We start from the raw sequence: 72,089 nt of genomic DNA, 5'->3' as shown, positions 1-72,089 counted from the left end.
ATATCTCTGCCGCTGAAACATGCACTCAGGGAGTTATGCACGATCGGGAACAACCATCAAGACTGTTATGCGTGAAAATCACCAAATTGTACTCTTTACTGTCTCTTTTGTTTCAGCTGGTCCATCTCTCATCCAATGCAACTCCAGACCTGTAATGACTCGAAAAAGACTAGGAAGACTCGATAAAGACTTGAAAAACATATATACAAGATGTCTAATACACCATATATCACTAATCATATAATTAATTATTAATATTAAAATATTATTTGTTATTTTCTTAAATAGAAGATACAAAATTACCTAACTTAATAAAAAAATATAACAATTAATGATTGTAAACAATGAAGATTCGATAATAATTTTTACATCCTCTATCATTTTTTATATATTTTATATTTTAAAATAAATTAAACAGTCACATTAACCATATAATAAAAATTTAGAACTTTTTGTATATGTGATATTTTAATTTTAGAAAATGACTATAAATTAATGAAATAGTTAGAAAAAATCTCACTTTGAAAATTTGCGATCAATTGTTTAATTTTTATTTATAACAAGATACAAATGTTCATAAAATTATATGAATATGGAATATTATTTAATAAATATTAGATTAAATAAATATATATATATATATATATATATATATATTAAACTATATTTTAAACTATATATTATATAAAATGCATAAATATTTAAATTTCAAAATTTGCATTACTAACAATTTAATATTTCAGTTTCAAAATTTTCATTAAATTTTCAAAACTGATTATAATTTAAAAAAAAATACTAAAATTTCTATATTGATTTTTTTTTGTTTTTAGTGATTTAAAAATTTTGCTATAAAAATACAAATGATAGTTTTGATCTATACATCAATTTAGTTATATATTTAATAGTCAATGAACTCTTAGTTATTTAATACATATATATTGTTTATAATATGTAAAAAAAACGTAAATAAATAATAAAACATCTCTATAATATTATTTGAAAAGTCAGTTTCTTACATGTCACGCTCACGTTATTTCTTACGTAGGTTATTTACAAAGGTACCCTTAATGAATTTAAATACTATTATTAATTTTTTATTTAGTATCCATTTAATTTTTTGAAATAAAATATATAATAAAAAGGAACACTTATAAAGTTCTAAAACGAATTTAAAAACCGAAAATATATGTATAAATAATATGACTCATTAAAAAGGAAAGTTCACAAAATATTAATATTCCGTTTAAATCTTACTTTTACATAAAAAATATACTCTCAAAGTAAAAAAATTACTTTCTTTATGTCTATATTTTCTTAGATGAAAACAAAAATATATTTTTATATAATGTGATTTCATAAAAAGAAGTTCACAAAGACAATCTTGATATTAAAATAAATATCATTCCTTTTAAACATACTCTATACAATATAAAATAAATATATTTTTAAAGTAATAGAAATATATTATTTATATATATATATATTTTTAGAGGATGCATAAAATAATTAAATAACATAAACCAATATATGTTTATTTGACTAAAATAGTTTATAATTATTTTTATTGAAATATGTTTTCATAATCTTTATCTGAGTATAATATCTTAAAATTACAGAAAAAATTACCCATAAATTCTATTTTACTTATATAATATGATATCACAAAAACAATCACAATTTTAGTGCTGATTTTTAAGAGATATTAAAAATGAAACCTAAAAATATTTTTTATGGTAAGCATATTTTGATCGAATAATTGAAAAGTTGTTTTAAATTGCATATACTTTTAATGAGGTATATATATTATATTTTATCATTATTAAAAATATTTTTTATTAATATTTATTTCTTTTTAGTTTTAAGATTTCTTTATATTTGTGGAACTTAATATAGCCATAGCCAAAATACCTAAGCAAATACGAATTCTCGTTTTAAAGATAAATAGTTTCAGTTTAGGTTTCAATGAATCTAAGGCATACAATTATTTAGAAGTTATAAAATATTTTAATTATTGTAAATATTGATATTCGTTTATGAGCTTAAAATTTTTTATCAGCTAATCATTTTTTATTTTCTAATATATTTTATAAATAAACATATAATTTTGATAAATATTATGAAAATACATGCACATTTAAGTGAGAAATAAAACTAATTTGATTTGACTTAGTTAGAATAATAATACTAATATTTGAGATTGAATTTGAAAGAATATATATGTAACTCAATATATTCACAACATGAGTGATTCGACTAATCCAACTAATATCCAATATCAAAGATCTAACTACAATAAGAAAATATATAATTTTATAAAAAGAATCTATTTATTTTTTACATATAAATTACAGGATGACTCAAAACATATTAATAAATATAAATAAAATATTAACTACTTGTTACAATATATTTTATATATATGTAACTCAATATATTCACAACATGAGTGCTTCTACTAATCCAACTTATATCCAAAATCAAAGATTTAACTACAATAAGAAAATATATAATTTTATAATAAGAATCTATTTATTTTTATACATATAAATTACAGGATGACTCAAAACATATTAATAAATAAGAAAAAATATCAACTACTTGTTACAATATAGTTTTATATATATGCATAAGACTTCAGAATGTTATCGTTATATCAATTTATGTAATTTTGAATCCAACACTTCAGTTTATTTTTAATATAATTTTAAGCACAATATATATGATATTATACATATTTTTATAAGATATATTTACATATCTAAGAAAATAACCAATCTAAATGCAAATAAGAATTTAATCAAAATTAACTATATTAGAATTAAATATTATATTTGAATTCGGAGAAATAGATGCAATCCAATACACCTAAGTGATAATCAAATCAATTGTTGACCCAAAACAACCAAACCGACTAGATATAACATATCCATAATCATATGTCTAATTAAAATAGAGTCAATTTGATAGAAACCCAAAGAAGAACACGATATTAGCAAAATACCATATACAGTAAAACTTAGTGTGTCAGGGTAGATACTGTATATATCTAGTTACGTAAAAGCCCTTCTTTGATCTTTGATCGATATTCTCTACCCAAACAAGATTAAACACCCAAGCGTCTCGCGATCGGAGAACGCGCGACTGAGGACGACGATCGGCTGAACGGAGGGGCGGAACAGGTAGAGGAACAGCCATGAGGCGAGGAGGCAGAGGAGGCAGAGGAGGAAGACGAGGGAGACAGATGCGTCACGAGGGAGAACCCGACGATCCAGTGGTTCTGGCGGTTCCGGCGGAAAGAGAGCTTCAAGCGGCATGAGAGGGACCAACGCGGCGGTGGATCGAGAGGAGGACGAGAACGCGCCGGAGGACGGAGATGCGCTAGACGCGTCGGAGAGGGAAGAGAGCTTGGAGAGGAGCTCTGGGTGGCGGGAGAAGATGTCATGGCGGAGCTGGGCGTCGAGGAGGCTGATCACTTGGTGGAGACGCTTGGTGGTGGAGGTGGGGGATCCGGAGGCGAGTGCGCGGAGGAGGGATATCTCCGCGTCGGAGAGGGAAGAGAGCTAGGAGGGGAGCTCGGGGTGGCAGGAGACGACGTCGTGGCGGAGGCGGATCGATTGGTGGAGACGCTCGGCGGTGGAGGCAGAAGATTTAGAAGTGACAGAAGAAGATGATGATTGTGGATAAGGGTATTCGAGTCATTAATTTTTAAGTACAGTACGTTAATAGTGTCAAATGGTAGATCCTTAATTAGTCAATATTGTTTGTGTATACAATGCAAATACTCCATTAAAATAATATAATATTATTAATATAAATTATAAATTGATTTAAAACTAAAGGTAATCAATTAATTCTAATATATTAACTTTGTAAATATTTATATCCATGCATGAGTACAGGATAATCACCTAATAAACTTTTATGTGTATAACATTTATTCCGTAAAAAGCGTGGATCTTAACCTAGTTAAGCATGTATTTACATTAGGAGACTCATTTAAACTCCTCGGAATGGGGTGCCTTTATATACAAAATGGGTCACTTCTTTAATTATTATCAAAATAATATTCTATCTTTCTATAAAAAGTGTTACTTATACAGTTTCACATATTGAAAAAATAATTAAAGTATATTTATATTTTCATTAATATATATGTTTAACCAACAATTACTTCGTAGACATATTTTGACTTTATAATATCACAATAAAACACTTTTCATTTGATACATATTTTTCACTGTTCAAAGACTAAAATAGCCTATAAAAAAGTAACTCACTCTCGTTATTCTCTCGCCAACCAATATTTAAAAATTAATAACTGTGAATTGAGGAAAAGTACAAATAAAATGGCACGTGGAGTGGTGGATTCTGAAAGGTGTCACGTGTGACCACTGACCACCACTTTGACGAAAGCTAAAGATGAATTAATTCCTTTTTCCTCAAAACTCAATATGCTAAAGAAGTTTATACGTGTGTGTAGCAGTGCAGTGCCTTTTTAACCAATATAATAGTCTGGACGAAACACTGAACATAGATCCTTTTATAAATATTTTTTATATTATTTTCATTGCATTTTTTTAACTTGACTTTAAAACCTGAAACAAATAGAAAAAAATATCCCAAAACTAATAATAAAAAAGGAAATTAAGGCACATACACATAACAAAAAAGAAATAAAGTATATGTCCATAAAAATAATTAGGCTAGAGTATTTTGTGTATTTTATGTAATATTACTTGTTTTATCCTTTGAACAATCTCAACTATTGATTTTTATTTTTCTTTTGTTTTTTTTTCATTTTCTTTTTTTCTTTGTCTTTTTTATTCTTTTCCCTTCCAAATTTTATTGATGTACTAGATATGAGCACGTGCGTTGCAACGGGTTTTGTTGGATGTTTTAATTTAATAGAGAAATAAATAATTTTATTATATTTTTAGGATTATTTTTGCATATGATGTGTGAGACTTATTTTATAATTAAAAACTCATTTTTACACATAAACTACAATTAATATTTGTATTTTATAATCATAGTGCATATGTGATTTTTTATCAATTTTTTAATAAGTGCTAGAGAAAACACTCATATCTATAACTTTAAACACAACCCAATTCGAATTAAGAATTAGAATATAAAAAAACTGAAAGTTAAATAAGGCCAATCGAGTCAATGACAACATCATACACTTTCTTATTTAATAATTTAATATTTATTAAACTTATCTTATGCTTAATAATTTTCTTAATTCATTATTTCTTAATGATATATTTCCATAACAACATTTTAATTAAAAATGAAATAGAAAAATATTACATAGTAAAAAAATGTAATAAGATGGCAATTAAACTTGATTTTTTTTAACAAAATGCATATAAAAATCATTTCTCTCACAATAATAATAATAATCTATTTCTTATGACCAAACATGAAAATATATATCAGACATGTGTATAATTTTTCGTATGTCCAAACATATATATATATATATATATAGAAATCATGAAGACATCCTAATTTTTTACTTTTGTTAATTAAATAGTTTTAACATCATACTTGTCATCGAAATCTTTTTTTTTAATTATTATTACATAATTTAACAATTTTTTGCTTAGATTTTTTTAAAGGGATCCTTTTCATTTACAATCAAATATATTTATATTTATCAAATACTCTTTTACATTTTTGTTTTAGGATTTTATGGAAGGAAAATTACTATCATAAAATCTTTTACAATTGTCTTCTGTTTAACATTTTAGAAAAATTAAATTGTTATCAAATAATTATTTCTAATTACCATTAAATAAGTTTAAAAATACTATTTATACAATTCGTATCTAAGCTAATTTTAAACAGATTGAGTAACTTTTTAGTATCATGTTCATCATCAAATTCTTTCTTAAAAACATTACGAAATAAATTTTTACAATTTTATTTTGGTTAGAACTTAAAAATATTTTATTTTTGAACTGACAGAACTTAAAAGTATGATACAAAACTCTTCTGCTTATGATTTTTTTAAAAATATATCAAATATTCTCTTACAGTTTTTTAGGGATATAGAAAAGAAAATTAATATTAAATAAAAAATTTATTTTTTTGGGATTTATAAAAATAAAATTACTATCAAATAATTATTTCCAGTTAATTAACTATTTTTAGCAGTTGCTACTTTCGAAATTCGTTTTTTCAATATCACTAATATTGTAACAATTTTTCATTGTTAATTAAATAATTTTTACTATCATGTTTATCGTTAAATTTTAAATTTTAAAAGTGAAAATTACTATTAAATAGACTTTTATAATGATATTTTGTAAGGATTATTTTTGAAAAAAGAAAAAAATCTTATTTGGTCAAAATTAAAAAAAAAAGGAATAATTATTTCACAAATCTCTTTTATTTAAGATTTTAGGAAAAAGAAAGTTATTTTCAGATAATGGCAGATTTTTATTGATGCATTAACATATAATTTTTTTATTGGCACATGTAACAATCATATCGGGTGAAATATTTGAATTTATTTTGGTGTATAATTTTTTTAACACAAAATTACCTATGAAAAATGAAATTTTGTTATTTATAAGAAAACATATTATTCTTTTACAGTTTGATATGATTTAGAATTTTAAAAAACGAAACTTGCATATTTTATAATTATTTTTCTTTAATATTTTTCATTAAAACATTTCTTGTATTGGTGGGATATTATAATTCGTTTTTGTTTAAAACTTTTGTACAACTAATTTATTTTTAATAAAATATTCTTTTTAACTGATTTTATATTTTGTCTTATACGTACAAACATGTATTTTTAATATTTTTCATATTCACACATACTCATGTATGACAACACATCATAATTGGAAATTAAAATAAAATACTCAGGCAATACGTTTCTCGTAAATAATATTTCCTTTTGTGAAAATAATATGTGAAAACTTAAACCTAAATATAGTTGTGAAATATTTGTAGCTATTTTTTTGTTTATAAATTTTTAACATACAATTACTTATAAAAAAAAGAAAGTTTGTTATTTATGGTAAACTAATAGTAATACTTTTACAATTTTCTTTTGTTTAAGCTTTTAGAAAATAAATATTACTTATTTTATAGTTAGTTTTACTTTATGATATTTATTAAATAATTTCTTGTACTTGTAGGATTTTGATAATTTGTTTTTAAAAAAAATTTTAGTTAATATTTTTCTTTCAAAATTTTCTTTCTTTAGTATCTTTATAAACGAAAATTATATTTTTTTAAACAAAAAATTAATTTACTTTCAAATAATCTTTTATAATTATTTACTTGTTTAGGATTTAAAAAAAATACTATCCCATAATTGTAACAATATATAATTGTAAAAAACTATGTAATAGTAATTGTTCGTTTCTAAAATCTTAAAAATAATTGTAAAAAGATATTTTTGTAATAATATATCATATTTTTAAATCTTAAAAAAAGGATGTTATATTTTTGATACATGTCACAATCTTAAAAAATTTATTGACACATGTCACGATCATGTTAATTAGCAACTTTGAAGAACCAAGCTTTATATAATAAGATATCTTTTAAAGCAAATATAATTCAACCAAATTATTATGTTACTAAAGATATACATATCTTTTTACATATGGCATAACTTAAAATTTTTAAAACAGATTTTTAAACAATATCGACAAAAATTATACTATACTATTTATTAAAATAAAATAGTACATTTAATTAAACGTATTTAAAACAGTGTGTTACTAATATTTATAGTAGTATATTATTCTATTTACGTAAATAGTATAATTTTTTGGAGCTCTCTCCTCCTCTTCTACCTCCTTCCTTCTCCGGTTCTCCCTCCACCTCCTCCCTCCTCTTCTTCTTCTTCTTCCCTCCTCCTCTTCTTTTTACTCTCTCCTGCCCTTGCTCTTACTTCTCATCCCTCCTTCTCCCTCCACCCCCTCCTCTTCTTCCTCTCTTCTTCTTTCCTTGTTGCTCCTCCTCTTCAAATGCATGCTACTTTTGAATATTTTTCTGTATTTTTTTATACTATTTACTTAATATACATAGTACGGTATAATATGTTTATTATATTAGATGTACGTGACACACGCTCGTAAGGAGAATAAAATTAAAAATATGCCAAATTGTCCAATCAAATAGTGATTACTGTAGTATTGTTATATTCTTTATTTTATGTCCTCTTATGTATATACACCAAATTCTCCCTAATAAAAGTGCAAATTTCTGCTTGTTTTGTTTTTTAATTAGTAAATTAGATTTATTTAATTATGATTTTTTTTTTGATAATTTATGAACCTTTAAAACAATACAAAAAAAAATTATGGACCCATGGCAAATGCTCATGTTACCGTGGGTAAGAGACGGCACTGGTGTGTAGGCCTATGGATTAGCTTTGTGACAGGCTCCTCAGATATTAAAGCACACACTTGTGGTTTCATTTTGTATCTACTGGGGATATGGAGAATGATGGTCAGTTGGTGACTTTGCGATTTTTCCGAAGACAGTAGATTTTTTACGCCTCCGTCTGTGGTTTCTGCTGTCGGTTACAGACAACCCGGTTTGCTTGGTTCTCCTTCGGAATAGCAGATTTGTAACTCCTCCTTATGTCCATCGAAACTAAGGCTCAATCAAACATTATCAGAGACAGAATGGTCAAATATGTGTCTTGGGAAAGGTAATTGTGCTTTTCAAGCAAGAAATGTCTTTTTGAGTAAGAAAACTCAAAATGTAAACAACTCTAGTACTTGAAATAAATAAATAAATTTATTAGAACAATATATTTTCAATTACTATTCAGTTGAAAATAAATATAAAATGTATTAAAATTTTAAAGCGATATTTTCGTGTAACAGATAAGAAAATGATAAAATATGACACTTTTTAGGGAACAAAGAGAGTAGCAGTTAATATATGTTGATTATTATGTAATCGTCAAGATATACTTGCTCCACCAAAACAAGATTTAATAAACTAATGGTAATAAACCACAGACACGTTGGACATATCTCAAGAAATTTAGTTCTTATTATAAAATGAAGAGACATTGAGGTAAATATCCCCAATCCAAGTCTAAATTAGCAGATTGACTCATAACGTGAAATAACTGAGCCATGTAATACCATTTCGGTGTTGGATTGCCGAAAATACCCTTCTGGATCTGACGCTGAATCCTGTTGGATACTGACACATCAGTTGTAGGGCTCGGCTCTGTGCCAAGCCATAGGTTAGACCGTAGATGAGTTCTTGTCCACACGTTTGCTCTGGGCCTTGTTCCAAAACGTGATGGCTAGGACTGTTTAATCTGCGATGAAATTCAACTTCCGTGGCGTTTTTATCCCAACTCATCCAAAAACTTGATTTCATCGCAAAAAGTTTAATTTTTTGTCTAAATTGGAAGCTCAAAATCATAAATTTCTATCTAATTCTATCACATTTGGACATGAATATAAGACAAGTCAATGAAAACAAAATAGAAATCGTGAAAAAAAGAAGAAGAGAAAAAGCAGAATTAGGGTTCTATATGCGACAGGAGAAAGGAAGAAGATGGAGGTATTTGAGTAAATTAACATTAAGTATGTTAAAATAAACAGAACTCCTTTTTTCCAGGGTCGAACCAGCATCCTCTCCAACATTATTATGCTCACGGACCACTAGACTGCGATCAATTCTCGTTATCTTAAAACATTTAACTATATATATTTGGCTGGGTTTATGTCATTCACAGACTCCCACCACACTGTAAAAGTAACATAGTAAAGTTAATATTTATCCGTTAAATAAAATGTTAACATTTACGAAAAAAAATACCAACTAACATATAGCTAGGTATGTTACCCAAATTGTTATACTTGTGAATGAAAATGTGATTAGGATGTAAAGGTGGAAACATAATTAAGTATATACAAAATAATATTGTTATGAAATCATGTATCTGTTACATATAATTTAACATTAACACATAAAGTTATCAAATAATGGAAGCTACGCTTTTAACCATTCCTGATACTTGTGAATGGAAATTGGGTTAGATAACAAATATGTTTAACCATAACTGCACTTGGGATATGTTTATAGACAAATCATGTGTGAAAAAGCATTAAGAAACATAAATTATTTACTGTCAAACAAATTAGCACCGTTAAAAACTTAAGTTAGCGGGTAATGAAATTGCTTACAGATACTGATATAGTTATCGGATAACAAATAATGTATCAGGTAATAAATAGAGAAATAAACTACTAGGTATCTACAACGAAAATATATCGGGTAACAAAAAATGTATCATCTAATAAATTTTGTATCAAGTACGACCATATATCTACTTACGACTTCTATTTAGAAACATCTTGCCTCACATTATCTCAAATAGCAACATAAAATTGAAGTAAAATCTAACAAAATATTTATTTAAAATGGCGATATAATAGAAAAAAACTAACTACACTGCTACTGCTATTATTATCTGCTATTATTCACATCCATCTATGTGAGCATCCAAAATATAGTCCGTTGTGATCATATTTTGACAGTAGTTTAAAGAGAAAATATCAATATCATTGGTTAACAAACTAACTACACTGCTACTGCTATTATTATCTGATAATACAATATATTAATGAGTAAACGAATTATGGTAACACTAAATAATGAAATGAATAGCTAAATGCAATTCTAACAGTCATATTATTAGACAGGTTAATCTTCATGCCTCCACATCACCATAACTCATACAGAGACGAGAAGCTCTACTACTCATTCAGAGTTTTAATAAAATCTTAACAAATATGTTCATACCTTCACTCATCACTTTGAATTAACAGTTAACATGCTTAGATATATGCTGCAGAAAAAACATTAACGCTAGTGGTCAATTGACTTCTTCAAATTTTCATAATAATATAACAAAAAATTATTAATATTATTTGATAATAGACTAGCTACAACGTTTTTTTTTTTTTTTTTTTTTTTTTTTTTTGAAACACTACTAGCTACAACGTTAATACCATTATTATCTGATAACATGGTATTTAACGAGTAAACAAGATATGGTTGTGCTAAATAATAAAATGATCAGGCTAATTGCAACCGTAACAATCATATTATCACCAAAACTTTTCGGCCTTCACATTATCTCTCTGTGATAATCTGATCAACGATGTTGTCATCGACGACCAAGACATGAACTTCATCTTAACCCCACGGTGGAGGTTCCATTCCTCCTATGATGATACTTATCATCTATGATCTTTGACACCACCGTCTATGGCCAGAGACAAGCAATAGTAACTGATGAGAGAGTATAGAAACATGACAAGAGAGAGAGAAAGATAGCTCTTACACGTTTTCTTATCTTCTTCTCCTCCTTCAAAACAGTCGGTGAGTTTCTCTACAACCGCTTACATATTTATGAAAGGACTAAGTCATTATCGGGATTTTGGCGAAGATTGTAGAGTCTCACTATTGTAATTTGGATTCTGGAGTTTTTTTAAAGATGAGAATGGTGAAACAACAACTAAAGGCTTAAAGAACAAATGAGAAAGAAGAACAAAAGAGAGTGATTGAAGAAATTTGAATTGCAACTTTTTGATGCTTAAAATTGGAACAAAGATACAAAACTCTCACAGTTTCGTATGCTTTTGGAGAAAGACATAGACATTTCATTGACCGATGTGTAAAAGATGAGTCCACTGACACAAAACGCAGAGGATCTGAGCCATAGGGGGACAGCTATCAGGGGTAAAAAAGTCATAGATTGTGGCTTTTGAAGTAGAGTGTATGATGCTAATTAGAAGTGAGTTTGGGTGCACTGCCACCAATTACTCTAAAATGAAAGAACTGAAGAAGTAACAAACCGAAATTTATAGACCGAACGGACCGGTTAAGCCCTGACATTTGGTGTAAGGGAATAGAGATTTGGTCCGCACAATCTTAGGGTAGGAATTGCAACGAGTGGTTTCTTCACCTTAAGAACAAGACCAAACTTCTCTTTAACTTCAAATCTATCTCCTTAAGGAGCTTTAATCAAACGAATGTAGAAGTGAAGCTAATTGTATAAACCCATCATAGCCGCCTAATCGCTGCGCAAAATGATCCGAACAGACCCAAAGGGTAGGTACTTGTAATCATTCCCACTGATATCAAACGAACTAACAAAAAATAGAAAAAAAATGATATGTAAAGAGTGGAAGAAAGCCAAAATACAAAATCAAGAACGCAGTTTAGATCTCATGAATACAACCACAGATTCAGTTTATATATTTATTAGAGTAACAAAAAGGAACAAGTTCATTTCTCCTGATTATTCATAAGATCTCAGAAAGCCAAAAAAAAAAAGAACATTTTATCTCTACTTTTGAGCAGAACTCACTTGCTGCCTGGACCAGCGAGCGCAATCCTGGAATCTCATAACCAGTCCGCTACATATCAACGGGTTGCCAACGTTCTCCTCGTAGCATTTCTTCCAGGCTTCGTGATCCGAAGAGCAAGGCATTGGTTTCGGTTCAGGGATCTTAAACTCTTTCTCCCTCAGATCTTTAGCCCTCTCTGTCACTTCACCGACAATGTTCTTTTCTCGTCTCTCCACCTTCTCAAGAACCTTCTCGCTCTCTTTCAACACGGATTTGATCGATTCCAGCTCCGTGTTTGCTGCTCCTTGTTGCGGAATTGGGAAGAAGAATGGTGGGGTCTGGGTCGGTAACTCTGCCACTGGCTTCGGTTTCTCTGCTGCATCACGGTGTGTTCTCGCTTGATCTGCATTGTTCTGTGTAGGTGAGACTTTGGGTTTGGTTCTCTTTGCCTTTCTCTTCGGTTTTTCGTTGCCTTGAGCTAACTGATTGATCAGCTTCGGAGTGATCTGGATTGAGTAATCTCCCATATTACAGGAGTAAAAAAGATGAAAATCTACATCAAGAAACAACAGTATATCTTCAGACGGTTCCGACAGGTGTTACAATATTCATATCTGGTTAAAGCACTTCGAGATCATAAGATAGAAACCGAAAGCAAACAAAATATGTAATAAACATTTACTTTATCGTGTCAACTTCAGATTCCGGATACATGAGTGCCAAGAACCAAACATATACACGTTATAACCCTAAGCCAAGAATCAGATTCAAGATTCGAATATCTTAACTTGGATTAAAAATTGTCCAATTCAAGTCTAAGAACCCTATAATCTTACACCAAGCATCAATATTCTACATGAAAAACAAAGATCAGGTGGAGACGAAACCTGTTGGGAGAAAAAGATCGGCGAAAGGCGATTCTCTCGTCAAAGCTTGTGAAAAATGGAAGACGAAAGAACACCTATTGGGCTTACTTGGCAAGACAGAATACTGAATGGAACCTAATTTATTCTATTGGGCCTATAAGGCCTTTACATATAAGACTTTTTTAAAGTTCCTAAAATAAGCTGTAACAAATTTTCAATTTAAATAAAAATAAATATAGCCTATACATATTTATTTTCATTAATTTGATAAATTTTCATTAATAATTAATGAATACAAAAATTAAAACAAAAATGACTTTGAAACGAGTGACTTGGGAATATAGGACGTTTAATGTATCTTTACAACGTCTAATTTTTGGTGGAGCTCAAAACAGAACAACAAAAATTTACATTGGAAAGCATGAGACGAGATCTGTACTCCCAAAGATTCAAGAGAACTAGGTTTTCGAGATCTCCATGACTTCAATAATGCGCTTCTTGCAAAATAATTGTGGAGACTAATTCATTACTCAAACTCTTTATTAGCACGTGTTTTAAAAGGAAGGTACTATAATCACACTTCTCCTTGAAAAATCAGCATACATACTCACCATCATATGAATGGCGTAGTATCACGGCAGAAAAGCCACTACTCATCACAGGTTTACGGAAAATAATTGGTACGGGTCAAGTTACGATGATTTGGAGTGAGTCTTGGGTCCCATATGTAGTGGCTTGACCTCCTAAACCTGCCGACCACAATGTATACATACTACTCTAACTCCTTGTTCAGTCCTTTATTATGAATGATACCAAGGAGTGGGATATACAACTTTTGCAAGATTTTTTTCACCGAGATGATATCCCGTTGATACTTGGGCTGAAACTCTCCCGCTCTCGTGCGCCGGATGGATATGTTTGGAACCACACAAAATCAAGAGTTCATTCAGTTAAAACTGGCTATGACCTACTTCGATTGATCAAGTTGAATCTTTCACATAAAGGGGCTTTAGAAGCAAGTGTCACGGGCCTACAGAGCCATGTGTGGAAGATAAAAGCACCAAGTAAGATGAAGCATTTTTTGTGACAGGCTATCTCGGGCTGTGTGGCGACGGCAGAGAAGCTCATGTATAGACACCTGGGCACTGATAGGAGTTGTCCTAAAACTGCTGGTCTAGTGGAGTCGATTAATCCTCTTCTTTTTGAATGCCCTTCAGCTCTTCAGGTTTGGGCTTTATCAGACTATCTGCCCTTTCCGGTTACTTCCTGCGTACATATATATATATATATATATATATATCAAAACATGAACTTCCTGTTTTGGAAGAGAAAAGAGGTGGCTACTCTGAGACTACAATTCGATACCTTCCCGTGGATCTGTTGGTACATTTGACAAGCGAGAAACAACAACTTTTCAATAGGAAAGACATATCCCCCATTAACACCCTCCAACATGCGTCCCTTGAAGCAGAATGTTGGAGGAAGGCTAACGAAAAGGAGGAAGCAAATGAGAATCATGACGATCCCCATACTACAGAGGTTGAGACATTGCTCCCTTGGATATCTAAAATCTCTACATGTCAAATTGATGCATCATTGAACAATAATAGCAGTGTCAGTGGCTTAGGGTGGAGTCTTAAGGATCAAATGGGCTTTGGATTACGTGCGTGTAATAGGAGCCTCTCAGCTTTGCATGCTGAGATGGAAGGGTTATTTTGGGCAGCATTATGTATGAGAGAGAAGGATCACTTCGGTACGGTTCAAGACGGACTGCTCGGACTTAGTGGACATGACTACAAACCCGATGGACTTGTCAGCATTCGCGACAGAGATTGAGGAGTTCCAGAGGTTACAGGATGACTTCAAGGATGTGAGACTGTATCATATTCTTCGGAGTCGGAATGGCCGGACAGACGCATTAGCAAAAGATGCAAGGACTAGAGGCGATATTTTCTCTCATATAGATCAGACCCGGACATATGGAGATCCTTCTCGGAGAATCGGCTCGTCTATTCTCCACTTGATCTAGCCTAGATGGGTAGACGACAAAAAAAAAAACCAGATAGACAATACTAAGCTATAAATCCAATTATCAAACTAGCTATCAGTATTCCGAAATTGCAATGTTATCCTCAACGCATTGTACATAATAACGAAACAACACACTAAATAAGTTTAACGAGAAATAATAGAGCGACTATGGATGATTGTGGCCTGAGGGGCTACAAGTTCGATTTGCCACAAGCAGAGCCGGCAAGCACACAAAAAAATGTGGCCGCTTTCTTAAGAAATAGAGAAGAAAATATGTTGTATAAGAGAGTCGAACCCAGATTGCTCAAACAAACTCCCTTTACTAGAGTTAGTACCAGTAGACTAAGGCGGTCTTTTTAAAGATTTGTGGCCGGAATATGTTGTTAAATAAATCGGCCGGAAGCATGTGCTTCATTGGCTTGGTCCAAGGGCCGGCTCTGGCCACAAGGATTTAATGGATGATCTAAATGGGGATTATTCAATCAAAGATTTGAGAAAAGTCAAGATTTGAGTAAATACAAGAAGTTTCGAGATTTGAGTAAATCTTAAAAAAAAATAGTTCAATTGGTTGAGTTGTAGAAAGTGACTTTAGCTTTAATTTTCATCTACAACCTTAAATACTACCAATCATGCTTTATCTTAGTTTTTAAAGGTACAACCAAAAAACCAAAGCTACAACAAAATATACAAAAAATGGTTGTAAAAATCTTATTTTCTAAAGCTCCATTTTTTTAGCTGTATGAAATTTTAAAGTTACATCCCTTAAAGCTAAATCAAAAAATTATACAGACTAAATTCTAAAGTAAATTTTCTACAGTTACAGCCCAGCCAATCACCCCCCCCCCAAGTTTTAAAGAGTTTGATGAAATTCAGAGTTTTTTTAGTTTTAAATATTTATTTAAAATAATGTTTTTATTTTTAAATTACTATAATTTGATATTTTTACCCTTTATAAAATATATAAAAGTTTGTAAAAATTCAATTTTTTAAATATTTTTTTTATTGACTTTGTTTGATATATCGCATCATTACAGGTTCCGAAGATTTAATAAATCCTAATATTAGTATCAGAGCACCAGGTTGACGAAGATCTGCAAGAAAATTTCAATACAGAAGAGAAAGTCTGTGGCAGAAACAAGTCAAGATCATGGAACGAATGACATTCTCAAAGGACTGATATGTTGTGAGAGACGCATTCTCAAAGAAAAAAACACACGAGATGAGTGTGGTCCTTAGTTTTAGGGGGAGAATGTGAAATATCAAACAAAGTCTCACATTAGAAATTAGGTAAAAAAAATCTAATACATAAAGAGCTATCTAATTCTAATTAGTACGAGGTCTTTTAGAAATAAAACCAAAAGTAAATCTGGCTCAAAATAAATAATATCGTACTAATCAAACAATTTAGAGTTGAACGCCGGAAACTGTTTGCACGGAGAAGTCGCTTTATGAATCGCACAGGAGGGAGAGAGGTTTAACCAGAAAAAAAAAGAAGACGAAATTTAAATATACAACTAGATTTTGACCCGCGCTTAAGAAGCGCGGGTATTTTTTTGGTGACCGAAAACTCAAATATTAAATGAATTTTTGTTTATTATTAGATATCTAAAATATTTAAAGTTGTTTTATTATTATTATTTCAGTCGGGTACAATGTTTTCATTGAGTTTTCATATCTAAATCAGACTTGTGGTTGAACCGTAAAATCTAGTAACTCATATATAGTAGAATAGAATATAATAAAATAAATATAGTAAAAGTATCTGAAAATCAAAAAGACCGTTATTAACCCACTGAGAAAAAATATAATTTGTTTTTTGTTTTATAAATTTTTGATATATTAATATATATTTGACTTGTATAAGAAATTTCTTATAACAAATATTGTTAAGTTTATTTATAAATATATTAATTATCAATCAACCAAAATAGTGAAGCAAGTATTATTTTGTTCCTTTTTTAATTTTCTATCAAACTATTATCAATTTTTTTTTTAAAAAAAATCAGTATGTGACAGATATTTTATTATTAGAAATCCATACAATTTAAATAATGTTACATTTATATGTATTTATGTATAAAATGGTCTTCATAATTTGGGATTTTGTAAAAAAAGGTCTAAAGTTAATTTGGTTAATTTTTTTTTCTGTAATAAAAGTTAATTGGATTTATAATTTTCTGTAATAAAAGTTAAGTAGATTTATCAAGACTGTTTCCCTTTTAATAGAATAGACTAGATTTTGACCCGCACTTAGAAAGCGCAGATTTATTTTTGAAATTAAATAAATTCTTCTTATATAAGAGATAATGTATAGGTTTGAGTACATTTATCCGAGTGCACTGAACCGTACCAAACTGGAAAAACAACTCAAAATTAAACTGAATTTCATAAATAATCGAGCATAGAAAAAATAGAAACTAAAGTAAGGACCAAATGAGTACTTTAAATTTTAAAATACAAATTATATACCTATTAAACATAACTAAACCATTAAAAATTTATACTATTAATAGAATTATATGTGGTAATGATCACATTTGAATAATCTATCATATATTCATATGGATTTATTGTTAGAGCAATTATATAATAGATTATGAGAAAATAATAAATGAATTCATTTAAATTATGTAAAGTATTTATATAGTTAGAGAAATATAAATTAAGACTAAATCCTCCTATACATTAAAAGAGAAGTCACTTTAGTGATTTCTGCTGAGGTGACACTCATATAGAGCTTCTCAGGAAAAACGTTATAATTCTATTGGCTGGTTTTTTTGAATTTTTCTTTTTCATTTATTTTAATCAATCACTTATGTAGACAAGCCCAAAACTATTGTCGATTTCGTTAAGCCCATATATAGCTAGAGGATAATAATTATCGATTTAGTTTAGCCTTGGGTAACCGTTCGGGTTCGGGTCGGGTATTTCAGATTTTCGGGTATTTCGGTATAGAGGTGTAGAACCCGTTCGGGTATTTCTGTACTTCGGGTCGGATTCGGGTATTTTTAGTTCGGATTCGGTTATTTCGGATCTGGTTCGGATATTTAGATTTTGAAAAAAAAAATTAAAATTTTCATTTCTCAAGTTTATTATATATAAAAATATAACTTTCAGTCAGTGAAGAAGGTATTTTTGAATATTTTAAATATTAAAAAATTCAAACATGTTTATTAATATTATTTTTAAATTATTTATCGTTGTTTAAAGAATAAATTTATCATAATTTTAAAATAATTTACAGAATGTTATAAATTATTAATAAAATTAAATTTACTTTATATTGAATATTTTTTTATTGTTAAATATTTTTTTGAATTTCTTTTTGATTTATATTTTTCATCGACACTACTAAAAAGGAAAGCCCTCTAAATACTTACCTTATTTTGTAATTTCGATATATCATTTAATTCATCGATCCCACTATAATAGGAAAGTACCATTGAATACTAATTGCAAGGGAAAACATAATTTAATGACCAATTAACATCACTTTCCAAATGACTTACATAATATTATTAATAACTATTTATGGTAACTAATTGTCGAAAGTATGGTATATAAATCCATTTTATTAATTCAAATAAATATTTTGGATTCCAAATGACTTACATAATATTATTAATAACTATTTATGGTAACTAATTGTCGAAAGTATGGTATATAAAGTCATTTTATCAATTCAAGTAAATATTTTGGTTTATTATTTTATGTAGTCTACAGATATATTAGAATATAAAGTCATTTTATCAAATCAAATAATTTATTTTAATTCATCGATCCCCTATAAAAGGAAAGTAACATTGAATACTGATTGAAAAGGAAAAAATAATTTAATCCCTCTATTAACATTACTTGCGCAACAATATTAGTTAATACATGTAATAATTAGTTTTCTTATTACAAATGGAAAGAATTCTCTTGATTTTGTTGATTGATTTTTTAGAATTTCTTTTTCGATTTATTTTAATCATCGACACTACTAAAAATGAAATCACTTTAATACTTAACTTTTGTGTTTTCTCGATTCAAAGAACATCTTTTTGCGATCATTTCTCTGTTTAATTCATTAAATACCCACTAAATATTTTAGATGTTAGAGAAACGAAATTAATTGACAAGATATTTTCTCTCTTAAAATCATGCATTTAAAACTTAATATTTATGGTGAGACTTGTCAACCAAAATTCTGGTGCAATCTATTCACGAGATGTTCTCCTTTAACTTTATTAACAAGATATTCCAAAAATAATATTACCTTATAAGTATAAGATTTATTGAGAATTTATTAAAGAATATTCTATTTATTAGCTTATCATGCAAGCTAAATCAATGAGAAACGTCTACCAATTTACTATAAATAAGACATTCACAGTAGAAGAAACGAAATAATTGAACTTTGTATTCTGAACTTTTAATGTTAATAATGTTCTGAACTTTTTTTTCTTCTTATTTTAGAACATTAAGCTTTTATATTTCATGAGAGCTGATTTTTCTTTTGGTTTATATGCAGATACCCTATTATGACGATTTCTCCACTGAAGCTATATATGATTTGATTGTACACCTCTTTGATATATCATTTCGATAACATCTTTGTTCCTCAATCTCTCAAAAAAAATTTACTCAATTTGATAACATCTCTGAACTAAATCATTTCAATAGCATCTTTTTGTGCTGCGAATATTTTATTTTTTTTGATTTGTAGATTTATATTATTGTTTAGAATTATAAGCTTATATATACACATATTTGTTTTTTGGTTTGCTGATTGTGATTTTGTTTTATATTTTTTCAGAGATGATTTGAGAGAAGTGGTCATATTTCAGACTTCTAAGAGTTCACCATTCCGATCCTGCAAAAGATGTGCACTTAGAATGGTATTTTCTCTATTGTACATCAAAATTGGATAATCAATTATATTTTTAAAATATCTATAGTAGGATGGTATTTTCTCTACTGAAATAATATCTTATTTCCTAATCTCATGCTTTAGTATTTAAACTTTACGGACAAGATTTGTTAATTAAATCATTAGTGTAAACTACTCCCGAGATATTCTATTTTTTATATTTAAAATGTAATTTTAGTAACAATAACATCCAAAATAATACCTCGATTGAGGAACGTGGTAGACAAAATACATGTAAGCAGAAGAGCTTGGTAGATATAATTTTTTGCAGGTTTCTAATTGAATTTGCTTTCTTTATCAAGAAATGTACTTCATAATTTATATTATTTATGGATAATATTTTGATTTTTATTATATTTTCTTTTAATATGTCTACATAAATGTTTGTTTATTATTTATAGAAAAATAATATTATTCACCGAAAATAAAGAATTATGACACATATACAATACAATTTTAATTAATGATAATATAAAATCTGTTATTTCTAAAACTATACACTCTTTATTCTATTTTTTGAATGAAAGTATCTTCGTAAACACACAAAATATTTTGTGACATTGCAATTATACATACACACAATATATGTCTCTTCATACTAACGTTACTGTGTTCCCTCTCGTGAAGTGCGGATCGAGAGGGAACACAGAGTGCGGGCCGGTCATATAACTTTCAGTCTGTGAAGAAGGTATTTTTGAATATTTTAAATATTAAAAAATTCAAACATGTTTATTAATATTATTTTTAAATTATTATCGTTGTTTAAAGAATAAATTTATCATCATATTAAAATAATTAACAGAATGTTATAAATTATTAATAAAATTAAATTTACTTTATATTGAATATTTGTTTATGTTAAATATTTTTTTGAATTTCTTTTTGATTTATATTTTCCATCGACACTACTAAAAAGGAAAGCCCTCTAAATACTTACCTTATTTTGTAATTTCGATATATCCTTTAATTCATCGATCCCACTATAATAGGAAAGTACCATTGAATACTAATTGCAAGGGAAAACATAATTTAATGACCAATTAACATCACTTTCCAAATGACTTACATAATATTATTAATAACTATTTATGGTAACTAATTGTCGAAAGTATGGTATATAAATCCATTCTATTAATTCAAATAAATATTTTGGATTCCAAATGACTTACATAATATTATTAATAACTATTTATGGTAACTAATTGTCGAAAGTATGGTATATAAAGTCATTTTATCAATTCAAGTAAATATTTTGGTTTATTATTTTATGTAGTCTACAGATATATTAGAATATAAAGTCATTTTATCAAATCAAATAATTTATTTTAATTCATCGATCCCCTATAAAAGGAAAGTAACATTGAATACTGATTGAAAAGGAAAAAATAATTAATCCCTCTATTAACATTACTTGCGCAATAATATTAGTTAATACATGTAATAATTAGTTTCCTTATTACAAATGGAAAGAATTCTCTTGATTTTGTTGATTGATTTTTTAGAATTTCTTTTTCGATTTATTTTAATCATCGACACTACTAAAAATGAAATCACTTTAATACTTAACTTTTGTTTTTTGTCGATTCAAAGAACATCTTTTTGCGATCATTTCTCTGTTTAATTCATTAAATACCCACTAAATATTTTAGATGTTAGAGAAACGAAATTAATTGACAAGATATTTTCTCTCCTAAAATCATGCATTTAAAACTTAATATTTATGGTGAGACTTGTCAACCAAAATTCTGGTGCAATCTATTCACGAGATGTTCTCCTTTAACTTTATTAACAAGATATTCCAAAAATAATATTACCTTATAAGTATAAGATTTATTGAGAATTTATTAAAGAATATTCTATTTCTTAGCTTATCATGCAAGCTAAATCAATGAGAAATGTCTACCAATTTACTATAAATAAGACATTCACAGTAGAATAAAAGAAATAATTGAACTTTGTATTCTGAACTTTTAATGTTAATAATGTTCTGAACTTTTTTTTTTCTTCTTATTTTAGAACATTAAGCTTTTATATTTCATGAGAGCTGATTTTTCTTTTGGTTTATATGCAGATACCCTATTATGACGATTTCTCCACTGAAGCTATATATGATTTGATTGTACACCTCTTTGATATATCATTTCGATAACATCTTTGTTCCTCAATCTGGTAAAAAAATTTTACTCAATTTGATAACATCTCTCAGCTAAATCATTTCAATAGCATCTTTTTGTGCTGCGAATATTTTTTTTTTATTTGTAGATTTATATTATTGTTTAGAATTATAAGCTTATATATACACATATTTGTTTTTCGGTTTGCTGATTGTGATTTTGTTTTATATTTTTTCAGAGATGATTTGAGAGAAGTGGTCATATTTCAGACCTCTAAGAGTTCACCATTCCGATCCTGCAAAAGATGTGCATTTAGAATGGTATTTTCTCTACTGTACATCAAAATTGGATAATCAATTATATTTTTAAAATATCTATAGTAGGATGGTATTTTCTCTACTGAAATAATATCTTATTTCCTAATTTCATGCTTTAATATTTAAACTTTAAGGACAAGATTTGTTAATTAAATCATTAGTGTAAACTACTCCCGAGATATTCTCTTTTTTATATTTAAAATGTAATTTTAGTAACAATAACATCCAAAAAAATACCTCGATTGAGGAACGTGGTAGACAAAATACATGTAAGCAGAAGAGCTTGGTAGATATAATTTTTTGCAGGTTTCTAATTGAATTTGCTTTCTTTATCGAGAAATGTACTTCATAATTTATATTATTTATGGATAATATTTTGATTTTTATTATATTTTCTTTTAATATGTCTACATAAATGTTTGTTTATTATTTATAGAAAAATAATATTATTCACCGAAAATAAAAAATTACGACACATATACAATACAATTTTAATTAATGATAATATAAAATCTGTTATTTCTAAAACTATACACTCTTTATTCTATTTTTTGAATGAAAGTATCTTCGTAAACACACAAAATATTTTGTGACATTGCAATTATACATACACACAATATATGCCTCTTCATACTAACGTTACTGTGTTTCCTCTCGTGAAGTGCGGATCGAGAGGGAACACAGAGTGCGGGCCGGTCATGTTCTTATGCCCGCACAGGGTGCGGGCCGGTCACCTAGTAAATAGTTAAATCTAATGAAATGGTCCAACAACCTTGTTTAAGTAGATTTTTTAGGAATGATTCCCTTTTAATAGTATAGATACTTAACCTTTATTACAATAGTATTTATCAAACTTACTCGTAAGTACCATCCACGCAATGCAAGTCGTGACCGACGTAATTTTGGTTTATGTCGGTTTAGGCGCACGACTCGCAGAAATTAGGGGTTTTGAAGTAATGTAAGGGCTAGGAGCCTAGGACGAGTGCACTTGGCCCTTCTTCTTGAGGCGAAGGAAAATTTATTTTAAGGATAGTGAGAGAAATCTTCATTGTCTTTGTTTTCTCTTCATCGTCTATTACTATGGCTGGCCAAGGGACGATTTACTCGTGAGTTTCCGATTTTCCAGTTATCGAATAGTGATGTTTTGAAGATTATAACCTTCATGAGACTAGGGAATTGTTGAATAAGATTAAAGGGTTTTTTTTTCTCTTGTACAACTTTTTGAATGTGATCCAGTTTTCTTTAAAAATCAGATAGTATAGGGACTGAAATATTCTAGGGTTTTTAAGTATGCATTCGATATTATATTCCTTTGGACACCGAGTTTTAATAGAGAACTGTTATAACGTAGTTCTTACCAAAAAAAATTGTTAAAACGTAGTAAGATCTTACAACACTTATGCAATCTTTGATCGTAGTGTATTTTTGGGTTCACAATCTCTGAATATTTTCGGTTTTATAGTACATGTGATGTTTATACGGTTCTTCTGTTAAGCACTAAAGATTATATTCTTGAGAACTGAATATTACCATATATCTCTGATGCATCTCATTGTTACTCGTGGTCGTGTCCAAACACTCACTTTGAGATGAATTCAAATTGCATAGATATGTTTAATTTGATGCCTTATAACTCATAAAAAAAAAATCAAAAATTGATTTATCTATATTATAGGTCGATCGTAGATGTCAAAGGAAAAGGTTTCCTGGATAACAAGAATCGGAGCAAAGAAGCTGAGAAGCCAAGTTTCGCTGACCTTCCACTATGCCTCTTGGAAGTAATAATATCTCAACTTGTTTTAAAAGATAACATTCGAGCTTCAGCTGTCTGCAGAACATGGCGTGAAGCCGGTCTATATGTTCGGTTGGTAGACAAGCCTCCTTGGCTTATGTACTTACCTAAACGTGGAAACTTGTTCGAACTCTATGATCCATTGCAGCAGAAGATGTACACACTTAATTTACCAGAGCTAGCGAAATCCACGGTGTGTTACTCAAGAGACGGATGGTTGCTTATGCGCAAAACTGCTTCAAACAAAATGTTCTTCTTCAACCCATTTACTCGTAAGCTCATAAACTTGCCAAACTGTGAGTTATCATATGATGCGATTGCTTTCTCCTGTGCGCCTACATCTGGTACTTGCGTGCTATTAGCGTTTAAGCATGCTCGGTTTGGTATCACCACTACGAGCACCTGTTATCCCGGGGCAACAGAGTGGATTACGGAGGATTTACATTTCACTCTTTCTTTTGGCAACGATGAGCTCAAGCACAGCAATGTTGTCTATGCCATACGTCGCTTCCATTGCCTTGATGGTAATGGAAGCTTATATAACTTTGAACCCTCAACTCGTGTGTGGAGGTATGAAATGGTATTACTACCGGATTGTCCTTATATCTCATATAGATTTAGGTACGAGTATGGGCGTAAGAAGAAGAGAATTTTCTTGGCGGTGCGAAAGGGAGACTTCTTTAAAATAATTACATGCGGAGGTGAGAAACCGATAGTGTATAAACTAGACTCTATACAGTGGAAAGAGATCAATAGTACAACACTCGAGGGCTTTACAATCTTTACGAGTCTTTATTCATCTGAGATGAGAGTCAATCTCCCATGGATGAGGAATAGTGTTTACTTCCCAAAGCTTCGTTTTAGTTGCAAGTGTTGTGTATCGTATTCGTTTGATGAAGAAAGGTATTATCCGCGTAAGCAGTGGCAAGAACAGGAGGATTTATGTCCTCTTGAGAATCTTTGGATTAGGCCGCCCAAGAGAGCATTAGACTACATGTGCAGCTTAAGCAATTGCAAAACTTGACGAGAACTTCTCTCCTTATGGTGGATATTGATTAAGATCATCACATTTATCCTATGACTTGACTCTTTTTATTTTAAATTTAGTTACGTACCTAAATCCTTTTTCATAGTTTGAACTATTTTTTTTTTTTACCTTGATGTTGATTGTAGACCTAGAACCAGTTGGATAATGAGTGTTTTTTCTTTTCTTTTGAAGAACTAAAAACGAGAAAGTTAAATGCGGACTGCAAAATCCATGGTTTTACTTATACAAGGCGAGGGTTAATGGTTGTGGTTCTTTGTGAATGTGGGCAGTTGAGATTTCAGATGCAGACTGGATTCATGCAAATCACAAATGCTCAAGTAAAATAACTTCACTATGAATTTTTGAGTTTGGAAGTTCAAACTTTAAAGCGGTATATAATCGTTGTCAAGTTGCAACAACAGCTACTGGTGGCAAATCTATGTTGAGTTTGTGAGAGAAGCTATTCACTGTGATTTTTTTTTAAACTAATGAAGTTTTGTGTAGATTTTTAATAATGCTTTTGTTAAAAATTCAATTTTATAAAGATTTGTAATAGTGCCCCCAATAAAATTTTGCTAATTGGCCGTTTTCACCCAAACACAATTTTTTTTTTAACACTGAATAACATATTACATCATCATATAACGTGAAAACGAATCAACTATCTCAATCTTCTGCAGAGCAGGTGGGGAGGTTTTTTCTTTGTCAGGAAGAGGCGCTTCAGAAGACCATGGTACAGAAGCGGTATACATAAAATATTGGTTTTGGGACATACTTATTGGGCCAACTTAAGCCCACTAGGCCCATTAATTCATATCTCCCCAGAACTTATACGCCGGAAACAGGTGTGCGATATCTGATTCTGGAAAGAAGGCAGGCTAGAGAGAGGTTGAGTTGAGATGGAAGATTCAGGAGCGATTCTATGTCAAATCTCCGTTTACAAGGACATGCTTGATCAGGTTTCGCTTCCTCCTCCTCCTCTCTGCTCACTTTCTCGCGGTTGGCTTTGAACAACGTGATCGGTTTCGTCAAGGTGAATTTGGAAATCGAGGCGAACATTCAAGTGACGCGAGAGATCGAATCGGATATCGTCAAGTGTTCTGAGATTGAATCGTCTCTCTCCGTCAAGGAATCCGATCTTACTAGATCGTTCCTCGCTTCTCAGTACGAGCTCACCGGCTTGATCTCCGTAACAGGTTTACTTCGTCCCAATTCCTTGTGGATTATGAGCTGAATCAGTGATTAACGGCACTCTGATCTGTTTCAATTCCAGGCGATTCAAGAAACTCTCTGAAGCTATTGGATGACGAGATTCGTCGCCTGAGGAACGAACACTCTGAGATACTCAGAAGGACAACCGAAAAGAGGTAAATATTAATCCCGTTGGCTGAGTTCTCTGGCTACTCCGCGTTGTAACGGAACGTTAATGAATTTGTACATAGGGAAGGGTTTGTGAAGATGTGCTTTGAGTTTCAGAGGGAGATTTGTGTTGATGAAGATAGTGAATTGAGGAGTTTCTTGTGTGAGAGGGAGTTTCTTGAAAATGCAGTTCGAGTGTTAGAGGAGAAGAACTCAGATGTGCAGAACTCGATTTTGGCTTACATGGAGGATGAAATGATCAATCTATTGTCTGATTAGTGACTTTGATCTTTAACAAAGAAAATAAAAAAGAAGAAGAGAATCTTTTTTGATGTTGGTTATCGATGGTTTGCTTAATCAGAGATGGGCTTACAACTTGTTCTTTGTAAGCCCCAGAGGATTTTATTATACTATCGAGTAGGCTTGAACGTTCCGTTCGAAATGTTAAATGTTTCTCTTCCACACAACTTTGCTGATCTTTAAGAATTTCTTGTTTTGTTGGTTTGTGCTCCTCTGTTTTGCTCTTTTGCAACATTGTGCACCAAGAAGGGCACGAGGAACAATATTTAATCCCTTATATATTAAAAGAAAAGTCACTTTATTGAGGTTTGGTGACGTGTCGCTCATGAATGAAGTTTAAAAAAAATTGTTATAATTTAATTGGTCGATTGTTTTTAATTTTTATTTATTTAAATTAGATTTAAAAATTTAAGGTAAGTCTAAAAACATTTAACATCACTTGCCATATAATTTAAAGAATATTACAAATAACAATTTATGGCAACTAAATCTCGAAATTATAAAAAGATTAATAATGTTATATTTATTACTTTTAATATTTATAAACTATAAAATATAATGAACAAATTTTTATATAAGATAATTATAATAGTTTTATAATATACTTGGTGAATTATATTCGAATATAATTATATAATAACTATTTTAAATATTACAAAATCCAAACATGTGTATTAATATGATTTTTAAATGATTTATCGTTGTTTACAGAATAAATTTATCAGAATTTTAAAATTATTTATATAATGTTATAAATTATTTATAAAAATATAAATTCTACTATATATTGATTGAGAAGTCATATAAGTGATTTTTTATTACGTGTTGATCATAAATGAACTCTTCAAATTGTTATAATTTGATTGATCGATGATTTTTAATTTTATTTATTAGAATTATATCTAAAAGGAAAGAATAATTCAATTACCACTTTCCAAATAATCTACATAATATTAGAAATAATTATTTATGGTAACTAATTGTTGAAACTATGAAAGAGTAATAGTGGAATCAATTTGTTTATATATTTATAAATTACATAAAATAATAAGCAAAAGTGTTTATTTGAATTGATATAATGATTTTATATTCGTATAGAAATAATTATATTTGTATATAAAGTATCATAATAACTATTAATGTCTAATAATTCAATGCATGCTTTATAAATCATTTATAAAATTATAAATACATTTATAAAAATCAGACGTTTTAAATTATTATAAGAGGTTCTAAGTAATTTATAGAAGCTTATACATTAATTTATAAAATATATTTTAAAAATTTATCCTCCTATTACAATATTTTGATTTTTTTCATTTTTATAGTAAAATTCCTCAACTATGTTTACTTAGTGTAGAAACCCCTAAACTAAGGATTTACTGGTAGTAATAATAATTATAAACTAAAGATTTACTGGTAATAATATTAATTATGACCTATCAGAGTTTAATTCATTAAATAAATTTAGTTTAGGGGTTTTTCGTTAAATACTTAGTTTGTGGGTTTTTACCCAAAACAAACTTAGTTGGAGGGTTTTAACGTTAAAATTCTTTATTCTTTCCTTATTATCTATTATTTAAATCCTTATAGTGGGATTTGTTTTATCAAAAACCAGTTGCAATCAACTGACGATATATCTTCTTTCCTAATATCATGCATTTAATATTTAAATATATATATAGCAAGATTTGAGTTACCGAAATTATGTATATATTATAACCAAAATATCTTTAAAAGTTTATTAGAAGATATTATATCTCATAGCTGAATTAAAATTTATTAGAGGATATTCTATCTCATAGCTTCTCTTGAAAAACTAGGTCATTTAGAAACTTAAACTAATTTGCTATATAAATATTACGCCACCCCCATTAGTTTCACGCATCTATCTTTTAAGCTTTCATATGTTTTTGATCGTTATAATATAAATTCTACTTTTGTGATCTTGCACAGGTGTATGATAATCAATAAGTAACTCATAGACGGAAACACCATTACTGGTAATTTTATGGGGATTCTTCTTCTCCGTTTATTTTTGTTCTTTTCTCTCCATTTTGTATTTCTATCTATATTTTTGCATCAGTAGTGATTAAACTAACAAAAATAGGCTCTGTTTATCCAGGAACTGATCATCCCTTTTGAAAAAGGTAATTCTTTTTTTTTATAAAGTTAAATCACTTATCAAGAATATAATATAAGATATGTCTGATATAATATATAATATAATATATGAGTCTGTAATGTTGTCGACAAAAAAAAAATATGTATGCTAATCATGTGCAATTTATTTATTGTGCGTGATACTCTTCGGTACGTCTGAGAGCCAAAGGTAATCTCAAAGCTTTTTTAAAATTTTGAAACTCATTGACATTGTCCTATCAATTATATAATTTGTTATCTTTTGGGGATTGTTTACATCTTTAAATATCTTTTGTTAGAATTACCTATTTTCTGACTTAAAGCTTAGAGAAAGAAACCGTAAATCATCTCTGCTGTTACAATGAAACCAATGATAATAAATTTCAGGTAATTCAAATCTCTCTTTTATATTTCATGGCTAATTTTTTTATTGGGGTTATGCGTGAAATATTTATTTTTTTAATTATATTTTCTGATGTTTTAAGATTAGTGCTAAATGTGATCGTTTTCTAAATGTTCTAATGTATTCTTTATTCATATGAACATATTATAAATATCAATATATAATATCGAATCTTTCATATTAACCATATACTTGTAACATAAGTATTATATAGTTGTAAATATAATATCAATTTAATATTAATATTAATGTCCGCACATCGGTCCACCTAGTACTACTTATGCTAAGAATACAACTCAATTGATAACCCTAATAGGCTAATACACACATAATATAGTGTAAGCCTACTTATACCCACTAGCCAATCGAGTAATGTAGTTTCACAAAAAATATTTCCCAATCTCTAAATATGGCAAATTCCCTAAAAATTCTACTAAGCAAATTACAAAACTTCTATGACGAAATATCCTTTCTTCACGATAAATCTTCAGCTGCTTGTTCTCCAAGTGATATTTAGATTGATTCTAGCTTGGCTTTCGATCTAGTCTCTAAATCTTCAGCTTTACTATATCTCGATCATTCTATTCGCTATGAAAGATTATGTGGCCAAGTATGTGTTGAAAATATCAATAACAAACTGTAGTAGTATTATACTCCGTCACAGTCCGCTAAAATTATTGGGTAATGTATATTGATAGCTTGGACTAAAATATTTTAAAAAAAATCCGGATAGAAACATTTTACAGATCGCCATTTAAACAATATCTACAGAAAAAATACAATAAGTGAACTCTCCTATAAATAACACCACAAACACATGCCTTCTAAGTTGTCATTGAAACACTCCACAACACAAACAATGGAACCAAAGCTGACCCATCTTTGTTATTGCCTTCTACTTTTTCTTCCACTACTCTCTCAATCCACCATAGCCAATCCTTCATCATCACCAAACCCTAATCAAAGCATCAACTTCATCGTATCTTCATGCCGCACCACGCGTTACCCTAAGCTCTGCATCAAATGCCTCGCGGCTTTCGCCAGCAAAATCCACCACAACGAAAACCGGTTAGCTCGAACCGCTTTAGCCGTTACTCTAGTCAGGGTTCGGTCCACAACGGTCTATGTAGCTAAGCTGACTAGAGCAAGAAGAATCAAACGCAGAGAGTACTTAGCCGTGAAGGATTGTGTTGAGAATCTTGGAGATGGCTTAGGGATGTTGGTTCAGTCAATGAGGGAAATGAAAAAAGTGGGTCGATCTGGTCGTAGTCGGGACGAGTTCTTGTGGCGGCTAAGTAACGTTGAAACTTGGGTTAGTGCTGCTTTAACCGATGAGACAACGTGTCTTGATGGGTTCGATGGAAAGGTTATGGATGGTGTGGTGAAATCGGCGATTAGAAGAAGAGTTGTTCATGTGGCTCGAGTTACTAGTAATGCCTTGGCTCTTGTAAACCGGTTCGCAGCTCGGCACTAATTAGGTTTTGTCATTTCTTCTGGTTTTGTTTATGCCTCTTAATGATAGTTTGTATTTACGTATTTCTGTGATGTTTATGCCTTTACCATGGTGTTGAGAAGAGTGAACAATGATGATGATTGGATTTATGGGAAAATGGTCACAAAATTACGAGCTAGATCGACTCGTTTTTATTTAACTTTCTGCAGAAAATTAATATTACGACATCTCGAATACCATTTGCTAAAAACATCTTATTTTTATACAGAGCCGCCCCATGAAATGTTGGAGATTATAAATATTTAATAAAGATTAAAGACTTAATAAACGTAATTAACAAAAGTTTATGGCTATGTGTATTAAATTTAGAGGCAAAGATCAATGTTTCAGAGCCTTAAAGCTTAAACCGTTGCTTAAGACCATTTTTGGAAATTTATTTTTTAGTGTATTTATATAGTTATAATAATTTCATAGACTATCATTATAGAGTTGGAAAAATGATTATTAAACAACAAGATATCGTTTGTGACCTCTAAAAGTTTTGGCCAACCCACATCATGGCGCACTGTGCCAATATGTATATGTTTGATCCCATTATTATCGTGTCATTTTAACAAAAGGGAAGATGCATAAGTGGATCATTAAACAATCCCACAAACAAGGGAACACAATTGAACAATTAAAGAAACAGAGATATTGAGTTCGTTCTCCTATAGTTAGAGAACACACTGTCTTCATCAACCAAGAAAGTGTTCTTCTATTTTTCTTTTCCAAGTCTCCAAGTTACTCATTGTATTCGGAGTTGGGGTTTCTTAATCAAACCGATTGAGTTAGTTACTTTAGTACCTTTGAGTTTATTACTTTAATTAGGTTTCTGGATTAACTGGTTCAAATAGATTTTTGGATTTAAGCGAAAAAAACATAGCAAGTGAAATTAAACTATAGGATAAGCTACTCTTGCAAATTAACATATATGCCAGGAATCGTATATAATTGAATTGTACAAACAGTTACTTTTACCGTTTTCCACCTTGAATAACCCAGTGCTGCTTTTGAGTTTTTTTTTTTAATATCACAAACAAGTCATAACATGCAGATACAAAGGTTGAGCACTAATGAGATTTAAAAAACATATGATATATCCATGATGAGAATGCATTACTTCTTTACACATAAGCTATATAACTTTTGCCAATTTGGGAGCAGGTGGGAAGATACTTGTCAAATTTTTGAATATTTAAGTGCTCTTCAATGTTTTGAAACCCTGCCAGACACAGACACTGAACCAAACAACTTATTGGATTACCAGTTATTGGATCGACCATGCGAGTTAATAAATTAGATAATTTTGTTATATAATAATATATTAGCTATTGAAAAATATAAGAAATGTTTTATGTTTTAAAAACCCTTTGGAAAATACTTAACTTTAGTTTTCTTTATTTTTATTTTAATTTCACATACAAAAAATGGACTCTTTAATAATATTGTAACAAGATAAGAGTTATGACATAGAATAAAAATATATCAAGACTTAAAATCTATAAGTATTTAAATTTCTAGTGTGATAATAAAATTAAACTTTAAATCCAAAATAAACCAAAAATAAAATATAAAATTGTAATAAATTATCGACAAGAAAAATAAACTAATGCTAAATTATATCAACTAGTTTTTGATAGAATCCACATGATCATATGATTCTTTTTATTTTTGAAAGAAATTAAAAAAATTAACTTCTTAATAAGAATATAAAATAGATTCTAATAGTGTAACGGAAAAAAAAAAATAATAACTAAAATTGACTTATTGGTTCAACCAGTAGCCGGGCTCCGGGTTTTAACGGTTTTTTTGTGAGATTTACCGGATTTATAAATAATGAGTTTTTCCTAAAATCCAAACCGGATTACATGCTGGGTTACCGGATTTTACGGTTCGTCCGCGGATCTGGGTAGGGTTTCAAACCCGTGGTCGAGTTTCAAAACACTGGTGTTCTTTTAATTAATTTAAACAAACTTTCAAATTATTAGCTTTTGGGAAAGTAAGAGCACAAGGAGAAGTGGACTTGAGAGTAGTCATGTACACGAATTAGGTACCATATGTGAAAGATAAAAAAACTAGCTTATTGCCACATTTACAAAACATGCACTTAGATAGTTAGATGTATCCTCATTTATGCATTTTGATTAAATAAACAATGACTTTTGCTACCGTTTCACCTCCCATTGTGTTGTGTACCTGTGATTCAACCAAATAATATTTATTAGGAAAATTCATAATCTCTTTCAATTAACTTCTGTCAAATTGGTAAACCTGTCGAGAATGATTAATTAAGGTTACTAAGATGTATAAAAAATTGCAATATAAAAACCATTTTTAGGATCGGCCAAATCTCATATGAAACCCTTATTAATAAGTAAACGGTGAATTAGCCGACCCGACCATAAGACCAAATTTTGATTAAACCAGGCAACATCAAACTTCAGCCGGTCCAAAACGGAATCAAGGCACCAAAACCCTCTGCTGTACAAACACTCCACTTTGTGTCTCGTTAAACGATAGTTCACCCTTTAGAGAAAAGCTGCTCTAATTTCTAAACTGATTAGTGGTCTGGATACAGATCTCAAGTCACCATAACGTGCATAAAGCGGATACAGCAGGAACAAGATTTACAGCTTTTTAGCTTTAAAATTTAAACTCAGACTCTTTGAAAAGATTCCAAGACGTAAAAATAAAATAAAACAAAGAGAACACTCTTGATTCATTCTACAGTTAACTCACACAACATGACCGAGCCCAAATGATAAATTCTTTAACCAAATATCAAAACAGCACGGTGAGAATTTGCACACAAAACTGATTACCGTTTAGTAATAACCGATTTACCAAAAAAGAAATATACCGGCACTAACCAGCTTCTGTATCTTGTTCATCATATGTTCCTGTGCAGCTTTTGGGTTCTCTTGAAAACCAACCAGTACATTTTTAATGAAAAAGGAAAGAAACAAAAAAAATAAATTTGGAGATGCGGGGGATCGAACCCCGTGCCTCTCGCATGCAAAGCGAGCGCTCTACCATTTGAGCTACATCCCCAATTAATCATTTTTTTACCTGCAACGTTTAAAAACTTCTAACGATCACCTTGTAGGTTCGAAATCAAATCTTAGACAAAATTTTCACTTCCGTATTTACCTGTTGCTCCATTGTATGGAGGTAATTGGCCAGACGGTTACTATAGAAACTTTACTATAGAATTTATGTAGAATTTAGGCTGTATGATTTTTTGATTTAACTGTAAGTGATATAGCTTTAAAATTGATTGCTGCATGAATATATTTTCTAGAGCCAAAATGATAAGACTTTAGATAATAAGGCTTTTACAGCCATTTTTTTTAATTTTTGGTTGTAGCTTTAAAGAACAAGATAAAACATGATTGGTGATTTAAAGCCTGTAGATTAATATTAAAGCTAAAGTTAGCTCCTACAACTCAACCAATCACCTCCAATATGTTCTGAATATCTGGATCTTGCATTGCCTTTGCTTGTCTATCCTTCAATTCTATTGGGGCCATATCATCCTCGTTGTCTATATGCTCCACACTGACTCGGATTACATAGCTTTAATAATAAAAGTGATGCAGAAATTTCTAACACCATCAAACAACTCCTGGTTCTTAGGATCATTGTTGTAGGCACATGGGTAACCCACGAATTGATAGATGGTTCGTTGGATGGTCGATCCTCGATATGATCTAGTGATCTATATGAACCGATTGAAGGCTGATCAAGCAAGATGTACCTGAAACGAATGCAATGGATTAAAATGAATTAAACTAAGAACAAAACAGAGAATGAGAATGTGATGGAAAGATAGAAAGGATGGCCGAAATGGTGGATGCAATGGAGCTAAGTTTGCTGGCCGTATGACACTCTCAAAGGAAGCCGGTGGATGGAACAGATCGATGGATAGGGATTGACTCTCTCAATCAATGGACAAATAGGCTGACTTGAATCACACAAGACTTCCCTGGACGTGGCTTCAGTAGCACCAAGTGAATCACACACCTAGAGCTAAAGAACTAACAAAGAATTCTCAACTTTGTAAGCAAAACAATTTCTTATTACTTTCAAAATGATCAAGGATGTCTTACAATGAACTATGACCCGAGTTTATATAGGCTCGAATTGGACTCAACTACAACGTTCTAATACTCTAGAAAGGAAATAAAATACAAGAAAATAAAGCTGACAGTCTTTGTCTTCAATAAACTAGCCATTAGGCTGATTTGTAGCCATTCGGAAGGTCTGATCTTGTATCTTGATATCTTGGTTTTTTATCCACGAAATAAGAGTTTCTGGTTTCTGAATAAACTCACATTGAACTTGGTATCTTCTAGTTCAAAGGGAAAGAGCTATTGGTCCTTAACTCTTCCAAGCAAGAATGAATCCTAAAAACGCAAGTTACCCGAAATGAAGATCTTCTTATTCCCATGCTTGCTTGTGAATGGTAAAATCATGTAAGGCTCTTCTGGATCGTGGGATGTGTCCTCTGTATTAGGGATAAATGTCCCACATCGGATATTAGAAGGGATCCTTAGCAATATATAAGATGGATGGACCACTCCACTTAGCACCCAATTGGTTTTAGGTTGGAAGCTCATCTAGCTTAACATGGTATCAGAGCCCGATCCACACAGTCCAACCCGATCCACATCGATCTGGCCAAAGTTGGCCCATCGATCCTTGCCCGAACATTCTGAGATTGACGCTCAAAGAGCCATCATCTCGAGGGGGCGTATTAGGGATAAATGTCCCACATCAGATATTGGAAGGGATCCTTAGCAATATATAAGATGGATGGGCCACTCCACTTAGCAGCCAATTGGTTTTAGGTTGGAAGCTCATCTAGCTTAACACTCTGGATGTCTTGGATCGTGTGGAAGTTGCCTTGGTTGAGTAATCTTGGTTTGGAGATTGTTGACCGAATTGATTTCACAATCTTTCCATAATTGGCTCCTTATAACCGGTTCTGGGAAAATGGTTATATCTTCAACTTCACTAGGCCTTTCTCCTGATTCTTGGCTTGTTGGATCCACAAAAAGATCCCTCTTGAGATCCATAATTGAGTTTGGCCCGGGCCGCTTCTTGGTTTGGCTGATTTTCTCTTCTAAGCGCAGATACTCGCAAAAGGATGGGCTAGAAAACCTCCAACTTGTAAAATTCTCAACGTCTTCCTCCTTGAAGCTTTTCTTGTAATTCCAAGCTTCAGTGATGAATGGTTGAGCTGGCCTTCTGTGAAAATTGGTTTCATGCCAAAATTCTTTCTGGTGGTTGAGATGAACTTCTTTGAATGAACCTTGGTCGCAGGCAGCTCTATTGAGACAGTTGTGGCAGCTGTTGCTTATCTGGCCGAGCTTCGGTTCAGGTACGGTTTCTGTGCCTGCAACAATCATGCTTCAGACGTTCTTGATATGTCAATGTATCCATGGCTTTTTCGAATTCTTCGATGAAAAAAAAACTGAATCGCTCCTTTCCTACTGTATCCCTTTTTGAAACTAGAGTCAATCTCATTGCATTTCCCAGCAACTTTCAACCCCTCCGGTAGACTGGTAGTGCTCCTAGCTTTTGTGTAACAAGCAGCTATGTCGTGAAACCCGTTCAGAAGAAAAAAAGTTTGTAAACACTAATAAAACGCTCCAGGGAGGGGTTGAACCTCCGACCTTGTGGTTAACAGCCACACGCTCTAACCAACTGAGCTACTGAAGCTTCGTACCAATGTTTGTCACCATTATATATGACAAGTAACTGTAATAAGAAACCGAGTTAGTTCAGTTAATATAACAAGTTTTTGATGGCTAACTGAGGCTTTTGTGACAATATGAGCATAAGAACGATAATATAATTATATGAAAAATTATTGCAATTTACCCAACTATAAGGTAACACTTGACAATCTCCTTGATATAAAAGGGGGTTAATTTTAAACCCTATAAAGCATGCCACATCAGCCAAAACATTTCCAACCAATGAAATAACCACTTAATAAAAAATGTCATCGCTAAGATTCAACAAAAAAGTAAACCTATTAAGAACTAAAAAGTTGCATTCATACCACTGCAATACAGAATAATCAATCAAGATTTTAGTCCATTTAAATTGCATTTAGTACAGTTAATAGTGACAAGCTATACACAAGATGTATTCGTACCACTGCAATGCTAATACAGAATAACCAATCAAACTCTTCCTATGCTACCATAAAATTGAAAATCACAGATAAATCTTCTAATATATATAAAACTTATTAACTATGTTCTCTTTTTATAAAAGAAATGCATAAAAATAAACACAATATTTCAATTATGTATCGGCATGCCGTGTATAAATGTATAGTACAAGAAGAAGAAACTAAAAATATTAACAAATTTCCTGTATTTTCTTTATTCTCTTTTTTCTGATTTTTGACTATTTTTACCCTCAATTAAAAAAAACTAGAAATATGACAAACTAGAGAATCTTGTAAGTTCTCTTTCTGATTTAAAGGTTGTAGATTAATATTAAAAATAAAGTCAGCTCCTACAGTCCAACCAATCAACTATAATATGTTCCGAATATCTAGATCTTGCATTGTCTTTGCTTGTCTATCCTTCAATTCTACTGGGGCCAGATCACCTTGGTTCGCTTTGTCTATAGGCTCCACACTGACTCGATTACATAGCTTTAATAATAAAAGAGATGCAGAAATTTCTAACACCATCAAACAACTCCTGGTTCTTAGGATCATGCTTCAGACGTTCTTGATATGTCAATGTATCCATGGCTTTTTCGAATTCCTTGATGAAAAAAAAAAACTGAATCGCTCCTTTCCTACTGTATCCCTTTTTGAAACTAGAGTCAATCTCAATGTGCATTTCCAAGCAACTTTCAAATCCTCCGGTAGACTCGTAGTGCTCCTAGCTTTTGTGTAACAAGCAGGCAGCAGCTATGTCGATAGTGTTGTCGTGAAACCCGTTCAGAAGAAGAAAAAGTTAGTAAACACTAATAAAACGCTCAAGGGAGGGGTTGAACCTCCGACCTTGTGGTTAACAGCCACACGCTCTAACCAACTGAGCTACTGAAGCTACGTGCTAAAGTTTGTTCACCATTATATATGACAAATAACTGTAATAAGAAACCGAGTTATTCAGTTAATATAACAAGCTTTTGATGGCTAACTGAGGCTTTTGTGACAATATGAGCAGAAAAACGATACATATAATTATAGGAAAAATTATTGCAATTTACACAACTATAAGGTAACACTTGACAATCTCCTTGATATAAAAGGGGGTTAATTTTAAACCCTATAAAGCATGCCACATCAGCCAAAACATTTCCAACCAATAAAATAACCACTTAATAAAAAATGTCATCTCTAAGATTCAACAAAAAACCAAACCTATTAAGAACTAAAAAGTTGCATTCATACCACTGCAATACAGAATAACCAATCAAGATTTTAGTCCATTTAGATTGCATTTAGTACAGTTAATAGTGATAAGCTATACACAAGATGCATTCGTACCACTGCAATGCCAATACAGAATAACCAATCAAACTCTTCCTATGCTACCATAAAATTGAAAATCACAGAAATCTATATAGAACTTATTAACTATGTTCTCTTTTGATAAAAGAAATGCATTAAAACAAACACAATCTTTCAATTATGTATCGGCATGCCGTGTATAAATGTATAATACAAGAAGAAGAAACTAAAAATATTAACAAATTTCCTGTATTTTCTTTATTCTCTTTTTTCTAATTTTTGACTATTTTTACCCTCAGTTAAAAAAAAACTAGAAATGTGACAAACTAGAGAATTTTGTAAGTTCTCTTCCTGCGGCAATGATCCCATGCGGCGATCCTCATCTGAACTTTCTCAAAATCAGAAACCCGACAAGGAATCGTGATCCGACCAGGTTGATGGAAACCATGAACACGCTCCGCTTGCTCCAACAATTCTCCGAACAATGGGTGATTGAAATAGATCACCGGCACTACAACGCGCCGCGTGTCACCGTCTGATTCGCCGACGTGAACCACCAAGTGTCCCTTCGGAACAGCCGTTTTTGGATCCTTACCCAGTCGGATCTGACCCTGACCCGAATCATTCTTGCCACCGCACAGTCTCTTGGCTCCATGGCTTAGACACCGTGCTAATGACCGTATTCCGGCGATCGGGTTTGTAATTCGTGACCGGTACTGACGTTTCATTGTTCGAATTCTTCTTGATCGGATCCATTTGAATATCTTGACAGATCTATGTCCAATTTTGAAACCTCTGACTCTCTTCATGCTTGTTCTAAGAATGAAAATGGGTTTGTCTGAATCGAGTTTCAACAAGTCGGGTTTGGATATTTTGGTCTCTCTGTGTTTGTTTTACGGTTGAAGAAGACTGTTTTGAGAAGGGGCAGGAAGAATCTCTTTATATAGGGCTTTGAGCTTTGGCCTTTGGATGGTAATACGTGTAATTTTTAGATGTACACTTGTACACTCTGATGGGTAGTTTTCCAAATTCAACATTTTAAATTGTTTAATTTTTGTTTTCTTTTTCATTTTCCCACAGACTGAAAACATTTTAAATTGTTTATTTTTGTTTTCTTTTTCATTTTCCCCCAACTGAAAACATGCAAAATGATGCTACATCAATATAAAATAGATGATGAAAATTAGCATATATATATACCGGAAATATTTGGTTATTTGAATACAAAGTTGACATTTTGTTAGCGAGCAAGGTTTTCCGGGAAAAAGTATCGTCAAATATTTTTTGGTATCTCAAAAACTTAATTATGTGATGTGTTGTATTATTATTTTGTAATCTTGGATTTTATATAGATAAATAGAGATGTTACAGAAACGTTGACAAGTCATAATCATTGTAACCACTAATTAAAGCTTCTGTAAATATTTTCTAAGTATATTTTTGAAAAAGAATTTATATGTGTAGTAGTAATAACATGTTTCTTGTTGTAACCTACCATCTAGGATGATTCGATTTGATTCTCTTTTTTAACAAACTTCATTATAAGTTACGATTTGTTTGCTTTGTTTATCATAGTTAAGTCAGATTCAATCATGGTTTTGATAAGATAACTTGGAACAACGCATCTATAAATAAACGTTATAGAGATAGAGCTCAGATATACAGATATAAGGGAGATTTAAATATATACAAATGAAAGCTTGAATTAGATAATCATAAACTAAGAAGAGGTTGATCAAGACAAAAGGCATGCAACTGTGTGGTGGTGGGACGGACATAGAGTACGATTTTGTCAGCGGTCGACACGGCGCGTGCGATCTTTGTAACATGCCCCGATTCACTGCAAGTGCTTCGTTTGATTGAGAATTATTGTGTTGCATAATTATTATTTTTGTTCTATAAACATACGTTCTTTAGGTACTTTATTCTGATCTTTTAGAAAATAGAAGAAACTGCAAAACATGCATTTGTTTCTAAATATATTCGCATAATGTTTTGTCAAAATTGATGCCATCCGTTTTCTTTTTTAATGAAAGATTAGTTGACATCACAAATAATATTTCAATCCTACTATATCCATAGGTTTAAAATTAGCGACTTTTGTTTAGGTTGTCATTCATAGATGAGATTTAGAATTAATTCTCTTAGTTTGATTGGTTGTTGGTATTTGAATTTTTATTTATCTAATTAAAATTTTTAAAAGGAAACTAATCCTAGAACTACCTAATCTAATCTATATTACCATACAAACAATTAAAAATTTTAAGGATAGAAGAATTAACATAATTTTTTATAGAAACAATTAAATACATAGATTACATTATAGAAATTTAAAATATACATTTTAATACATATGGTATGACATAAATAATTATATAAATGATTTTAAAATATTTATATTAATAGTGGATACAATAATTTATATATTACAGAAAACTAATTAACCTAAACCTAATATTTTGTTATACTCACTATATATATATATATATATATATATATATATTTCTAAAATGTGTCCAATGAATGCAAAACAGTAAAATATACAATTTAAAAATATTCAATCATTTTTTCAGTGACAAATGTTGATTGTATAGTTGAATTATTACTTTCAGAAATGATTAAAGTATTTGTATATTTAAAAACAGAAAAATATATAGTAAGTCTTTTAATATAATATTAATAAATAAAAATATTTATTAGAATATAAAATTGAAAAATTGGAACATTATACTAATACAGGCTAAAGTTAATATACTCTATTAATGTAATTCTTATAGCCTTGATTATAATAAAATTATATGGTAAATTTTTAAAACAATATTAATCAATGAATATTATAATATAAATTAAAAAAAACAAGAACAATATATTAATACAAAACTAGAGTTAAGACTCTTTTGATATAGTTTTGATTATAATAAAATTGACATACTTATTTTGTAATAGGAAAAAGAAAAGATACATATATAAAACATCAGTAAAAAATATTAAAACTTGTTTGTTTCATTCCTGGTTGTATTCTTTGTTATTTTATACTTTTACGTACTTAGTTTTTATATGTTTGCCGAAATACATGTTGTTTACGTATTACTATAATTGTTAATTTATTATTTGTAACTATATTACTTCTAAATAAAATAAAATGGTAAGAAAATAAGCAAAAATAGAAAGTGTTATAAAATAAATTTTTTTGTTCATTAATCTTTGGTTTTGTTTTATTAATAAAAAATTATGTCATAAAAAGACTTTTTGGAAACTTATAATAAAATTCATAGAATTAACAATATATTTCAATAATCTTCTAAGATTATAAAATACCAAAACTTTTAATTTTCAATCTATTTAAAATAAAAAGATTATTTTTAATAGTTATGATTATTATTCAAAATTATAAAATTATAAACATAATATTTAATTTTCATAAAATATTTATATCCGTGAAATCGAGGGCAACTACCTAGTTTTATGTTAACTAATCAGTCATTACCCCCTTTCTCAGACAAAAACTAATCAGTCACTAATGTTGTATTCTTTTGTATAACCAGAAAATTCGGGTTAGTGTTTTTTTGTGCGTACTTTTTTTCTCTTTATGATCATGAATGCGTCTTGATGTTTGACATAACTTAGCAAAAAAAAAAAGTTCTGATCAACTCGTAATTATTATTATTATACGTAAAAAATCATCATATTTCTCAAACAGGAGTTAATCTGAAAATCCAGACCGTTATAAAACAATTAACATTATATATTGATGAACAACCAATTTGTAATTATTTATTTGATGAACTCATACATATATAATAATAATGTGATTGTATGACTAAATCAAAGTCATGTACTAAACGCATACATATATAATTTTCTTTTTCATTCATAAATCAGTACCACACTCTGTTATGAAAAACTCTGCAAGAAACAGGACGGATGAACTTTTCTCGAAATAGCAACCATAGTTAACTTACAACTCTTAATTTTGTTTTTTTTTTTTTTTACTAACCCCCTTCATGCATTTGTTCCTTTTTCATTTTGTCTTACCACAGACATCTATAACTTGGTGAGGAATATATGTGCCAATTAACATTATAGACAACTGATTTAGACAATTCGTATCTTTTTTATTAACCCAAACAAGTTTACTTAGCAACACTCACAATTTTATTTTGTTTTAAGTTCACTCAGATTTGTTAATGTGTAGAGTTCATTCTCTTAATTCTCAACCCATAAAAAAGTTTTAAAAAGCCAGAACGTGTAACGTTCGATGTATATCTATTACCTGTGGAAAGCGTAATACAATGCGTAGAGAATAATGAATGGTCAAGGCGTAACTTAAAACCACACACGTTTTTATACTTTTTTGTTTTTTCGTCGCACACTTCCATATTTTCTTCTCTTTTCTCCATCCACTATTTCAAAAGAAAACGATATAGGTGATGATTGTTTTGTTAGTTTCTAGATTTTAGTTTTTGGTTTTTGGATTTTGGTTTTTGGTTTTTAGTTTTTGGTTTTTAGTTTTTGGTTTTTGATTTTGCAGTAGATTTTGGTTTTTTGAAAAACTTGATTGGTGATTTTTTATTTTGGTTTTTAGTTTCTGGTTTTTGCTTTTAAAAGAAAATAAATTTTAAATATTATGAATAGTAAAATATCTGTTATTGAAAAATAAAAAAATAAAATACTATCTGTTTCTGCTTTTTCTTTTAAAATTAATAAAATAATTTTTATTAAAATTAAAATGTTTATTCTGAAAAACAAAATGTTTATTCTGAAAACAAAATATTTATTCTGAAAAACAAAATGTTTATTCTGAAAAATAAAATATTTATTCTGAAAATAAAATGTTTATTCTGGATTTTTATATATGATTTTAGATTATTTTTTTTTGTTTCTAAATTCTGATTTATTTTTTTTAAAAAAATTTTTATGTTATTTTTAAGAAGTTTTAGCTGAAACATTTATTATTTTACACAAACTTAAATTACTAAAAGAATATATCAGAAATTTTTAATAAATAATAGCAATATATTTATTAACAAAACAGGTAACCTTTACATAAAAAAATTAAAATATTAATTTTATTTTATGGAAAAGTTTTAGAAATGTTCTTAGTAGATATTATTTTTGTATTATATATTATTAAACAAATGTTTTTTACTAAATCTGATTTGCTTGTATTAGTTATTGTTTTATTTATTTATCATGTATTAATAAATAAATATAGCAAAACATTAATTAAAAAAAAATTGAAAACTGTCGTGAGTTTTTGAAAAAAACCACAAAAACTTGGATTTTGGTTTTTCTTTGGAAAAAACAGTTATTTGAAAAAACTAGTTTCCCTAGATTATAGGGAATCTATTTATCTAAAAACTTGATTGTCTAAAAAATGGTTTTTAGAAAAACTAAAATCAAAAACCAATTCAAAAACCACAAACAATCAACCTCATACTCCGGTTACCACGATACATTTAACCAGAACAATTGAAAACGTGTTAATTTAGTTGGGAAAAGAAGAAAGAAATTCCGAACCTTTACAGAAGAGAGAGATAGAAACTAACAATATTATGTACTTGTGTTTACCTAATATTGAAACATGCATATACGTTTGTCATTTGTTCTTATCTTCTGATGCTATGTAAATTTAATATTCTATAAAAGTTTGAATCCTATTCACACATACATCACAACAGATGCCAGTATGAAGGACGATAATGTTTTGTAAGAAAGTTAACACTTGGCTTGAAATTCCTGGAATCCAACATATGTCGTAATAATGGAGCAAAATGTAAATCCGTTATTTCAATAGCATTTAGGAGGGTGTATTGCACAAAAAGTTTTAGAGGATTTTAGTTTTTTTACCCAAATTCATTGTTATTCAATTTTTGAAGATTCTGGTGGTGGCGAAGCTTTGTTTCGGAGGTTACAATGAAAGTTTAGAACAATTTGACATTTTAATGAATAATTTTGTTCTTCTCAAATAGTAAGAGGAAAAAGAATAAAACAACAGATAGAATCCAAAAATAAAAGAAAAAAAAATCACGTCAGAGAAACAATAATAGAGAAACTATGGAAACGTAAAGAAGAAGGAATCATAGTCTCTGGTTCCGATATCAACAAAACCCTAGAACAATACGAACAAACCCTCAAGTTACATTACCATCATCACCATTCACCACCAAAGCCATTACCACCATCGAAAGATTCATGAATCCAACTCGCCTGTTCGCCGATGATGATATCTTCTGTGCTCTGAAACAACAACAAAACAAAGCACGAGATTGATGAACTTGAATTGTCTAAACTATTGAATGAATTGGAAAAGTTTAGAAAAGCTAGTCGATACTGACTAGAAGATATCAAATGATCAATAACTTTTCTGTGGGAGGAAACGGCCAATTTCACCACTCTTCCATGTTCTCATATGCGAACGTTTGAATCAAGCCTAAAACAACATGAACTGGCTCTTCTACAGGGCCGTCTAATAGCATGTGCTAGTGGAACGGTCGAACAGGGCGCAAACTTAAAAATAAAAAAAATACTTAAGAAAATTTCTAAAATAAATATATAAATTTGGTTTAAAATTTTAACTTTTTAATGTATTCTTAAATTTATTATCTATAATTAAAAGAGAAACGTCAAATATATATAGATAAAATTATTAACATTTAAAATTATTTTATTACATTGTTAAATATATAGTTAATTTTTTTTTGAACAGGGCCTTAGTATAATTTGAGACGGCCCTGCTCGTCTATCAACAATAAAAGACTCTTTTTGACCTATACATGACAACATCAGATAAATCATGAAACATAACGAACCAAAGTCTTGTACGAACGAGAATCATACAGAAACGTATACAAATTAAATTTAGCAACTAGCAACTCTGTAAAGAAACACTATTTAAACTTTATAGGATTTTTAACATTAAAACCTCTCAACTAAGTTTGTTTCGAGTAAAAACTCTTCAAACTAAGTATTTAGTGAAATAACCCCCAAACTAATTTTATTTAATTAATTAAACCCTCTGTCTACAGTGTGGGTCATAATTACCACTACTACCGGTAAATTTTTAGTTTAGATCTTTAGTTTAGGAGTTTTTACATCAAATAAACATAGTTAAGGTTTTACCATTGAAAAATCAAAAATATAATAACATTAACTAAAAATTAGTAACTTAAAATTTTTCAGAATTATCATTCTTTAAATTAATGCAAATAGATGAGTTTGATTTCTTTTAAAATCAACATTATCTATGTATAAATTGAAAATGTAAAATACCAGAAAATATAATAAAAAATTATCTAAAGATTTACTTGTAGAAGTAGTAGTAATTCTTTTGACAGGCACTAGATATAAACTAATTATCTAAAAATCAAGTAACTAACATTTTCAAAACTAGCACATCAAATAAATTATGCTGCATCAATGAGATATATTTATTTTAAAATCCATATTATATGTGGGAGCTAAAACTCACAATTATATTTAATGTGAATGGAGTAAGGTTTAGTCAGACTAGGCTATATTCACATTAAATTGTTAGTTGCGGGTTTTAGCTCCCACGTATAATTTGAATTTTAAAATAAATCTATCACATCAATGCAGCATAATTGATCTGAAGTGCTAATTTTGAAAATGTTTGTCACTAATTTTTAAATAATTATTTTATCTCTATTGTCGGTCAAAAGAACCACTAATACCGACAAAAATTTATATACTTTTTATTTTATTTTGTGGTTTTTTAATTTTAATTTATACATAAATGTTGATTTCAAAATAAATCAAACTCATCTATTTGCATAAACTTTCAAAATGCTAATTTTAAAATTTTAAGTTACTAATTTTTAGATAATGTTTTTATATTTTCACATATTTTAGAATATTTTAGATCTTTAATGGAAAATCCCTTGACTATCTTTATTTAATGTAAAAATCTCTAAACTAAAGATTTATCGGTAGTAGTGATAGTTATGACCGGCACTTTAGACAGAGGATTTAATTCATTAAATAAAGTTAGTTTGGGGGATATTTCACTAAATACTTAGTTTGGGAGTATTTACTCAAAAAATGTATTTGAGGGTTTTAACGTTATAAATCTATTTTCAAAACATAACAACATTAATATTCACCAAATAAAATAGTTATATTAGATTAATTATTTGATTTAATTATTCGTGTAATAGATAATTATTCTAAGTATTCAATAATATTTTAGCATGTTTTGGATACATATAAAAGATTTAGATCGGGTTTGGTACAAGTTATTTTTTGAGATTTTAAATTTTCAAATTTTTGGATATCCATTTGGGTTTGGGTAAAACCCATAACCCGAAATACCGTAAAAATTAATTTGGTATTATGCCAGGTTCGGATCAATTCGAATTCATTTTTACCGGGTTGGGTCTGGATCGAATTTTTGGATTCAGTTTATTTGTGCAGCCCTAAGTGATATACATTCTAATAGTTATAAATCAAATTTATATTTAAATAAAAAAAAGAAAAAAAAAACTATTAAGAAGACAAAAATGAATAGTTGGTCCGGTTCCTTTGCAAACGAAGTTCAGAATCAACAAGGGTTCGTAGAACGAAGGGAGTGTACAAATGATTTTTCAAACCACTTTCTTGTTCGTAACGAGGGAAAAATAAAATTGAGTTCTTCACGAAGTTAGAAAAAAAAAAGACTTTCCGTATGGCCTCCTTGTTTTAAGACATTATGGCTTTGCCAAACAAAGCAATGCCAAGAGAATAACTGACTAAGCTGTGCGATGAGGGTCATTCTAACCGTGCATCTTTGCTTAGCATGGTTCGACAAAAGAAATAGGTGGAAAATGGACCGAGAAAATAATGCTTTGTGAATTCAATTACTTTGACAAAAATATATGAAAAATCAGTGCTATCGAGGAACATTTTATAGAAAGAAAAGAAAAAGAGCAAATCACAATATTTTGATTAACTAAATTTTGTTAAAATATAAAATCACCAAAAACCTACACATACACGTCTTTGATTACTTACAATAAATAGCCTTGAATTTCCATTTCATAAAAAAATGTAATTATTTAAAAATTAAAATTTAATAATTTCGGAATAAGATTTAGCAGTATTAAAAGAAATTTATTACATAAAGAAGAAGGCATCTCTCTTTTCCTTGCACCACGTCACTAATTCTTCTCTTTTCAGCATGACACGTGTATTCTTCTTTTATTCTTGCTTTTCGTTTGTCTTCTGTTTGGGTCTTACGGATTTGATTTCTTTGGGCTAACCCCATTTGTTCAAGTTGGCTGATAGAAATAATAATGATAGGAGCCCAATATTGACAGTCTTCGTCTTCGAGAACTACGACCATCCACTTTTAGGGTTCATTATGTTTTCGAACCTCAAATTGTTGAAACCAATATGGAGTTTCGGGAGTGTTATGCAAGACAAAACTAAAACCAAGTAAGCAATTTTCAAACTAAAATCAAGTTTCTTATATTGGATCGGAGTACCAAAATCTCAGACCTTGATTTTTCGAACGGACAACATCAAAAGGGTGCATCGCAAACTGTGGCTACCGCAGGCCGCAGCTGTGGTTTCCCACTGCCAAAGCTCCGCCATCAGCTAATAGTTAGATGCAATCAAATTGAACGCAATTTGGTTACAGAGTTAATCAGAGACACAACTGACCCGTAAAACAAGCGAAAGGAAAGCTGATAAAAGTTTCTGTCATCCTCCGGTGTATTGCGGCTACGTTACAAATATTTTACTGGCTTAACCGGAGCTATTCTGACGAACCCTATTCCAAATCCACCCTCCATGGTGTAAGACTTGAGAAGGTGCGAGTGAGGGGATGTTGCGTCACGGCGGTAGTTATCGAAGTGTAATGAGAGTTGTTGCAGGCAGCCAAAGATTGAAGGACAGGCATTGAGACGGTAATTGACGAATCAGAGCGTCTGAAGCTTTGATCCATCATTGAGAAAAATCTTATGTCTTTAGAGAGTTTCATGGGAACATATTTAAGATGATAAAGGCAAGCAAGATGATGAACAGTCAAGGCAAGCCAAACCTAGCCAAATGCTACGGGATATTTCCTTTTTCGGTTGCAATTTTAAGTTCTTAGATGGACTGTGACCAATTCTCAACTTATGATTTGTGGTCACAGCTAGAGAAGCAATATGAGCTCATAAGTGATGTATTTTCAGGTATGACTTTTTAGATTCCAGTCCACAAATCACCTTGGCATCTTGATCCCTACTCTAAGCCTTATATTCTACAAATTTTCAGTCGATCATCTCTTATTTTATGGATTGTTGGAGCCTGTGATTTTGATTTTTCATAGTATTGTGTTTTCTGCAGCTTTGTGAAAATTATCTGAATACGTAAGCAATTTATTGGAGATTGATGCATTTTTGGCCCATCATAAGACACACTTAAGGAAGTCACAGAGTCATGGAGGCAGTCATCTGTATACGTAAGCAATTTACGATTCTGTATTATATTTATCTTTTGATGGTATGTATGTCTAAATGTTTGTCAAACTTGAGGGGTGGATAGATAAGAAGGTTTTTGATCCTTGATAGTTGTGGGATGCTATACCGTTACTGCAAACCTATGGGAGAAGGGCTCCATCAGGAGGACAGGTTGTTGAGAAAGACCCTACAGAAGCCGCAAAAGAGGATTATGAAATAACAGAGAATATCACGGACATTGACTGTGACACCCCCGATCATAGATGACCGGAAATGACACGGTCGATGTTCCTCGATGGTCGATCTGAGATTCTCAGAATACTTCCGATCGCCTTAGACCAACAATCAAAGAACACCAACGCTCCTATCGGATACCACTCTAGGCTTTTCAACCCGAGAAAGCAATACCTGATAGTTAGTTCGTCCGGACAAGGACTAATATCATATGAAACCCGTACTTTTTTAAAAAAAAACATTATTTATATATCATTCAAAATCATCTTACAAAATTTGTTATAAATTAACCTCGAGGTTTTCGGTCTACAAATCTTATTCATAAGATATATCAAAATGACTTTGCAAGGATAATAAAACTACCGCTGGCTAATACCGTTCCTTCCCGTCCTAGAGTAAAGGTCTCCCACCTACTGGTTACCTGCATATCAAATGAGTCATGAGTAACTAGTTTACTCAGTGAGTCTAATCCCACACCCAAACACATATCAATAGTATCCCGAGCAATCAACACCATTTGAATGCAGTGGAATTATATTCCATAATTAATATAAGGCCTCTCAATCCATCCATGTGAATCTATCTTAAACATCACCTCCACGATACCCGCCAATCACTCATACTCTTAATATATATATATATGCTAAACCCGGAAAACCACCAAGGCTAACCGAGCTTAACGGGGAATAAATATAACCATCATCTCCATCAGATATTCCAAGATAGAACATCCAACGCTGCATGCAGTTACACGGCCTCCAGGGTGCGACCCCATCATCGTGTCTTCATGACCTTGATCCATATCGCAGGACCAATTCACAGCAATGCGGGACTTTCGGGAGAGTGAATATACAATAAGACTTCACATGATTCACACTTATTAATAGAATACTTATATATTAGTACTTGAGAACAAGTACTAAGGCTCGGGATAACCTCAAAGAATTATTCTTATTAATTCTTAAGTATTTAAACTAGATAAATACTTCATATATAAATATAGATCAAGGGAGAATACTTAATCAATCAACCATAATTACTCCTTAATTAATCCATGATTAATCCTTAATTAATCAATTATTATCCCTTAATTAATTCATGATTAATCAACCATATTCAATATGCAATCATGCATACTCATTCATAATTCATTCATCATCTATCTAGACTCACCTTTAAATCCATGAGATTGGTTAAGGAAGACTAGACTCGAGCTCAAGCTAATCACACTTCACTTTTGGATCACTCTCGGTTCAGAACCATCACAAGGATCCGGCTGATCCGAATACTCTCCTTGGCCATCTGAATTCAAAACATAACAGTTGGAACATAAGGTTCAGTAGTCTGGTTCAAGAAGAAACTCAACTCAGTTCATAACATTTCAGTTCAGTTCTCTCATATCAGTTCGGTTCAAGACAGATTGATACCATGTTCAGCTCGGTTCAAGCTTTAACAATTTAACTCGGTTCATATCAGCTTAGTTCATGCTCAGCTAACTCCGGTTCTAATCAGTTCCCAACAGCTTAACTCGGTTATACTCAGACGACATCAGTTCAAGACAATTTCAGACCATAGACAGCTCCGCTCAGATCAGATCAGAACATACTCAGCTCAATTCAGTTCTAAACAAGATCAAATCAGTTCTGTTTAATTCCCATAATTCTTAACAGTTCGTCTACTGGTTCTATGAGACTGATTAAATAATAAACCAACCAAGACTGAAGAGAACAAGACCTTAGACAACTGATCCTGACAAGGTAACCAACATACATCAATTGGTTCTCATCAAAACATGGCTGAATCAAGAAGCTGAAGCTTACCGGTTTTACTCAACTAATTAAACTTGACTGGTTGTCTCTCTTCAAGCTAACCACGAATTAACCTGATCAACACCACAAGAATACATGGTTGGATTTATTCAGAATTTATATCCAGTGTAGGCAAACCAACAAAACTTCTCACAGAAACTGATCCACAACCATCTTACCGATCAAAATCAAAGGCTGAAGAACATAGGTGATTCTCAACTTCAGGACACCAAATCTTCAGCTCTTAAACACTCCAAAACTCACTGATTAAAGTCACAGGATGGTGAGAAAGAGTTGTCCATGCTCACTCCTCTTCTCTGAATATTTTTCTGAATTTTTCATGAATCTTTTCTCACAGATTTTTCTCTCTTCTTTCTCTCTTTCTCTCTGAATTTTTCTCTGGTTTTTCTTGCAGGTTATGAACGTCCAGAGGAGATAAGAGGGTATTTTATATCATAAGGAGTTGCTTCAGATGAGGGTTTGCTCCCACAAAAGACAAAGATGAAGTTAGACAGCTGGTGACATGCTTCAGCACACCAAGCAGCACAAACAGCTGAACTTTTCCTTCCCATGAAGAAAGCTACAAGCAGCTGAAGCAAGTAGCTTGTGACCAGCATGTGACTTCTAATGAGCAAGCAGGCAAGCAAGTAGGTGTAGGTCATGTGACCTAATTACTGAGGAAGCAAGTAGGCTAGAAGGTGCAAAGCATGTGACTGTTCAGAAATAATTTTAAGAGTTTTGTCGATATTTTCCGGACTGTTTCGACTAAATATTTTTCATCATTCGAATCTCGTCCTGCTCTGAATAAACTCACCCAGCATGAATAAAAATCAACGATAGTAATTAACACTCTACCAGAACCATCAAGAGATGGTTTTTCGACCAAAAGACAGCCCCGTCGAGATTAATTCACCATGTCGATTTTTATTTAAATTCTGATCGATCAATCTTCAAACTGATCTTAAAGAATTTTCTTGACCAAAATTATATCTGCTCGTGAGGGTTATTACATTGACCCTCTAGGAAACAGGGTTATAGATGATGTTTTCAAGCGTAGAAGAACAAAGGAAGGGAAACTTAAAAGGTTAAAGGTAAAACCCCATTCTTACATGTTTTCTTCTACTCTTCTTTGATGAAAAATTGATTCATAGGTTTCTTCGTTTGAATATATGTGAATTAATGTCAGGAAGAGTAGAAGACCATGCCAAGTGAACCACCAAGATACTTCTTCATACGCATATAGTTGATGAGAACTTCGAAGTGTTTGCCATTGGTGTATTTCTTCTATAGGTCATAACCAGTCGTGGAGCTGTTGATACAACAGAAGCGATGCCGGCGGTGATTGTGAATGCACGCTATTTTCAGGATCACACAGCCACCTCATACCTCAACAAACTCATCCGCCACGGGCAACTCCTAACGGAGTGAGTAGAAACAATCAAATAAAACTTAATGTCTGATAACTAATGTGATTATGCCTCGCCTTAGACCCCTTGACTGAATTTTGCTTATAGTCTCCATTGGTTGCTTTTTTTATTTCGTCAACCAAACGGTGAATATTACAAAAATGTGTCTCAATGTTTTTAACTGATCTTTGTTTAGTCTCAACCCCGAAGGAGTTGTCAATATTCTACAAAGTATTCAGATAAAATGAGGCGTTAAACATATGGACCTTATTATCAACAAGCTCTGCTTCTTTATGAAACTTTGTGGCCAAGTACATGGAAATATAGATTTAGTTTTGTTTTGTATATGGTTAAGTATAAGACATTGTTTCAATTACGAATTCTGAAGACATTGTTATGTTTAATGAAACTTTGTGGATGATAGCGTGTGTCCCACTAAAATAAATTATCATTACTATTAAGTATTGACCCCAAATTTTTTTTTAATAATGGGCATCGCTTTTGATTAACCTCGGTTAACTCCCGTTACCAAGATAATTTATCAAAAATTGTTGTCTCAAGTCTATCAACAGTCATACTATTATATTTTTCCATCGTATATATTTAATTATACAACTAAGTTTGTGTAATGTTCAACTTTACACTAGAGCATTACCAATAGATAAATATTTGAGAACCTGTTACAAATTCTAAAAAATTCCTATTTGTTTCTTAACTCCCTTCTCCATTTTTAAAACTGTTTCTAAAACAACCGAAATATGTTTCTACTCTGACATACAAACAATATTGCAACATTATATTATTTTTTCTACATGTCTACATTGTCTATTACATATTTGTATGCATTGAGTTACAATTAGTGATACCGAGATAACGTTATATTATCTTCTACACAATACCCATGACTAATATATCTACATGTGTGTGATGCAATGAGTTACATATAAGAATTTGATTAATAATCATGGTTAAACTTCCACAGATCATGGGTGAACTAAATATAAATATATTTATTGTTCTTAATAGTTTAAATATTATGTATAAGAGAAAAGAAATAACTATAAAAAGTTTTTATTATCATATCCAGTTACTTTCTTTTATTGCCATATAAAATGAATATTAAAAACAATAAAATGAAGCCATTAACATTTTAATAGATTTTTCTTTAAAAGATAAGATAATATTTGTCTAATAATAATAACAACACAAATAATTAAAGTAATGTTATTTTAATTGATAATAAAATGAGATTTTCAGAATTTTCATTACAATTTAAAATATTTTTAAATGATTTATTCATTCACATGCCCGTCCGTAGGGCGGGTTTACCCAAGTAAACTATAATAACAAACCTTTTAACAATATCTAATTAATATCATTGTAAAGTTCAGTTACATCTTGATCATTAATACGGCAATAGAGATCTTTTTAGACAAAAATTAAGTCAAATGATTTATACAAAATTTTGACAGAATTAGTGCAACTATAAAACCCACAAATATTTTGTCTACTCTTATTGCCAATATATATATATATATATATATATATATATATATTTTTAAACTTCCGTCTTTGCAATTGCAATCTCAAAATAAAAAGAACTAGACTTTGATCTACACATCCGTGCGAGTAATTTTTATTTTATAAAAATAATTTTTTCATATTATATTTTGTATATAATCATTTTTGATGATATATTATTGTGATTTTCAAAATAAATAAATAGATAATATGTAGTTGTAGATATAAAGTTTAATATATGTTAACAGTTTCATTTTTATATAAAAATGTTACCCAATTTATTAATTTTAATTTTTATAAACTGTGAATGATATTCTAATTCCTTTAAGGTGAATTATATTTTTTAAATGAAAATATCAATCTATTTATGTTCATTTACCAATTTAATATAACTTTCATATTTAATTCATTTATTACTTCTATTTAATAAAATATGGACTATAATTATAAAATTTGTAAAAATATCATATATTTTATTATATTTTGTTTTTTTATACATTTTATATAAAATTAGTTTATAGTAATATTATATTACTAATTACAAAATTAATCATTTATTAATTATAAAAGATTTGAATTTTTATAAGATTTGGTTAGATTTTTTTTCTCAACAGATTTTACTATAACTAAAAAAAAAAAAATTTACAGTTAAATTGATTTATTATTAATATCCTTATAATTATTTAGATTCTTTAGAAATGTTAATGCAAAAAAATCAAATAGATATATGGACCTAATATGACTATTTTATAGTAAATAAAAATGGTACGTCTCTTTTAATATAGAAGATTCAGGTACACTGTAGATATCGTTAATGTTTAAAGCATTTTTTTCCCATCGTTTCATAGATATATTTTCCAGAAATAGTAGAAAACTGTACGTTACCTCAGGATTGTGTAATGTTGTAATGCTTTGAATATGTGTTTCATCTACAATGCACACTCCATTTCAGAAATATGTTTTCAACACTTTGGAGTTGTAGATAAACATTAGTTATTTAGAATACAAAAGTGGCCATTTCTGAAAAGTTGTATCTAGCGTTTTGATGTTTTAAGAAACTTGAATCTGTTGGGCCTTAGTTATTTGAGGCCTAATAATGTCAGGGTTTCTAGAACATATGAAATAAGTAGATAACTATATATATATATATATATATATATATATATATTTGTACTCCCTCTAAATCAAACTAGCTGCTGAAATAGAGAGCAATTTGATATGTTCTTCTTGTAGACAGATTTTTGTAAATCTTCCATTAATAAAAGTCTATCTTTGCTATGTGAAGATATCCTATTGGTGAACCAAGTTAAATCTTTGTGTTCTTTTTGTTTATTGTATTCATCCATCTGTGTGTTTGGCATATCTTCTTCTTGCATCTGTCAAAACGTGTAAGTATAAAATTAAATACAAAAAGTTGTACGACCAAATTTTTCTAGCAAGTGGGCTATCATAACAGAAACTAATGGTTTGGATTCATGGTGTCACTAGGTTAAAAAAAATCTTCAAAATCATTGGAAACCCATGGAAGAAGAATGAAATTGCAAATGAGAAAAATTATCTCCCTAGGGACATTCTATTTCTCATACTATCTTGCCTTTCTATGAAAGACAACATTCGTGCTTCTGCTGTTTGTAAGACATGGCATGATATAGCTGTTTCTGTTCGAGATCGCTCTCCCTTGCTTGTGTATTTTAATGCAAGACTTTGTCAATCCAAAAAGGGGTGGTTACTCATGGAACATTACCATGAAGGCATTAAGAGATTATTCTTCTTTAATTACTCGAGAGCACATAACGTTGCCAAGTTTGATAGCAACTGGAGCCTTTGGAGCAGCAGAATTCGCTCTCTTGTGCTCCTACAAGCAAAGGTTTTGTGGTGTGTTGCATTAGTAATCGCACACCATATCGTTTTCTCATCCACACCTGGAATGTCGGTGCAGCTAAATGGGTCACCGAGGAAGTCAATAAACTGGCACCTTCTAAATTTTATGGAAATAACAATATTGTATTCTTTGATGGTTATTTTTGGTTTCCTGATCAAAATAGGCTAGGGGTTTACGATCCAGTTGCACGTACCTGGGATACTCTTTATGTGCCACTTCCGAACCTAAGCCCATATCTCATGTGGATAACCGAATACCAAGGAAACATATATCTAGTAGATTCGGTCTCCGGTAGAGGGCAGATGAGAGTAATCATGTTTAGACTTAACCGGTTGAGGTTGGTTTGGGAAAAGAAGAAAATATGTGATGGTTTGTCCAGCTTTATCAGTGATGAATCAAACATTATGACATATGGGCTCCCAAGAGATATGAGTGACATTGTGTATGTGTGGGATTCTCATATAAACCCGGATCATCCGGTCAAATACTCGTTAAATACAAGGAGTTTTTGTAAGAGACATGACGGCTATTGTGTTGAATCTTCAAACACCAACGAGATGCTGCATTATGCTGCCTGGATTGAGCCGCCACAGAACAGCGGTATATATGACTTCCCCATTATAGATCCCAAATTAATTCATCTATATTTCTGTATTTTAAGATTAATTTTTCGGAAAAAAAAACTTTATACCTTGTTAGTTATGATCGATCATTAAATCCTATAAAAAAATATTCAAGAAACAAGTCCACAGCAGCATCAATCGAACAATATCATAAAATTATATAAGAAAGCTAAGAACGCAAGTAACATAACAAACATTTACCAGATATCCACATAATGAAATATCACTCTCTACATTCAGATAAAGAATCAGACTTAGGAGGATTCAGCCCTTAGTTCTTCTCATATATTTCACATTCTAGACAACAGCAACAATCTTTGTTGTGTCAATTACAAGGAGTATAGGAGAAGGAACTAGGAGATGTGAACTTTTTTGAGCCAACCTAATCTATTCCACAGTTTCGAAAACTTCTCCGTATCAATCTGGCGAAATTCAACCTTGAATCTTAGGCTCCAGGCGTTGTCAGGCAATCTTACGAGGCTCTTGCATCCCACAAATCTTACTTCTTCAAGAGCAGTCAGATATGAAATGGAGGAGGGTAGCTCTTTAATGGCCGTCCTGCACAAATCCAGAGACTTTAAGCATTTCATCTTTCTAGACAAGTCTGGAAAATGCTCAAGGCTTGAGCAGCCTGACAGATTCAGCGTTTCGAGATGCTTTAACTTGCACATGCTCGTTGGAAGAATCACGAGGCGTCTGCTGTTTTCCAGGTCAAGTTTTTCAAGAAGTACCAAGTTCTTGATCGCAGATGGTATTTCTTGTATTACAGTCCCACCCAAGTACAATTCTTTCACATTTGGTGAGATCTCCGGAAAATTCTCTAGCTTCGAGCAGCCAGAAAGATTCAAGACCTCAAGAAACTCTAAATCACTTGTAGATGGTACACTCTCCAGATTCGAGCAGTCCTTCAGATTCAGAGAAACAAGCTTTTTAAGATAACAGATAGAGTGGCTAATGCTCACCAAACTCTTGCAACCTTCAAGATCAAGAAGCTCGAGGTTTTGCGCACTTGTAAGTCTTGGAAGCTTTGTTAATTGGCAGGAGTAGCTGAGTCTCATCTTTTTAAGGTTTTCCAGACTCTGTAAAAGAGAGAAACAAATATCAGCAACAACTTCATGGTTTCTTATATTTGATTGACATAGTAGTCAAGTAGTAGTAATCTTGAACATTACCTTTTTGCCTTTCCAAAGTTTCTTCACACAACTACTTGGCATGTTAAGCTCTATGAGGTTCTTCGGATCAAAAAATTGCGGCAATGAGCTTATAGGATAGTGTTCCCAGTGCAGAAGCCTTAGCTTGGTCGGCAAGTATTCAAGACCTTGAGGTAAAGACACTCCATGGTTCTCTATCAACTCGGAGAAATAAAACTTTAACAGTCTAAGATTACACATTTTGTCGAATACATTGGGACTTGCATCGAATTTCAGCTGCGACATGTCGAGGAAAAGCCCTTCAATAGCTGACGTGCCCTGAAAGCAAAAATAAAAAACAAAAAAAGTCAGAATAAACCTAAGTGCAGAACGTTAAAAAAGACAAAATATAGTCTTGGTTACTTACAGTGTTGTCTAGGAATACGTCTCTAATATCTTCAGCATTCCACAACCTGCTGCGGTGTCCTGGCCTGTCAATAGATTCTTGGCGAACAATTTCTCGGCCTGTTGCCTGGAGGAACCAGAGCATGTCCACCGTATTGTGTGATATGGTTAACAGTGATTTGTCAACAAGGTTTTTAAACCCAATATGTGCAGAGAAACCACATCCATCAAGCAACATTGCAACGTCGTCTTTATCCATCTTTCTAAAGAAACATGCAATGTCTAAAAATATACTCTTTTCGTTTTCATCAAGCCCACAACAGCTTCTTTCGAATATACCTGGAATGTAAATGGCTGAAGATTTTTGAATTTCTTTGGATAAACTTTTCCATTCTCTGCTGGATCTGCTTAAGAACTGAAGAACCTGAGGATTTCCATTTGAGAATTTGACCAGCTCAAGTGACAATGTCTTGTAAAGCTCGGGTGACAGACCACTCTGAAATATTCCGGGGTTCAGAAGATGTAGAGAGTTAGGAAATTCTAATGGCTTGACATCATAGACATGATCGGTTTTGGATAGTATAAAAACATGTCTGTTCCTAGACGTTATGATTACTCTGCTTCTTGGACCAAAATAGCTAAGCATCTCTGCGAAGGTTTCAACATCCCTGAAATCATTCACATCGTCGAGAACTACGAGGGCACTTTTACGCTGAAGCCTGCTCCTCAAGAAACTCATTTTAATGTTTGAAGTACGTATGACATCTGGTTCTACCTCTAAAAGTTTAGACAATAGTTCCTCCCTCACAGCATCGTACCCTTTTAGCTCGACTTCTTTATGGAGATCCTTGAGGAAGACACAAGTCTCATATTGGACAGAGATTCTATGGAAAATTTCTTCAGCAATGGCTGTTTTTCCTATACCAACCGCACCCCATATACCTATGCGGCGAACATCTTGAGACTCAGTGCATAACAGTGACAGGATCTCCTTTATCTGCATATCCATCCCAATAATATTCTTCTTATAGTTGGAACGTAGCACCTCCAAAGCATCATTGACAATCTCGTCTATAAAGTCAGACTCGGACCTGCGATGTATGAAGTATATAGAGTATACGAGTCAATAATCTTCAAGACAAAGATGAGGATGAAATATCAAAGTTATACAACCCGAATGATTATCTATGTTGCACCGAGACGGATACGGAACAGCAAAACTAAAAGTGTTATACGGACACGGCACATATATATATATATATAGTATCTACAAATTTATAGCATAGAAAGTCATACTGTAAATCTCAACATAAAATAGAGCAAAGAACATATAACCGCAACCATAAAATTTAAAAACAGAACAAAGATTATATAACCACAATCAGTGATTTGGTACCACAAAAAAAAAAAAACCCCCCACAATGAGTGATTATAGAGCAGTGAAAAGCCATTAGATGGTGCACAAAATACTTTCATGAGGAAACGTTTAACACTAACAGGAATGACTAACCAAGGCTTTCAACAACTAGAACCAATGAATCACGTACTTATCTGTCAATATGTAGCCATGCATCTGAGTTATTTCCTCCAAAGCAGCCTGCCACCTTTTTGCCTCGTCTTGGTGAAAAGGTCTCACATAATTGCTGTTACTGATCAAATCAGATGGTGATATTCCATAAAAAATCGGATAAACCACTCGAGGGTTTTTACTTTGTTGTTCAACAATGTTTAAGAGGTTGGAAGGGACGTATGTGCTGGTTAAGAATATGATCAAAACCCTACATTCTGGAACTGCGTCCACTTCATCGATGTCTTCACGGAGAGAGACCCCTCTCCGGTAGAAGGCTGCATGAAGATGGGTGATGAAATTGTCGTTGCTTATGCAACCTCTTCTGTATCTCAAAACGACATCATATTCTTTCAAGGCGGATGATGCAGCAGCAGGTGTGCTAAACTCAGAGGCAGAGTTGCTAAGGTCTGAAACAGAGTTAAGATTCCTTGTGAGTCGCCTGACGACCTTATTGAAATCATCATTGCTTATGTCACCTCTCCTGTATATAGTTACGACTTGATAACCTCTCGAGGCAGATGGTCCAAAGGCGGAAATGAATTCTAATTCCAAAACAGAGTTGTCAACCCCGGTGAGTCGGGGGACGACGCTTCTGAAATCCTTCAATGGGGTGTGTATGACCTTGGGCGAGGAGACCACCACCGGCTCTCGATGAGGAGGAGGTTTCTTAATCTTGTGGGAGTCTTTGTGGACACTGAGAGGTGAAGGACGATCACCACGGATCTGAAGCTGCCGTCTCTGCCTCATGTCGGTCGGTGTCTTGGCTAATGCTGTGTGTAGAAGAAGGGGGGGTTCTCATTAGCTGTATATCCTAACAGTCTCATTATACAGACTTCTTTTCTCAAATCTTCGAGGCAGCTCTGACCTCTTTTGTTCTCTCTTTTTTTTTTAATGTGGATTGAAGGAATATGTTGCTTGAAGAAAAGATTTACCCCAAAATTGGTTTTCTCACTGAACGATTTTGAAATTGACTAGGTCAATTTTGACTTTTATGCCAAAACCATCTTATTACTACTACCACAAATTTGAAGATTGATTTTTTTTTTGTTAGAGGTTAGTTTGGCACATTCATCCCCATTTACATCCACCTATTAAACAATTGTATATGTTACATGAAATCGGTAGTCGATATACGGAATCATAACAGTATTGAAGCGCGGAAACTTGATTTTTTAAAAAATTATATAAAATATATAATTAAAAATTATATTAATTCAAATAAAAACTTAAATCGATCCTTCAACTGGCAAAATTAAATTTATAATAACATACTATCCCATTGATCAAATTAATTATTTCTAATATCTCACTGATAATTGATACACTATACTCCAAACTGTTTTATGTATTTCCTCAAGATGATTTATATATTTTAGCTAATCAATGGCTTCAACTAGTGACTACTTAATGAACAAAATAAATGAAAAAATAATTGAACAAAATTTCATTTAATTGAAATGAAAAAAAAATTTGACTACAAAGGAATAAAAAATTGAACAATTAGTAAACCTAACTGGTAAACAAACAGATGAATATATGTTTTCACAATTTAATAAACATAAATTAGCATCAATGCACACGTACAGTGAAACCATAAATTTTCTATATAATATATTATTAAACTCCACCTATAGAGATTGACCTTTTAACTCATGACACAGAAGATGTCAAATTAGAAAATGTCAAAGAAAGATAACAATATCAACTTTTTTTTTTGTCTGGTTAATTATGCTATTACAAATTACGAGAAACATTACATAGACGATATTACAACCGACAATTCTACATGCCTTATAAAGATTCACGCCTGACTGCATCACCCTGAGTAGCCCTATGAGATCTATTCTTGACGGTACTCCTTGCATCGAATCGTCTCTCCAATGGAGTCTCTCCCTGCTTCATATCAAGAGCTCGACGTGTTTCTCAGTTTCAGAGGCTTTGACACACGCAACAACTTCACCGGCCATCTCCAAAAAGCCCTCCGCCTTAGAGGAATAGACTCCTTCATCGACGACAAACTCCGCCGAGGAGACGACCTCACTGCTCTTTTCGACAGAATTGAGCATTCAAAGATTGCCATCATAGTCTTCTCCAAGAACTACTCGAACTCCGCGTGGTGCCTCCGAGAGCTTGTTAAGATCCTAGAGTGCAGGGACAGAAACCAGCAGCTGGTGATACCAATCTTCTACAAAGTGGACAAGTCCGAATTAAAGAATGTTCCAAAGAAGAGTTTTACGGAAGTTAAGGAGGAAGAGACTTCAACGTGGGAAGCTGCACTGACCACAGCATTCAACATCTCCGGCTATGTAGTCAATGAGTTCAGGTATGCTCTCTATAAAGGATCTGCACTGATTAGGGTCGGAACTGGGCAGTGCCTAGTGAAACATTGGTTTTGATCTCCAGTTTTTTTGAAAAGGAAAGACATAGATCTGTATGATTTTACTTTATATTATCAAAGTCACTAGTAAATAACTAAATACTCCACTGGTTTCATTTTAATTGTTTTGTGCACGAAGATTAATAAAATATTTAATTTTGTATATTTTATAAATAAAAACATCATTACATATATACTCAACCATATTCTAACCGATTGAAAAATAAATTAGAAAATATAATGAATCATATAGTATATATAGTTAATATATTTTGCATAGATAATTCTGAAACAACATTTATTTTGAAACTAAGATTTTACTCTACCTTGACAACTAAAATGAAATTGAGGGAATATTTATTACCCTCAAAATCTTATAGCGGCCTGACATTGATCTCTATTTTTTATATACTTTGGTTATTGACTTTGGTTTCACTTTGTTCATCTTCTTGTTTGATAGTACGTCTGAAGCCAAACTTGTGGACGAGATTGCTGTTGACACATTCAAGAAACTGAATGATTTGGCCCCCATTGGCAACGAAGGTCTGGTGGGAGTAGACTCGCGTCTAGGGACTCTAGAAAAGCTTTTATGTTGCGATGACTTGGACTCTGTTCATGTCATTGGCGTTATTGGAATGGGCGGAATTGGTAAAACTACTCTTGCTGATTGCTTGTATGGACGAATGCGAGGCCAATTCGACGGTAGCTGCTTTCTTACAAACATCCGTGAAAACTCGAGTAGAAGCGGGTTAGAGTCTTTGCTGCAGAAACTCTTCTCTACATTACTTAATGATAGAGAGCTAGAGATTGGAGCTCCTGGAAATGCACATGAAAGATTTGAGCGTCGCCTTAAGAGCAAGAGGCTGCTTATTGTGCTTGATGATGTGAACGATGAGAAGCAGATAAGGTATCTTATGGGGCACTCCAAATGGTATCAGGGAGGAAGTAGAATCATCATAACTACTAGAGATAGTAAGCTAGTCCAGGCGGTCAAGGGTCGAAAATATGTGCTCCCTAAGTTGAATGATAGAGAAGCCCTGAAGCTCTTTTGCTTGAATGCATTTAACGACTCCTGCCCTTTAAAAGAGTTTCAAGGTTTGACAAATATGGTTCTGGATTATGCTAAGGGACACCCTTTGGCGCTTAAGGTGTTAGGGTCTGATCTTTGTGAGAGGGATAATCAGTACTGGGAAGATAAATTGGATAGGCTGACAAGCAAGTCACATGGAGATATCTACGAAGTTCTGGAAACAAGCTATGAGGAGCTTAGCATTGAGCAGAAGGCTTGACAAATTGCATCAAATCGTCTCTCCAATGGAGTCTCTTCCTTCTTCCTCTGCAGAGCTCGACGTGTTTCTCAGTTTCAGAGGCTTTGACACACGCAACAACTTCACTGGCCATCTCCAAAAAGCCCTCCGCCTTAGAGGAATAGACTCCTTCATCGACGACAAACTCCGCCGAGGAGACGACCTCACTGCTCTTTTCGACAGAATTGAGCATTCAAAGATTGCCATCATAGTCTTCTCCAAGAACTACTCGAACTCCGCGTGGTGCCTCCGAGAGCTTGTTAAGATCCTAGAGTGCAGGGACAGAAACCAGCAGCTGGTGATACCAATCTTCTACAAAGTGGACAAGTCCGAATTAAAGAATGTTCCAAAGAAGAGTTTTACGGAAGTTAAGGAGGAAGAGACTTCAACGTGGGAAGCTGCACTGACCACAGCATTCAACATCTCCGGCTATGTAGTCAATGAGTTCAGGTATGCTCTCTATAAAGGATCTGCACTGATTAGGGTCGGAACTGGGCAGTGCCTAGTGAAACATTGGTTTTGATCTCCAGTTTTTTTGAAAAGGAAAGACATAGATCTGTATGATTTTACTTTATATTATCAAAGTCACTAGTAAATAACTAAATACTCCACTGGTTTCATTTTAATTGTTTTGTGCACGAAGATTAATAAAATATTTAATTTTGTATATTTTATAAATAAAAACATCATTACATATATACTCAACCATATTCTAACCGATTGAAAAATAAATTAGAAAATATAATGAATCATATAGTATATATAGTTAATATATTTTGCATAGATAATTCTGAAACAACATTTATTTTGAAACTAAGATTTTACTCTACCTTGACAACTAAAATGAAATTGAGGGAATATTTATTACCCTCAAAATCTTATAGCGGCCTGACATTGATCTCTATTTTTTATATACTTTGGTTATTGACTTTGGTTTCACTTTGTTCATCTTCTTGTTTGATAGTACGTCTGAAGCCAAACTTGTGGACGAGATTGCTGTTGACACATTCAAGAAACTGAATGATTTGGCCCCCATTGGCAACGAAGGTCTGGTGGGAGTAGACTCGCGTCTAGGGACTCTAGAAAAGCTTTTATGTTGCGATGACTTGGACTCTGTTCATGTCATTGGCGTTATTGGAATGGGCGGAATTGGTAAAACTACTCTTGCTGATTGCTTGTATGGACGAATGCGAGGCCAATTCGACGGTAGCTGCTTTCTTACAAACATCCGTGAAAACTCGAGTAGAAGCGGGTTAGAGTCTTTGCTGCAGAAACTCTTCTCTACATTACTTAATGATAGAGAGCTAGAGATTGGAGCTCCTGGAAATGCACATGAAAGATTTGAGCGTCGCCTTAAGAGCAAGAGGCTGCTTATTGTGCTTGATGATGTGAACGATGAGAAGCAGATAAGGTATCTTATGGGGCACTCCAAATGGTATCAGGGAGGAAGTAGAATCATCATAACTACTAGAGATAGTAAGCTAGTCCAGGCGGTCAAGGGTCGAAAATATGTGCTCCCTAAGTTGAATGATAGAGAAGCCCTGAAGCTCTTTTGCTTGAATGCATTTAACGACTCCTGCCCTTTAAAAGAGTTTCAAGGTTTGACAAATATGGTTCTGGATTATGCTAAGGGACACCCTTTGGCGCTTAAGGTGTTAGGGTCTGATCTTTGTGAGAGGGATAATCAGTACTGGGAAGATAAATTGGATAGGCTGACAAGCAAGTCACATGGAGATATCTACGAAGTTCTGGAAACAAGCTATGAGGAGCTTAGCATTGAGCAGAAGGCTTGACAAATTGCATCAAATCGTCTCTCCAATGGAGTCTCTTCCTTCTTCCTCTGCAGAGCTCGACGTGTTTCTCAGTTTCAGAGGCTTTGACACACGCAACAACTTCACTGGCCATCTCCAAAAAGCCCTCCGCCTTAGAGGAATAGACTCCTTCATCGACGACAAACTCCGCCGAGGAGACGACCTCACTGCTCTTTTCGACAGAATTGAGCATTCAAAGATTGCCATCATAGTCTTCTCCAAGAACTACTCGAACTCCGCGTGGTGCCTCCGAGAGCTTGTTAAGATCCTAGAGTGCAGGGACAGAAACCAGCAGCTGGTGATACCAATCTTCTACAAAGTGGACAAGTCCGAATTAAAGAATGTTCCAAAGAAGAGTTTTACGGAAGTTAAGGAGGAAGAGACTTCAACGTGGGAAGCTGCACTGACCACAGCATTCAACATCTCCGGCTATGTAGTCAATGAGTTCAGGTATGCTCTCTATTAGGGCTCGGTAAATAAACCAATTTACCGAGCCCTAATAGAGAGCATGAATATGTGGGTTGCCAATTTCTCTCTTTTTTTTTTTTTTAATGTGGATTGAATGAATATGTTGCTTGAAGAAAAGATTTACCCCAAAATTGGTTTTCTCACTGAACGATTTTGAAATTGACTAGGTCAATTTTGACTTTTATGCCAAAACCATCTTCTTATTACTACTACCACAAATTTGAAGATTGATTTTTTTTTGTTAGAGGTTAGTTTGGTACATTCATCCCCGTTTACATCCGTCTATCAACACAATTGTCAATGTTACATGAAATCAGTAGGACCAGGGAACTTTCCATTTATAGCAATGACTTGACAACACAATTAAAAGATAAATTTAGGTTGTTTTTTTATGAAGTGAAATTCCTAGTTGTGTTGTTTTAGATCTAGGTGTTGTTCGTTTGTTCACCCAGGTGATCCATCTGGCTGAAGATGCAAATCAATGTTCGTTTAGTGCATTATAATACAACATTCAGATGGATCACCCAACTGCATTTTAGAAAATCATATCAAATTCTCACTTAGATGAAAGTGATTTTTCAAGGTGCATCAGGACGCGGATGCATCTAGTTTAGTCCAAAATAATGAGCGAGAAAAATAACATTTTAAAACCAAAATATTAATTTCAAACCAAATTCCTAATTTTTTTTGCATACATTTCTCCGTCAAAAGCGAAAACACACATTTTCCCCAAAACCGTAAAAATGCATTGTCTGCAAAAAACGTAAAAACACACATTTTCGTAAAATGCACTTTTCAGCCAAACCGTAAAACCACACTTTCCGGTCAAAACCGCAAAAACGCACTTGTCCGTCTAAAAATGTACTTTCCAGCTAAAATGGTAAAAAAAGATTTTCCCACCAAAACCGCAAAACGTACCAAAACCAAAAACGTACTTTCCGGCCAAAACCGCAAAAACATATTTTTTCGCCAAAACCGCAAAAGAACACTTTCCCGCCAAAACCATAAAATTCACTTTTTCATCAAAACCGTAAAAATGTATTTTCCGTCAAAACCGTAACAACACATTTTTTCATTAAAACCAGAAAAACTCATTTTTCCGCCAAAAACGTAAAAACGCTATTTTTCGCCAAAAAAGTAAAAAACAAATATATTAACAAATCTAACTAGATGCAGATGGAAGTTGAAAAAATAAAAAGCAAACAAACATTTGTAGTGAGATGATTCATTTGGATGCGTACACAAAATATAGAAACGAACAAGATCCATATGGAGAATAAGAGATCTAAATTGACCATTTGGTTGCATCTTTCAGATATACAAATGAACATGGCCCTGATGTTTTAAAAAGACCGAAACGTTTGTCATTCATTCAGCTGAAATTTAAGACACCCCTTTGAGAAATCTATAAACAAGAAACCATTTGACAATTTAAAAGCACTGGAAATTTTCTGGAAAGTCAAAGTCAAATACGTTCTTTTGTTGAATTAAGTATTGGCTTAAACCATAAAGATTGAAACTTTTGAGAAATCTGATTTTTTTTAAAGTAATACCCACATACAAATATATAAAATTTATCAAAGTGTGAACAGTCTTTGATACAACATTCAAAATTAAGATTTTTATATAAAAAGCTAAAACTTTTTTCCTGTAAAATGTGGATAAATTACAAGTAAAACCCAGAAAGAAAATCCAAACTTTGACACAATCTTTAACAGAATGTGAATACTAATTATATATAATTCTATTGGTAAACTAAAACTTAGATCTTTAACTCACTGGAATTAAATGTTAGATCATCTCCAATCCCACTTTTTTTCACTTTTTACTTCATTTTGAAGTGAGATTTGCTCCAACCTTACTTCATGTTTTGCTTCAAAATAAAGCCGTGAAAAGTGTTGCTTCAAATTTAAAAATTTACTGTGCATATCTTCATTTTTTAAGAAGAAATTTTTATATTGTGAATTGATCCTTAATTTTTACTGATTCTTATCTTTTGCCAAAATAAAGTATATACGTTAATATTATCCAATCGATTTCAAAATTTTGACTATTATTTTCATATAATCAGATGTTTATATTGAAAACCATATGAATATTCATTTTTTAAAAATTTTAACTCGATTAAAAAGAATCGAAGATAAATAATCTCATCTCTTAATTCTAAATACTTTTGTTAATCACTTGTAGAAAAAATTATATATATGGTTCTCTTTTACAAACTATGATATTATATATATGTTTCTCTTTTACAAAATATGATATTTTGTGTTTTGTTTATTCATGTTATGTAATAAACTCATTATAGTGGATAGTGTTTAATTTATATTAAATAATAATTATGTTGGATTATTGGTAAAATAAAATAGTTAAGTAAAATTAGTAAAAATGAAAAGTATAAAGTTTTATTAGTAATTAATGATAACGGGGAGATGAAATATACTTAGAATATTCTCTTTTTTTTTTAGCAACCATACTTAGAATATTATTTTTTAGAATAAAAAAATGGAGCAAACTATTGGAGTGAATGTTGTTTCTTTTTTTTTTTTGAAGAAAATAAACTTTTGAAAATAAAAATGAAGCCAAACCATTGAAGATGCTCTTATAATAAATAAATAAATAAATAAATAAATAATCCTTTTTAAAAATGTGGATAAATGTACGAGCAGAATCCAAACGGTTCAAACTTTAATTAAACAACTTCAGAATCTTAAATCCCACAGAATCTTAAATTGATTGGAAAATGATGTTCAAACTTTAATTGTAAATCCAAAAGCAGAAATAAAAGATCTAGAAAAAGAAAGAAAGAAGAAGAAACTAAACCTGTTGAGGAACACCAAGTAGAGAAGCAGTAATGTAGGTAACTTCGAAGTTATAGAAAAACATATGGATCAGCACTTCAGCAGCGAAGCAGAAACTTAAGTTCTTCACCAAGAACATAAGAAGCAAGATCTTGAAAGAATCCATTCTCTTTTCTTTGCTTTTCTTGAGCACCAATGAATAATGTTGTTTTAATTATTTTTAAACAGTTATGTTTGTTTCTGACATTAACGGGAATTGAATTGTATAACCTTCAAACAAATTATAATTCATTATATGACAAAAAGACCTAGCTTGTAAATATGTATTGTGTCTTTTGTATAATAATGCCACAATACCCTTGCATACAACCGGTGAAACATGCACAAAAAAAAACATATTAAATTAATAATTTGTAACTGTAAAAAGTAAAACGTGGTTTTTCATTACTCACACATCTTTTTGAATTGAATTTCTTTTCACCAAAAGAACAATCAATTGTTTTAAAGAAGAGACAACGATGAAGTCATAGACGGTGAGCACACACAACAACACTTTCATTTTTTTTCCTTTTTTTTCTTAGATAAATTGATTCTCACAATCATGCTTTTGTTTTCATACTCTGTTTTCATTTCTGTTTTTGTTTTACAGATCCAATGGTAAAAAAAAGACAACGATGAAAGCATGGTCGGTGAGCACACAACACAACTCTTTCATTTTTTTTTTTCCTTTTTTTTTCTTAAATCAATTGATTCTCACATTCATGTTTTCGTTTCCATACTCTGTCGTTTATGTTCTTGTTTTACAGATCCAGTGGTGAAGAACAACGATGACAAGTCGGTAAAAGCATCGTCGTGTCGGGAAAAAGAGAGGAGATGAAGACGATCTCTATATGGTGGTGAAGAATAATGATGGTGAACGAAATGAATGTGTATCAGCCTGGCTAAAAAAAGAACTAAAGAAGATGAACTCGACATCTATACTATATTCGGTGAAATGAATAGTATAGTATATATTCTTAAGATAGCTACCTATATACGGTTACTGTACTATTTGAGACATATCTCTATACTACTCCTTAAAAATGTAATAATATGTCATGTTTTTAATTTTGATAGGTCTCTTCTTTGTCATTTTGTGTGATTGATTGTAATATGAAATTCATTTTTGAATGTTGGATAAATTTGATTATTTGGTACATTCGTTTACTATACTACTTACACTATATGGAATATAAGATATGCAACATGCTAACCAAGTAAATGTGCTTTCAAGTGTTTAATATTGGAAAACAATTTATATATTTTATTTGGGTTTATAGGTTCCTGCCTAGGGTTTAGATTTACTAATAAAGGTTTGGGTATAGTAAACCATATTATATACATTCTATTTGGGTTTATACTTCCTTTATTAGGGTTTAGCTTAATCTATTTATTTAGGTTTAGGGTTAAGTAATTAGGATTTAGAGTTTAGAGTTTAGTATTTAGTATAGTTTAATATTACATAATATTATGCACTATTTTAAGATTTTAATATTTGGGTTAGGGTTTAAATTTGGGTTTAAGGTTTAAATTTGGATTTATGGTTTAGTTATTCTGGGTTTAGGGTTTAGTAATTGGAAGGTGGGGGTTGAGGTTGGAGTCAACATAACTTCTTACATGGAGGCATATACAATTCATAATTTTACCAATATGTACTATACTATTGATTTTGTTCCATGTAAGAAGTTTAAAATTTATATTTAGATTTAGAATTTAGTGATTAGGGTTAAGTATTTAGAGTAGAGATGTAATTGGTGTTCTATATTATTTTGTTAATAAGAAGTTAATGGAATACCGTTTACTGCAGTGGTGTTTTATTTTTGTCCACTTATTAAATTGAACACAGTGAAAATGAAACGTATGCGGTTATTTAGTACATGACATAGAATGTGTATCTTTCCTTTTAAGATAATAGTTCGTGGTAAGTAATGGTCATACATGTTGTTGTCAATATCATCTCACCATCTCTCCTTTACCGGTTACTTGTAAGTCCAAGAGTAAAACAGACTCAAATCAAACTTAATTGTTAGATACTTAATTCTGTCAAAATCAATGTTTTACACTCAAATTTTATTCTAAACTTAGTTATTTCACAAATTCATCCTATGTTTAAATCTCTCTTTATGTGAATTTACATTATTAGATTCGTGAAAAAAGAGAATGAGAGAGGGAGAAACTAGATGATATAAAGAGAACTCATAAAGAGACAACCACATATAGATAGAGAACTGCTATAATTAATTAATTATTTATATTTGCTATGAATATTATGGTGATGTCATTATGGCAAGTCTTAAATATACTTGTTCTCCAAGCTTTACTTGTTCTCCAAGTGGCTTTGTCCACAAGCTATTGTAATCTTATATAAAGGACTCATTACTCATGAAATAATACACACCAATTCTTCTCTTCTCTTGTCTTCTCTTCTTTGTTCAAAACACTGTCTTCTCTTCTTTGTTCAAAACACGTTATCAGCACAAATCTCTAACGATCTTGAGCTAATAAGTATAGATTCTTATTCTGTTATATTTTTAGTATCTGTTCAATACTCTTTCAAATCATGCTTATTATCAATTCACGGTTTGTAAGAATGGATTCATACACAGTATGAGCTTAGGAGCTTTAGTCGACAATATTGATCTACCCTTGTTTCAAGGAAAGAAAATCGTTTGATTTAAAAGAGATCTTGTCGATGTTTATAAGCTAATGCTCAATATGATTATAGCCTACACTCGCACGTATTTTATTTATGTATTATCATATGTGATGCTTATATTATTTTATGTCATCACGCTAGCATATATGTTTATATTGTTCATATTGCTTTCACTCGTTAGAATACATCTGTCACATCTTTTATAGGCATGTACACGGCTTCATATAATTATCACAGTTGCATATAGGATTATGACTTTCATAAATTAATTAAGTTGTGAAACTGTCTTGCCCTTAATTCTATTGGTAGCATTCGTTCTTGCGTATAAATTAATATTCCATAGTTTTAACTTTACGGCTGCGTACCATACTTTTATTAATATTTTATGGCTGCATCCCATGTTTTTCTAAAATATGTCACACATCTGATTTTACTTTAGCATATCTGGCTTGAATCGATTAACACGACACACGAGTCTATTTTGAACATTAACACATGTAGATTGTTAACGAATTATTAGGAAGACGTGTAGGTTGTTAGTCTCATTAAATCAATATTTCTTTATATGACGTGTGAGAAACGTTAATGCATTGATCATAGAATATTGATATTGCCTTATAAGTTGTATGTATTAATCTATATGCATATTGTTATTTACGGATGCATATAATTTAATGTAAAAGCATAGTAATTGATGTTCCTAAAGCATATAATTTACGGCTGCATATAGACTTAGTTTTACAGCTGTGCATTGTTCAATGCTTAAAGATTATATGGTTGACCTTCGAAAATTTTGATAAGAATGATTAGTAATTCAATTGTTCGTCGGTTTATATTATGACTTGTGAGAAACGTTTATGCATTGAACATAAAATATTGATATTGCCTTTACATTTTGTACGCAAATATATGAATATATAGCTTATTTACTTTTTAAAAGATCTATAAGTTTTGGAAAACAATTCAAAAAAAAGGTATAATCCCAGAAGTGATTACCTAATTG

General features: G+C 31.5%; 8 protein-coding genes, 1 long non-coding RNA gene and 3 other non-coding genes across 14 annotated transcripts; 6 read left to right on the top strand and 6 right to left on the bottom strand.

Moving 5' to 3' along the window:
* Positions 1-12,213: 12,213 nt before the first annotated feature.
* On the bottom strand, positions 12,214-13,375 carry BNAA09G21010D. 2 transcript variants are annotated; one of them, XM_013843304.3, is made up of 2 exons: positions 13,250-13,375; positions 12,214-12,915 (listed from the first exon to the last, which is right to left on the bottom strand). In XM_013843304.3, the coding sequence occupies exon 2, from the start codon at positions 12,887-12,889 to the stop codon at positions 12,362-12,364; it is 528 nt and encodes a 175-aa protein (XP_013698758.1). In that variant the 5' UTR covers positions 12,890-12,915; positions 13,250-13,375; the 3' UTR covers positions 12,214-12,361. The 2 variants fall into 2 exon arrangements, with proteins under 2 accessions (XP_013698758.1, XP_048596759.1); XM_048740802.1 differs by having other exon boundaries at positions 13,045-13,254.
* Positions 13,376-20,648: 7,273 nt separating this feature from the next.
* LOC106404068 (F-box protein At4g00893) lies at positions 20,649-25,514 on the top strand. 2 transcript variants are annotated; one of them, XM_048740800.1, is made up of 2 exons: positions 20,649-22,340; positions 22,524-25,514. In XM_048740800.1, exon 2 carries the CDS (start codon positions 24,492-24,494, stop codon positions 25,416-25,418), a length of 927 nt encoding a protein of 308 aa, XP_048596757.1. In that variant the 5' UTR covers positions 20,649-22,340; positions 22,524-24,491; the 3' UTR covers positions 25,419-25,514. The 2 variants fall into 2 exon arrangements, with proteins under 2 accessions (XP_048596757.1, XP_013700279.1); XM_013844825.2 differs by lacking the exon at positions 20,649-22,340 and having other exon boundaries at positions 23,625-23,708; positions 24,278-25,514.
* A 755-nt stretch (positions 25,515-26,269) lies between these two features.
* Positions 26,270-27,381, top strand: LOC106402998. Its single transcript, XM_013843824.3, has 4 exons — positions 26,270-26,380; positions 26,455-26,617; positions 26,695-26,788; positions 26,864-27,381. The coding sequence occupies exons 1-4, from the start codon at positions 26,321-26,323 to the stop codon at positions 27,057-27,059; spliced, it is 513 nt and encodes a 170-aa protein (XP_013699278.1). The 5' UTR covers positions 26,270-26,320; the 3' UTR covers positions 27,060-27,381.
* Positions 27,382-30,442: 3,061 nt separating this feature from the next.
* Positions 30,443-31,256, top strand: LOC106404737 (pectinesterase inhibitor 9). Its single transcript, XM_013845418.3, has one exon. The coding sequence runs from the start codon at positions 30,443-30,445 to the stop codon at positions 31,097-31,099; it is 657 nt and encodes a 218-aa protein (XP_013700872.3). The 3' UTR covers positions 31,100-31,256.
* Positions 31,257-34,098: 2,842 nt separating this feature from the next.
* On the bottom strand, positions 34,099-34,171 carry TRNAA-UGC. Its single transcript has one exon. It is a non-coding gene; the product is annotated as a tRNA-Ala (tRNA).
* Positions 34,172-36,770: 2,599 nt separating this feature from the next.
* On the bottom strand, positions 36,771-36,844 carry TRNAN-GUU. The gene has a single exon. It is a non-coding gene; the product is annotated as a tRNA-Asn (tRNA).
* Positions 36,845-38,125: 1,281 nt separating this feature from the next.
* Positions 38,126-38,199, bottom strand: TRNAN-GUU. Its single transcript has one exon. It is a non-coding gene; the product is annotated as a tRNA-Asn (tRNA).
* A 562-nt stretch (positions 38,200-38,761) lies between these two features.
* On the bottom strand, positions 38,762-39,709 carry LOC106405008 (auxin-responsive protein SAUR36). Its single transcript, XM_013845636.3, has one exon. The coding sequence runs from the start codon at positions 39,413-39,415 to the stop codon at positions 38,933-38,935; it is 483 nt and encodes a 160-aa protein (XP_013701090.1). The 5' UTR covers positions 39,416-39,709; the 3' UTR covers positions 38,762-38,932.
* A 3,811-nt stretch (positions 39,710-43,520) lies between these two features.
* Positions 43,521-49,393, top strand: LOC125578333. Its single transcript, XR_007316406.1, has 3 exons — positions 43,521-48,781; positions 48,936-49,050; positions 49,160-49,393. It is a non-coding gene; the product is annotated as an uncharacterized LOC125578333 (long non-coding RNA).
* A 7,263-nt stretch (positions 49,394-56,656) lies between these two features.
* On the bottom strand, positions 56,657-61,321 carry LOC106402945 (probable WRKY transcription factor 19). The gene is made up of 4 exons (XM_013843766.3): positions 59,605-61,321; positions 58,080-59,148; positions 57,695-57,991; positions 56,657-57,601 (listed from the first exon to the last, which is right to left on the bottom strand). Exons 1-4 carry the CDS (start codon positions 60,372-60,374, stop codon positions 56,876-56,878), a joined length of 2,862 nt encoding a protein of 953 aa, XP_013699220.2. The 5' UTR covers positions 60,375-61,321; the 3' UTR covers positions 56,657-56,875.
* Positions 61,322-61,507: 186 nt separating this feature from the next.
* LOC106404069 (disease resistance-like protein DSC1) lies at positions 61,508-63,166 on the top strand. The gene is made up of 3 exons (XM_048740386.1): positions 61,508-61,950; positions 62,465-63,099; positions 63,153-63,166. Exons 1-3 carry the CDS (start codon positions 61,508-61,510, stop codon positions 63,164-63,166), a joined length of 1,092 nt encoding a protein of 363 aa, XP_048596343.1.
* Positions 62,999-65,104, top strand: LOC106404070 (disease resistance-like protein DSC1). Its single transcript, XM_013844827.3, has 2 exons — positions 62,999-63,761; positions 64,276-65,104. The coding sequence occupies exons 1-2, from the start codon at positions 63,229-63,231 to the stop codon at positions 65,102-65,104; spliced, it is 1,362 nt and encodes a 453-aa protein (XP_013700281.2). The 5' UTR covers positions 62,999-63,228.
* The last annotated feature ends 6,985 nt before the right edge of the window (positions 65,105-72,089 follow it).

Source organism: Brassica napus, chromosome A9 (assembly GCF_020379485.1).
Source record: "Brassica napus cultivar Da-Ae chromosome A9, Da-Ae, whole genome shotgun sequence".
In the NCBI taxonomy this organism is placed as follows: Eukaryota; Viridiplantae; Streptophyta; class Magnoliopsida; order Brassicales; family Brassicaceae; genus Brassica; species Brassica napus.
The sequence above is the reverse complement of the archived record's forward strand: the minus strand, read 5'-3'. Positions and strand labels throughout refer to the sequence as shown.

Coding starts and splice junctions, on each gene's coding strand:
- LOC106404069 (XM_048740386.1), top strand. CDS start 61,508: ATGGAGTCTCTCCCTGCTTCATATCAAGAGCTCGACGTGTTTCTCAGT. Junction 61,951..62,464: donor TATGTAGTCAATGAGTTCAG/GTATGCTCTCTA, acceptor CTTGTTTGATAG/TACGTCTGAAGCCAAACTTG.
- LOC106402998 (XM_013843824.3), top strand. CDS start 26,321: ATGGAAGATTCAGGAGCGATTCTATGTCAAATCTCCGTTTACAAGGAC. Junction 26,381..26,454: donor ACAAGGACATGCTTGATCAG/GTTTCGCTTCCT, acceptor GGTTTCGTCAAG/GTGAATTTGGAAATCGAGGC. Junction 26,618..26,694: donor CGGCTTGATCTCCGTAACAG/GTTTACTTCGTC, acceptor TTTCAATTCCAG/GCGATTCAAGAAACTCTCTG.
- BNAA09G21010D (XM_013843304.3), bottom strand. CDS start 12,889: ATGGGAGATTACTCAATCCAGATCACTCCGAAGCTGATCAATCAGTTA.
- LOC106404068 (XM_013844825.2), top strand. CDS start 23,683: ATGGCTGGCCAAGGGACGATTTACTC. Junction 23,709..24,277: donor GGCCAAGGGACGATTTACTC/GTGAGTTTCCGA, acceptor TCTATATTATAG/GTCGATCGTAGATGTCAAAG.
- LOC106404737 (XM_013845418.3), top strand. CDS start 30,443: ATGCCTTCTAAGTTGTCATTGAAACACTCCACAACACAAACAATGGAA.
- LOC106405008 (XM_013845636.3), bottom strand. CDS start 39,415: ATGAAGAGAGTCAGAGGTTTCAAAATTGGACATAGATCTGTCAAGATA.
- LOC106402945 (XM_013843766.3), bottom strand. CDS start 60,374: ATGAGGCAGAGACGGCAGCTTCAGATCCGTGGTGATCGTCCTTCACCT. Junction 57,992..58,079: donor ACGTATTCCTAGACAACACT/GTAAGTAACCAA, acceptor TTTTGCTTTCAG/GGCACGTCAGCTATTGAAGG. Junction 57,602..57,694: donor AACTTTGGAAAGGCAAAAAG/GTAATGTTCAAG, acceptor TCTCTTTTACAG/AGTCTGGAAAACCTTAAAAA.
- LOC106404070 (XM_013844827.3), top strand. CDS start 63,229: ATGGAGATATCTACGAAGTTCTGGAAACAAGCTATGAGGAGCTTAGCA. Junction 63,762..64,275: donor TATGTAGTCAATGAGTTCAG/GTATGCTCTCTA, acceptor CTTGTTTGATAG/TACGTCTGAAGCCAAACTTG.